Source organism: Zingiber officinale, chromosome 3B, assembly GCF_018446385.1.
Source record: "Zingiber officinale cultivar Zhangliang chromosome 3B, Zo_v1.1, whole genome shotgun sequence".
NCBI classification, from domain to species: domain Eukaryota; kingdom Viridiplantae; phylum Streptophyta; class Magnoliopsida; order Zingiberales; family Zingiberaceae; genus Zingiber; species Zingiber officinale.
In genome coordinates this window covers 107245836-107317924 of record NC_055991.1, presented here as the reverse complement: position 1 = coordinate 107317924, position 72089 = coordinate 107245836, and the positions used below count along the sequence as shown (strand labels likewise).

General features: G+C 41.8%; 3 protein-coding genes across 3 annotated transcripts; 2 read left to right on the top strand and 1 right to left on the bottom strand.

Moving 5' to 3' along the window:
- Positions 1–1065: 1065 nt before the first annotated feature.
- Positions 1066–3756, top strand: LOC121967234 (purple acid phosphatase 2-like). The gene is made up of 8 exons (XM_042517331.1): positions 1066–1481; positions 1762–1962; positions 2040–2151; positions 2232–2458; positions 2644–2782; positions 2897–3117; positions 3207–3328; positions 3407–3756. Exons 1-8 carry the CDS (start codon positions 1287–1289, stop codon positions 3594–3596), a joined length of 1407 nt encoding a protein of 468 aa, XP_042373265.1. The 5' UTR covers positions 1066–1286; the 3' UTR covers positions 3597–3756.
- An 894-nt stretch (positions 3757–4650) lies between these two features.
- On the bottom strand, positions 4651–7440 carry LOC121967233 (protein YIF1B-B-like). Its single transcript, XM_042517330.1, has 5 exons — positions 7274–7440; positions 5607–5779; positions 5390–5488; positions 5152–5303; positions 4651–5066 (listed from the first exon to the last, which is right to left on the bottom strand). The coding sequence occupies exons 2-5, from the start codon at positions 5775–5777 to the stop codon at positions 4682–4684; spliced, it is 807 nt and encodes a 268-aa protein (XP_042373264.1). The 5' UTR covers positions 5778–5779; positions 7274–7440; the 3' UTR covers positions 4651–4681.
- A 43029-nt stretch (positions 7441–50469) lies between these two features.
- On the top strand, positions 50470–60305 carry LOC122055092 (protein NRT1/ PTR FAMILY 2.9-like). The gene is made up of 5 exons (XM_042616483.1): positions 50470–50484; positions 58096–58198; positions 58324–58541; positions 58633–59189; positions 59300–60305. The coding sequence occupies exons 1-5, from the start codon at positions 50470–50472 to the stop codon at positions 60303–60305; spliced, it is 1899 nt and encodes a 632-aa protein (XP_042472417.1).
- The last annotated feature ends 11784 nt before the right edge of the window (positions 60306–72089 follow it).

The following is a 72089-nucleotide window of genomic DNA, read 5'->3' as shown; positions in this document are numbered from 1 at the left end:
TGTGAGATAGTTTGGTTGTGTTGGTTGCTTACAGATATGAGCATCTCTGTTCATTAACCTACTTTGTTATTTGTGATAATCAGATTGCTATTCAAATTGTGCGCAATTTAGTTTTTCATGAGCGGACGAAATATATTAAAATTGATTGTCACATTATTCATCACCATCTTTGGCTTTACACCATCACATTATCATTCGCTCCTTCTAATCTACAGATTGCTGATTCGTTCCTTCTAATCTACAGATTGCTGATTCGTTCCTTCTAATCTATAGATTTGCATAACAGAGAGTTAAAAAAACAAAAAATTAAAAAATAAAAACAATTACGTTGCATAGAGCTAGGTATATATTATGCTTAATATTATTACCTAACCTCTAAATCCTAAAGTCAAAAACTTAGTGACCTAGTCGAAAACTTAACAAAAAATTTTTTAAAAATGAAAAAAAATCAACGTGGGCAACGTTGTAAGCGTCACCCACGCTGGGTGCCCAGAATAACAAAGTTATATATATACACACACGCTTTGCACGCCCAACGTATCTTTAGTATTTTTGTCTATTTATTTTTTATTTGTTGTTTTAAGTTTTTAATTATACTAATCAGATTTTGTCTTTACAATTTAGGAGTATAAAAAAATTAAATGGTATGTGGCATTTTAGAAAATAAGAGATTTGTCATAAATAAAAAATAATTTTACATATAAAATATCAAATATTTAAGAAAAGAAAATTATGAGCCTAAATAAGGAATAACTTCGCACGTTTACATGTCTGATATTTATGAAAAAAATGGAAAGTGTGGGAGGGAGACTTCGTTAGGAAATTTACCCGTAAATTCTTTTTAAAGCCAATTTAAGTTTGAATTTAAAATTCTTATGGAAACACAGCTAATGAAGACGGAATATACCGGAATATTTGTTTAATAAATTCAAATTTAAAGCACTACAAACAGAGGTCACAATTCCAGAAACACCCTCATTAATACTTGACAGACAACGCGTCCAGAATCCCCACACGTCCCGACTCTCGTTTAAAAGAGGGAAATTTAAACACGATACGATTTGACTTCCGAACTAACTGCTCCTCCACGCCCACCCTGCAATCGCTCGCATCCTCTCCAAGCCAACGTCGAATCTTTCACCTTCCCAATCCTTTCTTGCCTTCTTATTTCCCCGATTCGCACGCGTTCGCAATCCAACCCTCGCATCGCTGTCATTCCCCTCGTCCGCCCGCCCGCCCTTCTATTTAATAAGTCGCCGTGGCGGTGCTGCAGGGGACCGGGAAGGATGGCGCTACGCGGAGACTGCGTGATGCGCCTGGGCGTCCGCGTGATGCTGGCGGCGGTCGTGGCCGCCGGGCTGGTCGGTTTCTGCCGAGGCGGAGTCACGAGTTCCTTCGTTAGGAAGGCGGAGAAGACCGTCGACATGCCAATCGACAGCGATGTCTTCGCCGTCCCGCCAGGATACAACGCGCCTCAGCAGGTGGATTGTCTAAAGTTGTCTCCTTTCCTGTTCTGATATCCACATTGCCAAAGAAAAAAACACGTCTTTTTGGGGGGGACTCTGATTTCCCTTCGCCTTAGGGTTTTGCCATTTCACCTGCATTTGCTTTCTATTACAGGGTTAAAGATTTGAGCTTTGCCTTCAGTTCTTGTACCTGAAACTCTCTGTTTTTGTTTAGTTTAGCTTTTCAGAGTTTTCAGTGATTTCATCCTTCTTTAACATTTGGGTGAATTGCATCTCTAAATTTCCTTCATTGAAGGTGCATATCACTCAGGGGAATCATGTGGGCACATCCATGATCATCTCATGGGTGACTGAGAATGAACCTGGTTCTAGTGAGGTTCTGTATGGGACTCACAAGGACAAGCTTGACATCTCTGCTAAAGGAAAATATACTCGCTATACCTTCTTCAACTACACCTCAGGGTACATCCATCATTGCACTCTCCGCCGATTGCAGGTGATCCAAAGTCTTCCAACATAGTTCTATTTGTTCCTTTCATGGATTTGCATGATCAATTCAATCCCCATCTGCAGTACGATACTAAGTACTACTACGCGGTTGGGATCGACCACACGGTTCGAACGTTTTGGTTCACTACCCCACCGAAAGTTGGTCTAGATGTTCCTTACACTTTTGGGCTCATAGGTGATATTCTTAAGCAACATGAAGACTGATGTTATTGCTCCAATTCTTGGTCACTTTCTTGTATCTTCTATTGTCTATAGGCGATCTTGGACAAAGCTACGACTCAAACATTACCTTGACACATTACGAATCCAATCCACAAGCACAGACAGTGTTATATGTAGGCGACCTTTCGTACGCCGATAACTACCCGAACCATGACAATGTGAGATGGGATACATGGGGCAGGTTCGTCGAGAGAAGCACCGCGTATCAGCCCTGGATTTGGACAGCAGGAAACCACGAGATCGACTTCGTTCCTGAAATTGTGAGTACCATAGCAGATGTTTACGATATTTCCTTTGGTATGATATAACTTCTAGTAAACGAGGAGCCATATAAATATGTTGTGGAGATACAAAGTACGAACGACCATGGTTAACTAATTTCAAACTTGCCCAATGGATGAGTTGTTGCGATTAGGAAGCTAAAACATTTGTAAAACTTGTGCAGGGTGAAACTGAACCATTTAAACCATTCAGACACAGATATCATGTTCCTTACAAAGCTTCGGGCAGCACTGCACCATTTTGGTACTCGATTAAACGGGGATCGGCATACATAATTGTTTTGGCATCATATTCTGCATACGGTAAGACCCTAAGATGCCTTTCGATACAAATATCTTGTTCTTTCGCGGTCATCTTGTTTTTTACATTAATTTCGGTGATTACTGAATTAATCTGGATTTGCTAAATGTTAATAGGAAAATACACCCCTCAGTACAGGTGGCTTGAAGAAGAGCTACCAAAGGTAAATAGAAGTGAGACACCATGGTTGATTGTTCTCCTGCACTCGCCGTGGTACAACAGCTACAACTATCACTATATGGAAGGCGAAACGATGAGAGTGATGTTCGAGCCATGGTTTGTGCAACACAAAGTCGATGTTGTTTTTGCCGGCCATGTTCATGCCTATGAACGTAGTGTAAGATATTCGTCGCAGTATGGATTATCTTATCTTTTCCTTTCTCACGAAGAACTGTTCCAAAGATGTAAAACTTTACAATCTCGCAGAATAGGATATCAAATGTAGCTTACAATATAGTGAAAGGCAAATGTGAACCAGTGGCGGATGAATCAGCTCCCGTGTACATCACCATTGGCGATGGAGGAAATATCGAAGGTCTTGCGACCAAGTAAGAAACTCAAGGAAGCTGTCGATGGTAATGTTCAATTTTATGTTTCTCGTTAATCAATTTTTGTGCATTATGCAGCATGACAGAGCCACAACCAAGCTACTCATCTTTCCGAGAAGCAAGCTTCGGCCATGCCATCTTCGATATCAAGAACCGAACCCATGCCTACTACGCCTGGCATAGGAACCAAGATGGTTATTCAAAGGTTGCCGATTCTATGTGGTTCTACAACAGATGCTGGAAATCTTCAGAGGAGAATCAATGTTGATGTTCGACATTCATCATAACTCTATGGAATAAGAAATGCTTGCCTAAATAACAGGCAGGGCAGTTTCATAAGTTGACATTTAGTCTTTCTTTTCTATTTTTACTTTTATCTGTTGATCTCGCAAAATGGTAATATTGTGCCTGAAACAAATCTAAAACCCATGCTCTTAAACAAGTCTTAGTTTGTTTGTGATTATATCAGAGTACTCTTGTGTTAATCAGTAGTGTTGAACATAGAGGTGTGACCTCTCCTATAACCTAAGGAGATCAATCTCATAAGATTTCACTTATCAGATCAAATGATCCTTCCTACCCTATAGAATTGGAATTAGAATGCCTGTTTTTTTTCCTAAGCATCTTCAGATCAAACCACTAACAACATGGACGAAACCAAGCACATGGTTCAAAAGGTCAGCTAGATCATTCCACCACAGCAAAGAATGACAACAATAACAATGAAAATCCAGAGTGGTCATAAGAAACAAAGACAAGTAGACTGCCTCGAGCTGCAACAATAATAATCACAACAGTTTTAAGCTTCTAAACAAGGGGCGCACCATAAAAAAAAAATGCGAGGACGGTTATAATAAAAGATAATTATGCTCACCCACCTCAAACACCCCAGGCTATGTGAAGCCAGGAAATATTTAGAGTAACAAATCTACCATCTTTCAACCGACTAGGCACTCCGTGGGGATAGAAATGTGAGGACGATGAGTGCACATCTGGTTTCCATACTTTTGTGGGTTTAGTAACTTTTTGTGAGTTGTGGTGGAGAAATTTAATCATATAATATTACTGGCTCCTAAGGTATGTGAAAATATAAGTCAGTAGGTTTTGTAGTATTTTATTTCTCAGACAGCACTAAACAAATAAAAGTCTTAGTCATCGTCACTACATGTCCCGGTTAAAGTTAGTATCTACCAAATAGCAAATTCATCATTCTCAAAAAGGCTTCTCAAGAAATCAACCAGTACCTAACAATCATTCTTCGAAAATTGTTGAGCTCCAGGCATCTGCATTCCATCTTAAGGGCATTCCACTTTATTGGGGGGGGGGGGGGCAAGCAATAGCCATTGAACCTCCTCATGCTGCACTGATTTTGCCAAGCCAGAAGAAGAGCGGGAACTGAGCAATCGCCATGAACAGCAAAATGTAGTGCTGCCGGCTCGAATGCTTCTCATAACTTCTCATCTCTGTGAAAAGTACCCTCTTCATGGTCTTCACCAAGAAGACCCCCATGCAAAGACTCATCCATGGCATAAGAAAATAATACGAGTAGCTCCAGCAGAGCCTAGCCAACATATTCAGGGACAAGCCCGTGAAAGCATACCCACCATATGCTACCACATCGAGCAATGGTGCTTCACTACTTCCTAGCGAATATAACAAGCCCTTCAGTAGCAAAACCTGCATAAACCAGCCAGCAAGTCCCCTTGTGAACTGTATGCTCAAAGCTTCTGGGCTAAATCTGCAAGATTATAGCAAATGCTTAGGAATAATCTTGATAAAATAATCTAACTATATATTTCAGTAACAATAAACTAATGACTTACTTTCCTAGAAGACCAAATGCGAAGCCAGCTAGAATAATATAAGTACCAAATGACATAAAAGGGATGTATAGATCTGGGGCATTGATGTCATAGATTGGTGGTTTGTAAGAAAGCCTGCCTCCGACCGGCTCCGTTATCCTAGTCCAGTGGCCCTACGCAGAACAAATTCGAAAAGAGATGTTTTATCTCTATGATGGTTAAAAACAAGTGTGCTAAAGAAAAGGCACTTGAAAATTACCCTGTGCAGGAATGGAAACAAGATGACCTTCAGCTTGTTCCTCACGTATTGGTCATTCACTTGAAAATAATACTGTGGGTTGGAGAAATACCTGCTAATCTGCACCATCAATCCCAGATGTTAAAGCAAGACTAGCAAATGCCAAATAAACACAATGTATTCAAGAATACATCAGATCTGTCATAGCGAACCAGTGCCCAGTCCAATGGTTACATACATTGCTTTGCATGAATTCGGAACTTGAGCCCAAGAACTTCTCTCCATATGCCCCAAGACCACCTCGAATAAGTCCTGATCCAGCTCCATAGAATGCATTGCCAAAAGGATTGGGCTGAGGATTAACTGCGGGGCCCTGTACCCCAGCCTGATTTCCAAGATTATTATACATATCTGCAGATAGCAGTATGGAGGTTAACTTATCATAGGGAAGAAGCTTTAGCAATGCAATACTTGCACTATCAGCATTTAGGATAATGGCAAAAAGAAGAAATTCTTGACTTAGTAGTAAAATTGACAAGGCACGTGAACATTACATGAAATTTCTACCTTTTGTTTGTCAAGACCAAATAATTCTGAAGATCAAAACATTTCCTTACCTATGAAATTTCATGGGATTTGATAAGTTATAAGAACGCCTCTGAAGTTTGACTTAAGCCCAACAAGCCAACTCTAGTTTTATAATTCCAAAGGCATTTGCACTCGAGAGAAACATGGCATACTCCATTAATATTGATGAACTAGATAAGTCAATTGATATATATATATATATATGCAGCCACATGAATGCACAAACGAATATTGCTTTGATTTCAGTCGACTCATCTAGTTCATCTGTTCAGTGTTCATATTAGTTTACTAGTTCAACTCAGTTTCGTACCTTTGGGATAAACTAGACAAGGAAATGGAACTTCAGCTCATGTTCAATTTAATTAACAAAACAATAAAGAAAGAAAAAACTCTATGATAAAAAAAAATTATTGAGTGCATAAAGAAGCTAATTGATGATTTCAAACTAAAAGTTCTTTTCATATCATGGGAGTCCTGTGGTCATTATTTCAAAAAGAATGTCTGATATGCAGTCCAATATTCACATGCAACTTATTTAGCTTAAACTATTTTTACAAGTTCGACTCAGGATAAGATAACTCGACGAGAAAAATATAAATCATCTAGTTTATTTTCAATTAGCACAAACATACAGAATCCACAAATTGAAAGAGAAGAGATCCTTCTACGGTTCTGTTAAAAAGATGTGATGAGTGCAAGGGACAGTCCCCAAAAGGGGGGAAACCAGATTTACCACCTCCTGTGCACTACTATACTTTTGTTTGAACTCCGTACAAGTTGTAATCAACAAAGAAAGATCTGGTAAACAAGAGGGAAAGAGTTAATAATTCCAAGCAGCATAATACGATTAAAAGAGTGGATCAGTCCATAGCGTAACGTAGAACGAACAAGCTAATGTTCAAGTATCCATCAAAATGGTTGATATGGCAGGGAGGTGAAAATACATCTGGCAGGTGAGGATATGGAAGCCCGAAACCGTAAAAGAAGGGAACTAAACTGCGACCGTCAGGACGATAGAAGTTAACCCTAGAGGGTTCATATGGAGCAGTAAATCGACGAGTGCGAATCATTTTTTCACTAGGTTTTAGAAGAACATCACATCTCAGTTCAAAGATCAAACGATCAAAATCCGATTCCGTTAATACATGGAGCCATCTCGAGGGGAAAAGGACAAGGAAGAAAACTCTTCGTCGCCCCTTTTCAGATCAGGAACACCATCAAACCCCTTTCTTAACTAGAGAAGAAATCAAGAGGAAATAGGCAAATTTGGAACACAAATCTCACGGAAAGGGGCAGAAACAAAAACTGCCATCTTACCTCACCGTTCTCGACGCCCTGAAACTGAATCAGTCGAATCCCTATTCGAATTCTCCCCTTTGATCTTTCCTTCTCGACGATCGTAAGGCGATGGGGGTTTACTTCGCTGCCAACTGCGGAGGGTGTTTCGATGGAACTCTTCCAGCCTTCCAGGTTTATTTCCAACATTTTTCAATTAGGAAATTAGTTTTATTAAAAAGATAAAAGAATCAAAAAGGGCAAAAAACAAAAACAAAAACAAAAACAAAAAGTTCGAGAACCTACTGGCAGCGGTACCCTCGAAGCGACATATATTAGATTTTTTCGTTAAATTTATATTTCGAGGGGCAAAACTGAAAAAGGACGCCGTGGAGAAAAGTACACTAGTTTTCAAATTTACAAGAACTCCCCTTCTCTTAACTCTATGTTTTTAAAAGGACATTTTTTTATTGGAATTGTCGAAAATATCTTTCTATTTATTAGTTACCAAAGGAGGTCCCCTCCTATGTATTTTATCTTCAGTGTCTTAATGCCTCTCCTAACTGAATTGGTATCTAAATGGTATATTTACATTAATAGATAAGAATTTAAATTGTAGTGGTAAATAATTCTCCCGGCCATGAGAAATATTTGACATTAGCATTATCATATTTTACATCAGTTCCATATTTGATCTTAGCCACAAGATCAAGAAAGGTGTGGAACCTCTGAGTAATAGATTTTATCTTTTTATGCTATCATATTTTGTATATTAGTCAATTATAATTTTTCAATTTATCGTTTCACAGATCATCATTGGGATGACGAATTCCATCGTTTTATGCCACCATATTTTACATCAGTTCAATATTTGTATTCCAACGTTATTGTCAAGTATAATTGTTATAATAAAAAATTATTCTAATGTTATTGTAACATTAACTAGGTATAGCTATATAAGTTATAACAATGTACAGTCAATTTTAGTCAAATTATTTCAATCAAAACTATTATTCATAAAATACTTTTATATCAAAACATTTTTTAACAACATAGTTAAAAATTATTCAAACTTAAATAAAATTATAACAACTTAATCCAAATCGCTTAAACATTATTGTAACAACTATCATCAATAGCCCGGGGCTATAGTACTATAGTAAAACATCCAAGTTATCATCCAGGTACTCATGATTCAATCCCTAGTTATAACATATTTATAAGAATTTTTTCTTCAAATGAGAAGTGCAATTAAAGAATGATGGGCTTTTGGACTGGCCGATGCGTACGCTTCTTGATTTACCTTCGTTGTCGGTGGGAAACTTCCGTATGGTCGGACGGGTCAGCACAGGGATAATCAATGAGGCTAACTGAGATTATCATTATATATATATATATATATATATATATATATATATATATATATATATAATTGTAGCAACTATTGTCCCGGGGGTTATGGTGTCGCGGTAGGATATCCATATTATCACCCAAGCATACGCGGTTCAATCCCCAGCTATGGCGTATTTGCAGAGATTTTTCTTCCAAATGAGTAGCGCAATCAAAGAATGTTGGGCTTTTGGGCTGGTTGACGTTAACGCTTCCCGATTTACCCTGGTAGCAGATGGGAAACTTCTGTAAGGTCGGGTCGGTCATCCTAGAAATAGTCAATGAGACTAACTGGTTTATTATTTTTTTTTATAATTGTAGCAACTATTGATGAGTGAACGAATTATTTTTTTACGACATATAATTGTAGCAACTAGCCCTTGGAACGTAGTCCAAGCAATGGATGTATAATATTTCTATTGTAACAATCAGGAATTGAATCTAATAGGTACTCATAACATGAAATTCATCCTATAATATGCCTTCTACTTATGTACTTAAATTTACCTTCCTCTATATCTATGATCCAATCAGCTCTAGGAGGTCGTTGAGATGGTGAATATTCTTTTACCGACTGTAGCAACTATGGATTGTTATATTTATGCATAATTTTTTTTTTTTATGATATAACATTTATCATCGTAATGTTGGTTATTATCTCTAATTTTGATGAACTTAATTGTAAGTTATGTATATCAAAACAAACCGACCCCATTAATATCCCATTAATATGATCTAACTTAGGGTGTTTGGGTTTTGATTGTTAGATGTAGACCTTGTATGTATGGAACCTATAATCTCACATCTATTATTATCTATGGGAAGATAATGAATATCCACTATATATAGGGTTGACCCTCAAGGGTTTAGGGAATCATCTTGACATAGTTTCTTATTCTCTATTGACAAGAAGTCTTTCGGCTCCGTCTTCCCTTAAGCCCCTTAGAAGATTCTCCTTGTTTACTTCCGCTTCTTCTTCCTTAAAATATTCTAGACGACGTTAAAGGATAAAGATACGACTCTTCAATCTTATTCTTTATCATTATATTTATGAATTTATTCTTAATATTTATGGATTTACTTTCTTATTTCATATTCTTAATCAAACTAAATCTTTTTTATTCTTATATGTTTTTTATATATGAGTTATTTAGAATTCATGCGACATATATTTTAGGTTTTACCAGTTGTATCACGTAATTGAGACGATAGGGTGCCCCATTGAAAAAGTGATGATTCCAATAAAAAAAACAATAAAAAAAACTACGACTTTTATTTTTTTGCTCATTAAAATATCCCTATAGGATAAAGCACGACTGAATAATTTTTAACAGGCACGAGGAGAGAGTTAGCAAATTAAAAGGGCACCCCTTTTATACCTTTACTTTTCAAAACTTATTGGACAAAAATTAAATGTCATCCATCATTTACATTATAGATGAAGAAATTATAATTAAAATTTACTGTATAAAATAATAAATCATACTTTATTACAGTGAAAATTGAAGAAGTAAAATGTTAGATGAAGTCATCTCTTGTCATTTACGAGACGCTTCTCGATGATTCCATAAATCAAATTTCATCGCTTAATGAATGTTCTTCTTTTTTCTTTTCTTTCTTTTTCTCTCGACGAAAGACTTAGATACTTTATATAATGGGAATACCTAGGGATATATCAGTAAATTATCTTGTGGAAATATGGGCAACGTGGGTATCATGGGTAGCCCACATTCCCATGTTCCCATTACCAACATCTCCCACTCGTCCAAGTTAGGCTACAAAGACTAGTTCATCCAGGTAAATGATTAAACCAGTTAGTCACAAAGACTAAATAAGTCACATAGACTATATAAGAGTTTAGTCACAAACACCATATCAAAGTATCCAATCTATACTTAGAGAAAATGATTTGTACGACAACAAGCATACTGAGCGCAAGTTGCTAAAAAAATTATTACACCTTACATAACCGCTCTCAAAGAGATCAATGCTAACAAAGTTGTTACAAATGAATTAGAGACATATTCATCATGGCACATAACCTCTTTCCTAGTGGTATATATTCGTTATCCAAGAAATATCTAATCTCCCGATGGCACACAACTATTATCTTGGAGATATCCATGTCTTGCTATTTACCCTGATTAAATAATCTTCATTTACATCAATATGAACATCTCTAATCCTTTATAATGACTATTATGTTAAGAGCATGTTCCAAATTCAATATTCATAATTATTTCTATACATAACAGAAATAGGTCGACCAGTGAATAACATCAAAGATGTAAATCTATTTAATCTTCATTTTTTGCTAGAATCTATTCATTCTAATTAGTCATTTTCCTAGTTATGTTCTATAGACCGAATCATCTATTGTCATAGGATACATACTAAAGTAGCAGACACCGATTAAAACTTCAAGTAAACAGTTAAATAATTACTAAGGGCAAAAACTAAGATTAACTTATAATCTCAAAGGTCTTACATAGTAGAGAAACAGAGATACATTTTCCTACTACCCTTATTGTTGAAATAACACATGTGGTATGAATCACATGCTATGATATTATTATCTTTACTAAAAGAGCACATGTTTTTCTCAAATTTAACATCGTACAGATTTTGATTTAGACATACCTAATATCTAATCCTGAATTCAACATATGAATTCCAATCTAGCCTTCAACAAGTTCAGTAAATGGTGGATTCATTTACTTTGATTATTATTAACACAAATAATTTTATCTTGACATAATTATCAAGGTAACCTTAACTTATGTATCTATCTCTATTTATAGCTACGTAAGTTGTCCCATAAGTAACAGTCTTACCTCTATTTGTACTCAACAAATAGAGATGATTGTCCATGTGAGTGGACCAATCTCAACCTGTCAACATGCTCACCGATGTCTTATATGAATGTAACAAAATCATATACATTGAATAAGTTATGGCAAATTACACAATTAAATCACAATATCTGATTGTAATTATAATGTTGTTACATTCTACAAAGTCCCAAAGACTTTGCATGTTCTTTAAATGACTCTCTAGTCATTGACTTAATAAAAGGATCTACAAGCATAGCACTTATAGGGACATACTCAAGAATTACTTTTCTTTTAGCCACAATATCCCTTACAAAATTATATTTTATAACTATATGTTTACCCTTGCTGTGATATTTGGAATCCTTGAAAAAAGCTATTGCAGCTTAACTTTCACAGTAGACATTTACTGAACTCCCACTTTCCTCAGCAATCTTCAAATACTTTAAGAACCTTCTCAACCAGACTGCTTCTTGCACAGTCATTGAACATGCCATATATTCAGCTTCCATAGTTGACAAAGCCACACAAGCTTGTTTCTTGTTGTTCCATAAGATGACACCACCATTTAGGAAAAACGCATAACCTGATGTGAATTTTCTATCATCCAAGTCCCCAACCCAATCTGCATCTGAATAACTTTTCAGACTCATATCTGATCCTTGGAAATAGAGACAATAATCTGTTGTCGTCTTCAGATATCTGAATATCCTTTTTACCGCCTTCTAGTGTCTCAGTTCTAGGTTTGACTGGAAGCAACTGACTAAGTCAACAATATAGCTGATATCAGACGTGTACATAACATAGTGTACATCAAACTACCAATAACACTAACATATAGTTTTTTATTCATCTCAGTTATTCCCTATAGAGTTTTGGGACTCATACTCTTGCTCAAAATAGTACCTTTCTCAAAAACAACTATTTCCTCTAGAGCTTCTTCTTCATTTTCAGATTCCACTGTTCCGGGTCCATTAGAATTTCGGAAGTGTCGACGAGAGCCTTGTATCCTCTAGTGAAATTGAATCACTGGTCGAATTTCGATCTTTGAGTATACCTCCATCTACTTCTTCCAATATGGGAAGTCGTCACCGTTGAACAGTTGGGACCGAAAAGTAGCTAGAGGGGGGGTGAATAGCTCGTCACGTGCTCGTGGTCAGCGTTGCTTGTTTCTTCGACGATGTGCAGCGGAAATGAACAAGAAACGAACTCACACAACGCTAACAAGGATGGTTTACTTGGTATCCACCTCACAAGAGGTGACTAGTCCAAAGATCCACACCTACTCACGCACCCTCCACTATGAATGACACTCCTTTATGGTAACTACCAAAGGCGGAGAAGCCCTACAACACTCTCAATACAAGAAGAAGAAAGGGAAATACAAGATAAGCAAAAGCTTACAAGATGTACAATAAAAACCCTAACCCTAACTTCTTCTTCTTGCTTTCGATCCGCCTCTTGACTTGGAAGAGCCTCCAAGAATCTTCAAGAACTGGCGATATGGAGCTTGGAGAGCGCTGTGGAGTTGCTGGTGATGAATCGTGTAAGCACTCGTTGTCTCTACCGAAGGAATCGAGCACCTGCAGCTAAATACGACGCCAACGGTCGGATCTCGATCGATTGGATTGCTCCCAATCGATCGGGGAGGCTTTGGATCGATCCACTGATCAATCCAGAGCGCCTCTGTGCTCTCGAAAAATGTCTAGATCGATCAACGGATCGATTTAGGGCATACTGTGACAAGTCGCAGCTTCCCAATCGATCCACTGATCGATTGGGACCTCTGGATCGATCGACTGATCGATCCAGCAGGCTACTGTGCGCTCGCGATTGCCTCCCGATCGATCCACTGATCGATTGGGACGACGACTTCTCGCAGGGACTCTCCAATCGATCGACCGATCGATTGGGCTCCAGCCAATCGATCGGCTGATCGATCCAGCTGCTGGTTTTTGCCCAAAACCAAGTCCCAAGCCCCCAAACCAACATCCGGTCAATCCATGACCTGTTGGTTCATCATGCCTAGCATCCGGTCATCCTTGACCTGCTAGGACTCCCTCACCAAATGTCCGATCAATCCCTTTGACCCACTTGGACTTTTCTTCATCGTGCCAAGTATCCGGTCACTCCCTTGACCTACTTGGACTTTTCCCTTCTTGCCAAGTATCCGGTCAATCCCTTTGATCTACTTGGACTTTCACCAAATGTCTGGTCAACCTTGACCCATCTAGATTTTCCCTGTGCCTGGCTTCACTCACCAGGACTTTCCTTCTGCCTAGTTTCACTCACTAAGACTTCTCTTTTGCCTGGCTTCACTCACCAGGTCTTTCACCTAGCTTCACTAACTAGGATTTTCACCTGGCTTCACTCACCAGGATTTTCCTCTGCCTGGCTTCACTCACCAGGACTTTCCCGCTGCCTAGCTTCACTCACTAGGACTTTCACCTTGCTTCACTCACCAGGATTTTCCTTCTTCCCAGCTTCACTCACTAGATCTTTCACCTGGCTTCACTCACCAGGATTTCCTTCTGCCTAACATCCCAGTTAGGACTTCTTAGTCAAGTATCTGGTCAACCTTGACCTACTTGACTCTTCTTCAACCAACCTGATCAGATCCTGATCAGAGGGGAATTGCACTAAACAATCTCCCCAAATGAACAACTACCTTGTCAAACATCGAAACCCAAACCAAGACTCAAGCTTGGTCAACCAGGTCAGCCTTGACCTGAGGGATATTGCACCAACAATCTCCCCCTTTTTGATGTTTGACAATACCACATTTAAGTTAGGCTAATCCCATAGCCTCAACCTCTTTCATGCCACTAGGTAATGAAAGCATAAGTTAAACCCTTCATTCTCCTCCTAAGAGGGCAAACTCCCTCTAGATAATGAAGTCCTAACTTAAACCCTTCATTCTCCTCCTATTGACACACATCAACAAACGCCCCATCTTTGGGCACACCTCAACAAATCCACTTGTTGAAAACTCTCCCCTTTGAGACTCTCGCCCTGAAGAGTTACTCATCGTTGTTCACAACTTCACTCATTGTGATCAACACGATAATGAAAGTCTCATACCCTTCATTATCCTTAACCCTACATTCTCCCATTAATGTAATCAAATGTCCATCCTTGAGCATTTTTAACTTAAACCACTTGAACAATGAGGATATCCACTCCCCATTAAAGTTCAAAAGCTCAACCTTGAGCATGTTCTGAAAAGAAGGTTAACCACCTTCCAAGGTTCATGGAAAATTTTTTTTTCATGTCTTTAAAGAGTCCCTCCCCCTAAAGACATGGTGTAGGACCGTTAGATTCGATAGAGGGGGGGGGTGAATATCGATTCGAAAAACAAGAGTTTAAACGCAGCGGAAAAGTAAAATAGACACAATGGTTTTACTTCGTTCGGAGCCTGTGACGACTCCTACTCGAAGGCCCGTGGTCCTTAACCACTTTCGTTGGACAATCACTAGCAATTCGGAATGATGATTACAAAAGAACCGTACAGGGAATGCTAATGAAAACTGAAAACAAATACCGACAAAAAGGGAAAAGAACGGAGCGTAGTGTCGGAGCTTTGTTGGCGTCGCACTGAACGTCGAGCAGCAAGACCAGCAGTAGAAGAGTTCTCAGCTTGATTGATTCTGAAGCTCCTGCCTGGTGCTTCTTTTATATGCTGTTCCGGGCGCCTGGATTCCTTCCGGGCGCCTGGAATGTGACGTAACTGCTCAAACCAAGATGCTCCACGTGGCGATGACTTGGCTGGATAGAATTCGCCTTCCGGGCGCCCGGACCACCTTGTTCCAGAAAAACTCCTTTTTCCTGCAAAACAAAGTTAGTCCGAGGCAAATATACATCCTGTAAAACAGATTGTTAGCACAGTTAAAGTTCAACAGATGGAAAAAAAAGTATGACTTAGATTCCGTCTTTCCGAGACCGGAATCTAGTCACGATCTCGACTTAGACATCCGAAATGGATCTAAGCCGGATCGACGCCTAATGTCCCCTTCCCGGGAACGCGTCCTCACAGTCACTCCCCTCCAGTGACTTACCTCACTTACCTGCCAGACGTCCGGTCAGCCTGTCGACCCGTCTGGACTTCTCGCCAAGCGTCCGGTCAGCCCGTCGACCCGCTTGGACTTCTCGCCAGCTATCCGGTCAGCCCGTCGACCTAGCTGGACTTCTCGCCAAGCGTCCGGTCAGCCCGTCGACCCGCTTGGACTTCTCGCCAGCTATCCGGTCAGCCCGTCGACCTAGCTGGACTTCGTGCCAGACATCCGGTCAGCCCGTCGACTTGTCTGGACTTCTCCTGCACACTCGATCAAAGTGTCAGACAACAACAAAACTAACTTAGCCCATTTGTCATTCATCAAAACCTGGGTTAAATCGTTAGTGCTAACCACACCAACAATCTCCCCCTTTTTGATGGAATGACAACCTGGTTAAGTTAGTGAAAACATATGCAAGAAACAAAATGCATTTATGTGGTTTTAAAGTTAGTTTGTATTTTCAAATTGGTTTAGCTAACTTAACCACCTAACCCTCCCCCTTTGGCATTCATCAAAAATACGCAAGGGTAAACAATCATAGTGAAGAGTTACTGTAAAAGGTAATCAAATTTTGAAACATATCTAAGTTTGGTTCAAAAATTGAAAGATAAAAGTACAATTTTTAACACCAAGTTAAAAAAAATAGTCAAGTTGACTTGGGGGAGACAAGTTGAATTTTGAAAAGTATAAATTTAAAGTTAATCAAGTGTAACTTTTCAAGCGTGTAAAAATTTTCAAAACAGGTTTTTCAAATTTACTTTTCATGTTTAAGTAACATTTAGTTTTCAAAAAGGTAAATTTTCAACTTCGATTTTTCAAAACAAAGCAAAAATTAAGCAAGTAAGAATAATTTTTCAAGAAGTAAAATTTTTGCCAAAATAAATTTTTAAGGCTAATTTGATAAAAGCTAAGTTTGGAAAGTTGAATTTTCAAGCATATGTTACAAAACTGAATAAGTTTAAATTTGCAATATTCAACTTTTAAAATCAGGTTTAAAAATTAGGTGGGATTAAACTTAGTTAAATTTAACTTTTTGAAAACTGGTGTTTTAAAAATAAGTTAGTTTTAACATAGATGTAAAAAAAAACATTTTTCAAACACACATTAATTTCTCCCCCTGAACTTGACACTTATCTTTAACCAGCTGTCTAACCAATTAGGTACTAACTAACTATCAGAAGATAGTAGCTTTCACTTGGTTAGTCAGATTAAGTTAATTATAACTAGTCAGTGTTTGACTTGACTGATGAACTTTAATCTGATTAATATCTGAATTGTATTTAACGTCCAGACTTATGCTGATGCACTGAAATAAGCATCTTAAGTCCAGACAGTTGGCCTATGCATCTCACCCCTTTCTATGTTTGTCAAACACAAGGAAGGTAAACCTAAGGTGTTGGTGAGATGCTCAAAAACTAGTCCTATGGGTACATGCTTTCTAAGGATTCAAAACTAGTCTAAGGCCAAAACTGTGTTTGAAAATCTAAAAATGGAAAGTTTTGAAAACAAATAAATTTGACTTATAATTTGATAAAACCATTTTTGAAAGTATTTTTGAAAGATCCTAGTCTATTGAGCACACCCCTAATTTTCGTCGTAAGTTGCTAAATTCACTTTCAGGGAGTGGTTTTGTAAAAATGTCAGCTAAATTTGATTTGGACTCAATGTACTTGAGTTCAATATCACCTTTAGTAACATGATCCCTGATGAAGTGGTGCCTAATTTCAATATGTTTGGTTCTTGAATGATGCACAGGATTCTTGGTTAAGTTAATTGAACTTATATTGTCAATTAATACTTTTACATTTGTGATATTTAAGTTGAAATCTTTTAGAGTATGCATCATCCATAATAATTGTGCAACACATTCGCCTATAGCTATGTATTCTGACAGAGCAACACAATGTTGCTTTCTACTAAACCACTAACAAGTGATGAACCTAATAATTGGCATCCACCACTTGTGCTTTTGCGATCTAATTTGCATCCAAGATAATCGAGTCGAATACCCTATTAGTTCAAAATTATTTGTCCTAGGATACCAGATTCCTACATTTGTTGTTCCTTTAAGATATCTAAAAATTCTTTTAACTTGTGTCAAATGGGATTCCTTAGCACAAGTTTGGTATCTAGCACACATACTAACTGCAAATAAAATATCAGGTCGGCTTGCAGTTAAGTACAGTAGGCTACCTATTGCACTTCTATAATGTTTTAAATCAACTGGTTTTCCATTTGGGTCACTGTCTAAGATTGTGTTTACTGCCATCGGTGTTTTTATTTCTTTTGTATTTTCCATTCCGAATTTTTTAAGTAATTCTTTGGTGTATTTATGTTGATAAATATAATTTCCCTCATTTGTCTGTTTGATTTGTAATCCTAAGAAATAGGTTAATTTTCCCACTAAGCTCATTTCAAATTCTTTTTCCATTAGATTAATAATTTCTTCTAAAAATTCTGAATTTGATGAGCCAAATATTATATCATCTACGTATATTTGTGCAATAAATATGTCTGTATTTAATGATTTAACAAACAAGGTTGGGTCAATTTGACCTTGTTTGAATCCTTTAGATGTTAGGTAAGATGTTAGCCTCTCATACCATGCCCTGGGTGCTTGTTTAAGTCCATATAGTACTTTCTTTAATTTAAAAACATAATCAGGGTGTTCTAGACTTTCAAAACCAGGAGGCTGACCTACATAAACTTCTTCTTTGATTAGTCCATTAAGAAAGGCAGACTTAACATCCATTTGGTATAGTTTGAATCCCTTATGGGCTGCATAACTTAGTAACATTCTAATGGATTCTAATCTGGCTACTGGGGCATATGTTTCATCATAGTCAAGTCCTTCAACTTGACTAAATCCTTTGGCAACCAGCCTAGCCTTATTTCTAGTAATTTCCCCATTTTCACTTAGTTTGTTTCTGAATACCCATTTTGTTTCTATTATTTTGTTATTCTTAGGTGGTGGGACTAGGTCCCAGACCTCATTACGCTCAAATTGGGCTAGTTCTTCTTACATAGCTATAATCCAATCTGGGTCTAGTAGGGATTCATCCACAGTTTTGGGTTCAATTTTTGAAATTAATGAAATTTGACTTAGGTTTCTAAAAGATGATCTGGTTTGAACTCTTAAGTCTAGGTCACCAATTATTTGATCAGTTGGATGATTTGGGTTTACCCTTATTGTTTTAGGAGGTTGATTCTCTTGATGTTGTTCCTCTTCTTCATGACTTAGAGTTTGGTTGGTTTCTGGAACAAACTCAGGTGGTTGTGTAGGTTCTATGTCTTGTTTAGTTTCTTTAAATTTTACATTAGTAGTTTCTTCAATTTTTAAGGTAACCTTATTATAAATTCTGTAGCCTCTACTATTTAGGGAATATCCTACAAAAATTCCATTTTCAATTTTAGAGGTGAATTTTCCCAAGTGTTCTCTTGTATTTAAGATAAAAACTGGGCACCCAAATACCTTAAAATATTTTATGTTTGGTTGTTTATTATAAAATATTTCGAAGAAAGTTTTGTTATGAGTTTTATTTATTGTTGTTCTGTTCTGTACATAGCAGGCTGTACTAACGGCTTCTGCCCAAAAGTATTTAGGTAGGTTATACTCATTTAACATTGTTCTAGAAGCTTCAAGTAAGGTTCTATTTTTTCTTTCTACAATTCCATTTTGTTGGGGGGTTTTAGGGCATGAGAACTCATGATGGTAACCGTTTTCTAGACAAAAACTGTTAAAGTTGTGATTTTTAAATTATCCCACATTGTCACTCATAATTCTTTTAATTTTAATATCTTTTTCGTTTTCAATCTGTTTGCAAAAATTTGTAAAAATTTCAAAAGTTTCATCTTTATGTTTTAAGAATTTTACCCAAGTAAACCTAGAATAATCGTCTATAATTACTAAACAATATAAGTTTCCATTTATGGATTTGACTCCATGGGAGTCAAAAAGGTCTAAATGTAGAAGTTCTAAGATTGAGTTAGTTTGTGGTTGATTTGTTTGTTTGTGGGTTGATTTAGTTTGTTTGCCTTGTTGACAAGCATTACATATGGTTGAATCTAAGTTAGGTAACTTTGGTAAGCCTTTTACAAGTCCATTTAGTTTACTTATATTTCTAAAGTTGGTGTGAGACATTCTCCTATGCCATAACCAAGTTTCTTCTTTTTGTGTTAAATAACACTTAATGGAAGAAATGGTTAAGTTGATGACATAGATGTTGTCTTTTCTAAAACCTTTTAGGCTTATGGTAGGATTATCTAGATGTTTGATTGAGCATTCTGTAGATAGAAATTTGACCTTATACCTAGTATCACACAATTGACTTATACTTAGAAGATTATATTTAAAGTTTTCAACAAGTAAGACATTTGTAATTATAAAGTCTAATTTTAATTCAATATTACCTATACCAATTACCTTGAGTTTGCCGTTGTTTCCAAAGGCAACTGTTCCTAGGCTTTTGTAAGTGAGTTGAGTGAACTTGGTGTGATCTCCAGTCATATGTTTGGAGCAACCACTGTCCAAAATCCACTTGGTTTCCTACAGTAAGTAGGATTTAAAGTTAGTCTTTTGAGCATGCGTTAATTTAAGTTTAAAATTAAGATTTTGAGATTAATTGAGTTTAAAATTAAAATTTTTGAAATTAAGTTTAAAATTAAAATTTTGAAATTAATTTTTTTTTTTTAAGTTTAAAATTAAAATTTTGAAATTAAATTTTATTTTTTTTAAGTTTAAAATTAAAATTTTGACAATAAATTTTTTTAAGTTTAAAATTAAAATTTTGAAAATAATTTAAGTTTTAAAATTAAAATTTTGACAATAATTTTTTAAGTTTAAAATTAAAATTTTGAGAATAATTTAAGTTTTAAAATTAAAATTTTGACAATAATTTTTTAAGTTTAAAATTAAAATTTTGAAATTAATTTTTAGGTTTAAAATTTTGAGAATAATTTTTAAGTTTAAAATTTTGAAAATAATTTTTAAGTTTAAAATTTTGAAAATAATTTTTAAGTTTAAAATTTTGAAAATAATTTTTAAGTTTAAAATTTTGAAAATAATTTTTAAGTTTAAAATTTTGAAAATAATTTTTAAGTTTAAAATTAGAATTTTGAAATTAATTTTTAGGTTTAAAATTTTGAGAATAATTTTTAAGTTTAAAATTTTGAAAATAATTTTTAAGTTTAAAATGAAGCCTTATTCATCTCACCCGATCTATATTTTCAATCAGGGAATCCTATGATTTCGTGAGATGAAATTGGATTTTTAATTATGGAGTTTTGGTTTAACGTGTGTTAGATTCAGATTTAGTTTTGGTTTCCACAAATAGGCATTCTTCGGATAAACTTCTAAGCTTGGTGAGTCACATGGACATCATTAGAAGTAACCAACCTTTCGAGGTTTTCCAAATAGTCCTATCCACGGAACTTAGTACTAAATCTTGGTCTAACTGGTTAGGATTCATTTAAGGGTAGCTTCGGTCAGTTCCACTTGGCCAAATGCACCAGATCGAAGCCATATCTTTCTAGACATGCGATGCCCAAGCTTCCCTAACGTACTATCATCCAAAAACTTCACCAGTACCATGAGTCAAGTTAAACTTGGTCTCTTTTTAACTAATCCTAATTACCCTGCCGGGTTAGTTTGTTTTGGGTTACCCTGTCGGGTAGGTTAGTTTTGGAGGTGCCAGCTATTCTGGAGCCTCCCCCTGAATTATTGGCCATTAATTTAGTTTTTTAGTTTTAGGCTTGTGTCGATTCTTTTTATAGTTATGGTTAACTTGGTGGTAATTTTGTTGATCTTTAAACTGTTTAGATTTTGAATTTGATTTAGGTTTGTATTTTGGATTTTGGTTTGGTTTATTCGATTTTATATAATGTATTTTTTCTTTAGGTATATAATATTAATTAAGTCCTACTTGCGTGGTCAGACACGCTTTCGGAACCCAAGCTAGATTGGTTGATTTGTATTGGGTTATTAATGATTTGAAGGTTTTATTTGAATTCGACTTATATCCTAGTCCGGTTTTATTATAACATGCTTTTTGATTATTTAGGATTAAGTCTAAATTTTTTGATCTTGTTGTAAATTTTTCTAGCATTTCTTTTAACTTGTTAATCTCATTTTTTAGTGATAAATTTTCTTCCTCAAGTGTTAGATCTTGAGTTGGATTTGAATTTATGATTTGTTCCTTGAGGTTTTGATTTTCCTCAAGAAGTGATTTGTTTTCATTTTCTAATTTAGTTAATTTACTATTTAAACAGGAAATAATTCTAAAAAATTTTTTGTTTAAATTAAAGTATACCTCTTTCGGGCCTTCAGAAACGAGTACGGAATCGTGGCTTGATTCGGGTTCAGACCCGTCTTCTGTTTCGGCTTCGCGGGCCATCAGTGCGAGGTGGCTCTGATGTTTCTGCTCTTCTTCCTCCGATTCGTCCGAGGAGTCGTCCCACGTTGCTTTGAGTGCCTTCTTTTTGGTTGGCTTTGGTTTGTCGAACTTCAGTTTTGGGCATTCGTTCTTGTAATGTCCCTTTTTGTTGCAGCCGTAGCAAGTCACGTTCTTTTGTTCTGAGGGAGAGCTGATCTTTTGAAGATCCTTTTTGCTGAAGCTCCTCTTTCTCCTGGTGAACATTTTTCTTACCAAGTTCACCAGGTGTTCTTCGTCTTCGGAGTCTTGGTCAGATTCTTCTTCAAATTCAGGCTTGCTTTTCTTTTCTTTGGAGGAACCTGCAAATAGAGTTATACCTTTCTCGGCTCCAGCATTAGTTTGTTCGTGTAATTCTAATTCACAGAAAAGCTCGTCTAATTTTAATTCAGAAAGATTCTTAGAAATTTTGTAGGCATCCACTATTAATGCCCACAAACTATTACGTGGAAAGGCGTTTAATGCGTACCTTATTAAGTCTCTGTTCTCCATCTGGTGGCCTATCGCATGAAGCCCGTTGAGGATGTCCTTGATCCTCGTGTGGAGTTGATTCGCTGTTTCTCCTTCCTGCATTTTTATATTAAAAATTTTATTTAAAAGCAGGTCTCGTTTTGTTACCTTAGCGTCGCACGTTCCCTCGTGCAGTTCGATCAACTTGTCCCATAGCTCTTTAGCGTTTTTGCGTGGACCGACTCTGTTCAGTTATTCTCTTGTCAATCCGCACTGTAGAGTGTTGATCGCTTTATTTTCTGTTGATGCTTTTTTCTTTAGATCTGCTGTCCAGTCTTCAGGATCCACTAGATTCCCGGAGTTGTCCACTGGAATTTTGTAGGGTCTCGTAATGCTCATCCACTGGTCGAAGTCTGTTTGAGGTAGACCTCCATGCGCTTCTTCCAGTATGGAAAGTCGTCCCCGTTGAAGAGTGGAGGTCGTACTGTGCTGAATCCTTCTTGTTGGGACATTCTGTGCGCAGGTAAATAACCAAAAAATATCCCAAGACTTGGTCTTGGATTAGTAGTGCGGGAAGAGAAAAATAGAAAAAAAAATAGATTCGTGTTGCACTAATTTAAATTGATTAGAGAGATATTAAGTTAACGAAACACCAGTTTTAAAATTAATTATCGAACAAAAAAAATTCACCCCCTGTCTGATTGGTGGTTGCACCAAATCAGAGCGGTACCTGCTCTGATACCACTTGTAAGACCGTTAGATTCGATAGAGGGGGGGTGAATATCGATTCGAAAAACAAGAGTTTAAACGCAGCGGAAAAGTAAAATAGACACAATGGTTTTACTTCGTTCGGAGCCTGTGACGACTCCTACTCGAAGGCTCGTGGTCCTTGACCACTTTCGTTGGGCAATCACTAGCAATTCGGAATGATGATTACAAAAGAACCGTACAGGGAATGCTAATGAAACGAAAACAAATACCGACAAAAGGAAAAGAACGGGCGTAGTGTCGAGCTTTGTTGGCGCGACCGAACGTCGGCAAGAAGACCAGCAGAAGAGTTCTCGCTTGATTGATTCTCAAGCTCCCGGTGCTTCTTTATATCTTGGCCCGCTGATTCCTTCCGGCGCACCGAATGTGACGAATCGCTTTCAAACCAAGATGCTCCACGTGGCGGCGACTTGGCTGGATAAAATTAGCCTTCCGGGCGCTCGGCGGACCACCTTGTTCCAGAAAAACTCCTTTTTCCTGCAAAACAAAGTTAGTCCGAGGCAAATATACATCCTGTAAAACAGATTGTTAGCACAGTTAAAGTTCAACAGATGGAAAAAAAGAGTATGACTTAGATTCCGTCTTTCCGAGACCGGAATCTAGTCACGATCTCGACTTAGACATCCGAAATGGATCTAAGCTGGATCGACGCCTAATGTCCCCTTCCCGGGAACGCGTCCTCACAGTCACTCCCCTCCAGTGACTTACCTCACTTACCTGCCAGACATCCGGTCAGCCCGTCGACCCGTCTGGACTTCTCGCCAAGCGTCCGGTCAGCCCGTCGACCCGCTTGGACTTCTCGCCAGCTATCCGGTCAGTCCGTCGACCTAGCTGGACTTCTCGCCAAGCGTCCGGTCAGCCCGTCGACCCGCTTGGACTTCTCGCCAGCTATCCGGTCAGCCCGTCGACCTAGCTGGACTTCGTGCCAGACATCCGGTCAGCCCGTCGACCTGTCTGGACTTCTCCTGCACACTCGATCAAAGTGTTAGACAACAACAAAACTAACTTAACTCATTTGTCATTCATCAAAACCTGGGTTAAATCATTAGTGCTAACCACACCAACACATGGTGGTAACTTCTGTCATTACATGAACAATTTCTTGGAATCCCTAAACCTTTAGGAAACCCAAATTTAGAAGTTTTGAGGTTCAAATACTCAATATTTGAAGCAAACCTCAACCTAAACTTCTACTTAGTCTCCCTTAACCAATCCATCCTTGTTTTCAACATGAAAATACCCTTTTTATGTATACAAATATAGTTCTAAGGGTTAGGAATGGTTACCTAGACTAACCATGGTTCAAAAATGCTGAAATCAGGCTTTACCAGCCAAAATCAGCAACTTCGATCGATTGGAGTTGGGTCCCAATCGATCGGACCATGTTGAATCGATCCACTGATCGATTCAGGAGGGCTGGATCGATCGGTGGATCTATTCAGGAGGGCTGGATCGATCGGTGGATCGATCTAAACGGCTTCTGTTCGCGAGAAGCCTGTTCTCAATCGATCGGCCGATCGATTGAGACACTCCAATCGATCCACTGATCGATTGAAGCTCTGAAAAGGCTGAAATACAATTTCAGTCAATTTCAGAAACTCTCCAAAAATTCTACAAATTTTGAAAAATTATGAAAATCGTTGTAGACATTATTTAGGGCATACTTTATCATGGAAAAATAGTTTTCTATGAAAATACATCATATTTTCAAAGATTGACACAAACTTGAAAACTTACAAAAACTTTAGTGTTTTCTTCAAGTTTGTGTCTAACTATTCAATGATGATTACTATCAAAAGATAGCCTTCACCAAGGTTTTCCAAAAGCATTTTAAAAACATTTTCAAAACTAATATCCCACCATGTTCCTTGGGCTTAATGCACATGACTTGTACATTAGCTTTCCCAATGATGGGAAAACACATAACTACGTGTTTTGATGAATTTAAAACTCAAGGAAATGCACTAAATCAGCATGTTGAGTTTTGTTCATCATCCTAACATCTCACTTGTATCTATTGTGCACAAAACACATACAAGTCATCCTATAGGTCTTTGTGAGATGTAAAAGTTTGATTTTGCCCTAATCTAGGGATCATGCATATCTACCAAGGCATTTTGTGGATATTGAACATCCACCTAGGATGTCACTTGTTGATACACTTGTACCACTTGTTAGTGAATTTGTACCACTTGTTACAAAGACCACTTGTTGATACAAGTTGATACATGTCATTTGTCCTTAATTTTAAGGAATTAAAAATAATGCATGATATGTTATGGCATACATCAAAATGAAATAGCTTTCAAAGGAAAGATTCCTATAACTACATGATGTATGAATGCATGACATGGTATTTTTGTATTTTCATAATAAGTCATGAATGCAAGATACAAATAAATAAGTATGATGTCATGACATATCATAGGCAAACAATCATGACAAGGTTTAGCATAAATAAAATACCTAGATTACCTATCTAGGTGTCCTTAAACCTTAGCTAAATTACAGATTAAACCTAGATTACCCTCTAAACGCTCCAAGAATATGCCAAAACCTAAATTTGCATTTGTAGTTCTCTTAATTAACTTATGCCAATTGAAATTTAAACTTATTTCTCAAATGTTGGCATATTTTGTTCTTTCACAAGAGTAACACTAAGAAAATACCAAAATCCCAACTTGGTATTTCTTAGATTTTTCCAAATTGTGCCATTTTAAAATAAAATCAATACTTCTCAAATTTTGCACATTTTACTCTTTCAAAGAGTAAATCATAAATCTATTTCATTTTCAAAGGTTAATAATAACCTTGAAAATGCTCCTTGAGTGTCAATTTCTTCAAAGTTGGGTTAATTACTCTTCTTCTTAGAGTTGACACTCTCTAACCCATCTATGGGGTAGAGAAAATGCTCCTAGGAACCCAAATCCTATTTGTGCTCCTTGGATGCTATAGGTATTCACTAGGGATAACTTCCCTAGATGCCTTCCTAGTGACCTTGTTTGACTTCTTAGAAGCCTTAGTCACATTTTCTAGGTCAACCCTAGGGATTTCTTCCCTTGTGACCTTCTTAGTGACTTTCTTAGACTTCTTAGAAGTCTTAGTCATATTTGTTGCAAAAATACTCTTAGGGATGACTTCCCTAGTATTTTTGGCTTGCCCACTAGGCCTAGGGTTAGTTCCATAGCTATATGGAACCTTATGGTAAGAAATTACATCCTTCTTGGTTTTAGATTTGTATCCCAAACCCTTATGACCATTGGATAACTTTGATACTTCTAGACCTAGGTTTTGACTCTTGGACCCTTGTGTGATATTTGTGATTTTTCTAAGGGTCCTCTCTAATTTATCAAGTCTTGACCTCAAGACTTGATTTTCCTTCCATAATTCTTCAACCTTGGGTTTTTTACTAAAACTTTGATTTTTCTTCTTCTTAGGCACATACCTAGAATCCTTAGGGATCTTGCCTAAGTTCCTATCTACCTTTCTAAACCTAGGTTGAGAGGTCTTAGCATGATAAGCTACATGATTTTCTTTAATTTTATCATGCCTCCTATTTTCATGGTAAATAGTATTAAAATGATATAGGTTAGTACTAGCATGCTTTTTACCATAATTTAAAGGGGTAGACTCAATAAAAGTGTAACAACCCGACCCTTTTTGGCCTCTTGGGCGGCCCTTTTTGGCTTCTTGGGCGGCCCTTGTGGTGGCCCAACTGGCGACCCTTATGTCGTCGGCCCATTTGGCGACCTCTCATGTCGTCGACCGACGACCCTTTGGCCGTGCCGTTACTCACTAGGACTTTCCACCCCTGGCAGTGGATTTTTGCCTCCCCCAGGATTCGAACTCTAAATCTCCAGACTTAAGTATTAGAGTTTATGAATCCTGGTAATCAAGTGAGATCATTTGGTCTAGTGGTATGATTCTCGCTTAGGGTGCGATCATACCAGCACTAATGCACCGGATCCCATCAGAACTCCGAAGTTAAATCTGTAACGCCCCGGCTCGGGCGGGCCCCACCCGAACCGAACCGGGAACGCTACCTGAATTGCCCATCAGGTTGACGACTAGCTCCACAGACCACCGGAGGTCCTTTCAGCGTGCTTTGTCCTCACTCGCACGCACCCTGGAAAACTTCCCAGGAGGTCACCCATCCTCAGATTTCTCCAAGCCAAGCACGCTTAACTTTGGAGTTCTTAAGTTTGGGCTTCCGAAAAGGAAGGTGCACCTTGGTGATATGGATAGTACCATCTAACCTTTTTTTAAGTCATACTTAACTAGAATCTCAGAACCAGGGTATTACAAAAAGTTACCTTTCTTTTCACCTTGGAGGCTCCCCCTTGAATTGAGCTTCCTCCTTGAACCTTGACCACCTTCTTCCCCTTGGGACATTGACTCCGGTAATGTCCCTTTTTATTGCACAAAAAGCACACAATGTGCTCCTTGCTTCTTTTTGTTCCGGGGATGGTCTCCTTGGGCTTCTCCTTGCCCTTGGGTGCCACTTGGCCCTTCTTCTTGGCCAAGTTGGGACACTTACTCTTGTAGTGCCCATTCTTCCTACACTCAAAATATATAATATGATTTTTATTATTAATTAAACTATTTTTACCTTCTTGTGTAGGGGTGGCACTTTCTCCTTTGGATCTGGAGGTAGACGCTTCCTCTTGATCCGATAATGATGCTCCTCCATTAGATTTATCTTGATTTATGGAGGTGGAACCTTCTTCCTCCACTTCTTTTCTTGACCCGGATGTTGAAGAAGATTGCTCCCCCTCAATCCTAGAGATGGAGGCTTCATCATCTTGTACATGGAATAAGGAGTATACTCCCTCCTTGTTCCCTTCATTGCATTCCCTCGAAGATGGAGCTTCTTCTTGGACTTCTTCTTCGGAAGTTGAGCATCTCTCAACTTCGGAGTCCTCCTCTTGGTCTTGCTCCAATGAGTCGCCCTCTTTGGATTCCTCTTGATTCGATACAGTGGAGGAGATCTCATGAATTGATGTCAATTTGCTCCATAGCTCCTTGGCATCCTTGAACTCTCCAATTTGAGCCAAAATGTGGCTAGGCAATAAGTTGACCAACAGCTTAGTCACTTTATCATTTGCCTCACTCCTTTGAATCTGCTCTTTGCTCCATTTGTTTTTCTTGCGGACTTTTCCCTTGGAGTTCTTTGGAGCTTCGAATCCTTCCATAAGAGCAAACCATTGCTCTATCTCCACCATTAAGAAGTTTTCGATCCTTGATTTTCAAAGATCGGAGCTTGTAGATGTGTACGGTGGAGCCACCCTTGTGTCAAATCCAAGTCTATCTTGGAATTGCATCTTGAAGTTGAGCTTCTTGAATTCTTTGACTTTGATGAATTTGCTCCAACTTCTTCACCCTCTAGCTTGGCTTGTTTTGTTTACCCCTTCCGGCGATGACTCCGGTGAAGAGCGACCTTGCTCTGACACCACTTGTTGGGACCGAAAAGTAGCTAGAGGGGGGGTGAATAGCTCGTCGTGTGCTCGTGGTCGGCGTTGCTTGTTTATTCGACGATGTGCAGCGGAAATGAACAAGAAACGAACTCACACAACGCTAACAAGGATGGTTTACTTGGTATCCACCTCACAAGAGGTGACTAGTCCAAGGATCCACACCTACTCACGCACCCTCCACTATGAATGGCACTCCTTTATGGTAACTACCAAAGGCGGAGAAGCCCTACAACACTCTCAATACAAGAAGAAAGGGAAATACAAGATAAGCAAAAGCTTACAAGATGTACAATAAAAACTCTAACCCTAACTTCTTCTTCTTGTTAGGATGTATACTAAAAGTATAACTTTTGGTATAAACATTTATCTAGAAATAAGAATCACATTGGTCAAATGTCTACATTTATGATAAATGTAGTTGTTCAATTAATTTATATTGTAGATAACATGGTGTGTGGTGTCACACACAGAGGATCATGTTACCAGTACCTTATAAATTATAAACAGTAGCTCACGACCAAGATGGAAAGGAGCAAACCATTGGAAGGTCGTAGTGTAATTAGGTATTAGTTTATCTTAATTATATAATTACACTAGTACACTTAGAGTGTATTGAGTAGGACCATTAGAGGTCGTTTCTTTTTATACTGACTTTATAAAGGAACAGAGACCTCAGTTATTATGGAAGTGTGTGCTCTTAATCCTAATATAATAACAAGCACATATATTTGATATTTATTTCTTTAATTTATCAATGGGTGATATTTAGTTCGATAAATCAATAAGCCCGATAAGTTGGGAAATGATATCACTTATAGTGTGTGTTGTTGATTATAGAAGGAAACTGTGTCCTAGTAATCTAGGTTGAGAATGTCCCCAAGAGGAGCTCATAAGGATTGTCATGTTAAACTCTGCAGGTGGACTTAGTTCGACATGACGATAAGGTTGAGTGGTACTACTCTTGGACTAAGATATTAATTAAATGAGTTGTCAGTAACTCACTTAATTAGTGGACATTCGACATCTTAAACACAAGGAGACTAACACACTCATAATAAGAAGGAGCCCAAAATGTAATTTGAGATTGGTACGGTAGTTCAATAATAGTTCTTTAGTGGAATGAATTATTATTGATGAAATTAAGTTGTGTGTTCGGGGCGAACACGGGATGCTTAATTTCATCGGGAGACTAAAACCAATTCCTCCTCTCGGTCCCTATCGTAGCCTCTTGTATATAGAGATTTATACCCACCACATACCCACCTTCTTACCCATCCAATGGGGCCGGCCGAGCTAGCTTGGAACAGACCAAGTGGATGAGTATGTTGGTGGCCGGCCAAAGCTTGGGTCCCAAGCTTAGGTGGCCGGCCACTAGAGTATTAAAAGGATTTTTATTAAAATTATTTCTTATGTGGATATCAAAGTTTTTTAAAAGAGAGTTTAAAAATTAAAAATTTCCTTTTATAGTTTTCTACAAAAGATTAAGAGAAGAGATTAATCTCTTTCCTTATTTGTAGATTAAAAGGATGGTTTTAATTTTTGGTAAAAACTTTCCTTATTTGAAAATCATCTACATGTTTAAAAGAGAGTTTAAAATTTGAAATCTTTCCTTATTTGTTGATTAAAAGGTGGATTTTAAATTTTAAGGAAACTTTCCTTTTTAACCATGTTCATGATTTAAAAAAGAGTTTAAAAATTAAATATTCTCTTTTATAAGTTTCTACAAAAGATTGAGAAAAGATTTGATACATTTCCTTATTTGTAAATTAAAAGAGATTTTAATTTTTAGAGATAACTTTCTTTTTATCCACATGTTTAAAAGAAAGATTTTAATTTATTAAATTTCCTTTTTATAAACCAATCATGAAGGGATAAAAATTATTAGAGAAATTTTATTTTAAAATTTCCGGAAACAAATTAGGAAGGTTTTAATTCTTGATTGAATTAAATTTCCTTTGCTTAGATTATTGTGGCCGACCATGTTGATTAATAAAAGAGAAATTGATTTTATATCAATTAAATTTATTTTTCATGGCAAAGGAATTAAGGAAGTTTTTATTAAAATTTCCTTATTTGCCAAGACCAAGGATTATAAAAGAGGGGGTAGAGGTGTTTTCATGACAAGAACTCTATTCTATTTTTCTCCCTCTTTTTCTTCCTTGGTGTGGCCGACCATCCTCTCCTCCTCTCTTCTCTTTTATGGCCGAACCTCATCCTTCTTGTGGAGATTCATATGGTGGCCGGATCAAGTTTAGAGAAGAAGAAGAAGAAGGAGAGAAAGAAAGCTTTGTTTCTAGCATTCCTTGGAGCATGGTGGTGGTGGCCGAACCTCTTCATCCTAGGAGAAGTTTTAATGGTCGAAACTTGCAAGGAAGAAGAAGGTGCTTGGTGGTTCTCATCTCGGAAGATCATTGCCCACACAATGTCCGAGGTTAGAAGAGGAATACGGTAGAAGATCAAGAGGTCATTAAAAGTTCACAAAGAAAGGTATAACTAGTAATTATTTTCCGCATCATACTAGTTTTATTTCTTTGTAAAAATACCAAATACAAGAGGCATGTGATTCTAGGTTTCGAATTAGTTTTCGATGTTGTGTTCTTTTGTTTTCTTTTCGAACTTGTGCTTCGATTGTTCTTTTTGGTTAACCTAGAGTTATTTAAGGAAATTAAATATTAGCTTTCCTTAAAAGGCTTTGTCTAGTCGGTGGTGATTGTTCCCATATCCAAGAAGGCCATGTGTCTCGCTACGTCAGTACTGGAAGCCAATTTTGGAAATAGATATTTAATTGTCTTCGTAACCTAGGTGATTTGGATCAAACGTGTTAAGTTCCGCAGGAGATCCAAGTCTAAACCTAAAAGAACAAATAAGTTAAACTTAGGATCAAACGTGTAAAGTTCCGCAGGCGATCCAAGTTTAATTTAAAAGAATACATGGTAGCTAGGAAAAAGTTCAGATCTTTGTACAAAAATTTTGTACAGTAGAACCATTAGGCTTTCCGAGTAGCAACCAACACTTCTTACTTTCGATCCGCCTCTTGACTTGGAAGAGCCTCCAAGAATCTTCAAGAACTGGCGATCTGGAGCTTGGAGAGCGCTGTGGAGTTGCTGGTCATGAATCGTGTAAGCACTCATTGTCTCTACCGAAGGAATCGAGCGCCTGTAGCTAAATACGACGCCAACGGTCGGATCTCGATCGATTGGATTGCTCCCAATCGATCGGGGAGGCTTTGGATCGATCCACTGATCGATCCAGAGCGCCTCTGTGCTCTCGAAAAATGCCTGGATCGATCAACGGATCGATCTAGGGCTTACCGGTACAAGTCGTAGCTTCCCAATCGATCCACTGATCGATTGGGACCTCTGGATCGATCGACTGATCGATCCAGCAGGCTACTGTGCGCTCGCGATTGCCTCCCGATCGATCCACTGATCGATTGGGACGACGGCTTCTCGCAGGGACTCTCTAATCGATCGGCCGATCAATTGGGCTCCAGCCAATCGATCGGCTGATCGATCCAGCTGTTGGTTTTTACCCAAAACCAAGTCCCAAGCCCCCAAACCAACATCCGGTCAATCCATGACCTATTGGTTCATCATGCCTAGAATCCGGTCACCCTTGACCTGCTAGGACTCCCTCACCAAATGTCCGGTCAATCCCTTTGACCCACTTGGACTTTTCTTCATCGTGTCAAGTATCCGGTCACTCCCTTGACCTACTTGGACTTTTCCCTTCTTGCCAAGTATCCGGTCAATCCCTTTGACCTACTTGGACTTTCACCAAATGTCTGGTCAACCTTGTCCCATCTGGATTTTCCCCATGCCTGGCTTCACTCACCAGGACTTTCCTTCTGCCTAGTTTCACTCACTAAGACTTCTCTTCTGCCTAGCTTCACTCACCAGGTCTTTCACCTAGCTTCACTTATTAGGATTTTCACCTGGCTTCACTCACCAGGATTTTCCTCTGCCTGGCTTCACTCACCAGGACTTTCCCTCTGCCTAGCTTCACTCACTAGGACTTTCACCTGGCTTTACTCACCAGGATTTTCCTTCTGCCTAGCTTCACTCACTAGGTCTTTCACCTGGCTTCACTCACCAGGATTTCCTTCTGCCTAACATCCTAGTTAGGACTTCTCAGTCAAGTATCTGGTCAACCTTGACCTACTTGACTCTTCTTCAACCAACCTGATCAGACCCTGATCAGAGGGGAATTGCACCAAACAATCTCCCCAAATGAACAACTGCCTTGTCAAACATCGAAACTCAAACCAAGACTCAAGCTTGGTCAACCAGATCAGCCTTGACCTGAGGGATATTGCACCAACATGAACAAGGGAGGATGAACGGTGTTGTATGCTTCAAGTTGTGTCATTTGAATGCTGAAAAGATAAACTAAAGAAGGTACCAAGACTTGGTCTTATATTAGCAGAGTTTAAGATATAAATATAAAAATATAGAAAAATTTGAGAGGTGTTGTGATAATGGATATTTTTGTGATTATTTTGGCTCTTATACTTAGCATTTTTACTTTCTCACATGCTTAATTTTATGTTTATACTGCATTTTGTGAGTAGAATTAATTTTGGACTTAATTATAAATTTCCTACAAATCGTGAAATTTAATTTCATATTTTTATGTGATTTTGTAGGAAATTCAAAGAGTCATGGATTAGGGTCGAACCGGATCGAATTTGGCTTGATTTGGAGACCAAATGAGGAACATCAAGCTGAATTAATGTGGACCGTTGATCAAGAGCCACTGAAATCCTACCTCTTCAGTCAGATCAAGTGATCCAGCCCTTCATCCTCATTTAAAGAGATCTGGATCGTTCATAAAGATCAAGGCATCCAAGGATTCATCTAAGAAGTGAAGCTCCAATTCAAATTTGATCCAAAAGCCTACTCTTCAAACCGAATCTTCAAGCCCAATCTAAAAGCCCAATTCATTGACCCAATTTCAATCCTTATTGATTATTGGATCTGGATCTCACATAAACCTCTCAACCCAAAATCCCATTCCTTCCCAAACCCGATCCACTAAGAAACTTTTCTTCTCACGCACACGGCAAAGTAGCGTTTCTTTCTTCTCTCTCGCGGCGTTTTCTTTCTCCCGGGCTAGGGCTCGCGATTTTCTTCCCCACCACCTCGCCTTCTTCTTCCTCACCACCGACCGGCGGCGTCTCTTCTCTTCCCTTGCCGCCGGCCGGCCATCGATAGCCCATACTTCTTCTCATATTCCAGAGGCGAGCGGCAGCAACAACTCGGCAGGGAGCGGCGAGCTTTGACAGCGATTTCCGACCAACTCCACCTCGCCGGAGGGGTTCTCCGGCAAGACCCTTCACCTCCTGACATTCTTCCTTCACTCTTGCCTTCTGGGGTTCAAGCGGCAGCAAGAAGAAGGCAGCACGGCAGGATCTCCATCACAGTCCGGTCAACTTCCATCTGAGTGTTGGGACCGAAAAGTAGCTAGAGGGGGGGTGAATAGCTTCGCGTGTGCTCGTCGTGCTTCGTTGCTTGTTTCTTCAAAGTGATGCGCAGCGGAATACAAAGAAACAAACTACAACAATGCTAACAATAGGATTTTACTTGGTATCCACCTCACAAGAGGTGACTAATCCAAGGATCCACGCACACACACACACCTCCACTAATAAACACTCCTTTTTGGTAACTACCGAAGGCGGAGAAGCCCTACAAGACTCTCAATACAAGTAGAAGAAAGGGTAGTAAAGAATAAGCGAAAGCTTACAAGAGATGCAGTAAAAAACCCTAGCTTCTTCTTCTTCTCGTTGCAACTCGCCTCTTGACTTGGATGAACCTTCAAGAACTGGCGGTGAGGAGCTTAGAGAGTGCTGGGGAGGAGCTGTGATGATTCTGGAATGAATCGGTGAAGTTCTGCTGAAGGAACCGCACACCAACAGCTATAAACGACGCCAACGGTCGAATCCCAATCGATTGGATTGCTCCCAATCGATTGGGGAGGCTTTGAATCGATCCACGGATCGATCCAGAGCGCCTCTGTGCTCTGGAAAAACTTCTGGATCGATCCACGGATCGATCCAGCGCTTATCGCGCGAAGCAGCAGCGTCCCAATCGATCCACTGATCGATTGGGACCTTTGGATCGATCCACCGATCGATCCAGAGGGGTTCTGTTCGCGGGGACTCACTGGATCGATCGGCCGATCGATCCAGATCTTCTGGATCAATCCACGGATCAATCCAAACCTGCTGGATCAATCCACGGATCAATCCAGATCTTGGTTTTTGCCCAAAACCAAGCCCAAAGCCCCCTAAACCAACATCTAGTCAACCATGACTTGTTGGTACATAAGACCTAGCATCCGGTCATCCCTAAGACCTACTTGGACTTTTCTTCCTCGTGCCAAGTATCCGGTCAATCTCTTTGACCTACTTGGACTCTCACCAGATGTCTGGTCAACCTTGACCCATCTGGATTTCTCTTGCCTGGCTTCACTCACCAGGACTTTCCCAATTGCCTAGCTTCACTCACTAGGTCTTTCACCTGGCTTCACTCACCAGGATTTTTCTCCTGCCTAGCTTCACTCACTAGGACTTCCCAATTGCCTAGCTTCACTCACTAGGTCTTTCACCTGGCTTCACTCACCAGGATTTCCTCCTGCCTAACATCCCAGTTAGGACTTCCCAATCAGGTATCCGGTCATCCTTGACCTACTTGACTCTTCTTCAATCAACCTTGCATTGTCAAACATCGAAATCCAAACCAAGACTCAAGCTTAGTCAACCAGGCCAACCTTGACCTGAGGAATGTTGCACCAACAATCTCCCCCTTTTTGATGTTTGACAATACCAACACTATCACTTACAATACCACATGTAAGTTAGGCTAATCTCATAGCCTAAACCTTCTTCATGCCACTAGGTAATGAATACATAAGTTAAGCCCTTCATTCTCCTCCTAAGAGGGCAAACTCCCTCTAGGTGATAAAAGCCTAACTTACTCCCTTTCATTCTCCCCCTATTGGCACACATCAAACCATGCCCCATTTTTGGGCACACATCAACAGATTCACTTGTTGAAAACTCTCCCCCTGAAGAGTTGCTCATCGTCGTTCACAACTTCACTCGTTGTGATCAACACGATAATGAAGGTCCCATACCCTTCATTAACCTTAACCCTACATTCTCCCCCAATGTAGGCAAATGCTCATCCTTGAGCATTATCCACTTGAAACCACTTGAACAATGAGGATATCCACTCCCCATTAAAGTTCAAACGCTCAACCTTGAGCATGTTCTTAACGGAAGGTTAACCACATTCCAAGGTTCATGAAAAATAATTTTTATGTCTTTAAAGAGTCCCTCCCCATAAAGACAAGGTGGTAACTTCTGTCATTGCACCAACAATGACTTGGAATCCCCAAAACTTTAGGAAACCCAATTTTAGAAGTTTTGAGGTTCAAATATTCAAAATTTGAAACAAACCTCAACCTAAACTTCAACTTAGCCTTCCTTAACCAATCCATCCTTGTTTTCCACACGAAAACACCCTTTTTATGTATACAAATGTATTTTCAGGGGTTTGGAATGGTTACCTAGACTAAAATAGGTTCAAAATGCTGAAAATAAGCTTTCCCAACCAAAATCAACATCTTCAATCGATTGGAGTTGGGTTCCAATCGATTGAACCCTGCCGAATCGATCCACTGATCGATTCAATCTTCTTGGATCGATCGGCTGATCGATCCAGTGAGCTTTTGCTCGTGAAAAATGCCTTCCCAATCGATCGGCTGATCGATTGAGGCACTCCAATCGATCCACTGATCGATTGGAGGCCTGAAATTGCTGAAATTCAATTTCAACCAATTTCAGAAACCCCTAGAAAATTCTACAAAATTCTAAAAATCGTAAAATTTGTGTAGACATTATTTAGGGTATAATTTATCATGGAAAAATAGTTTTCTATGAAAATACATCATATTTTCAAAGATTGACACAAACTTGAGAACTTGCAAAAACTTTAGTGTTTTCTTCAAGTTTGTGTCTAACTATTCAATGGTGATTATTATCAAAAGATAGCCTTCACTAAGGTTTTCCAAAATTATTTTGAAAACATTTTCAAAACCAATATCCCACCATGTTCCTTGGGCTTAATGCACATGACTTGTACATTAGCTTTCCCAATGATGGGAAAACACATAACTATGTGTTTTGATGAACTTAAAACTCAAAAGAATGCACTAAATCAACATATTGAGTTTTGTTCATCATCCTTACATCTCACTTGTATCTAATGTGCACTAAAACACATACAAGTCATCTTATAGGTCTTTGTGAGATGTGAGATTTTGGTTTTGCCCTATTCTAGGGATCATGCATATCTATCTAGGCATTTTAGAGATATTAGACATCCACCTAGGATGTCATTTGGTATACCTCTTGATGATAACTGTCATTTGTCCTTAATTTTAAGGAAATAACATAATGCATGATAATGTTATGGCATACATAAAAAAGAAATAATTTTCAGAAGAAAATTTCCTATAACTACATGATGTATGTATGTCATGACATGGTATTTTTGAATTTTTCATAATAAGTCATGAATGCACAAATAAAACATGATGTCATGGCATATAATGGGCAACCAAACATGGCAAGATTTAGCATAATTAAAATATACCTAGATTATCTATCTAAGTATCCTTAACCCTTAGCTAATCCTAAAGCATAAACCCTAGATTGCCCAATTTCCTTAAGAAAATGCCAAAACCCAACTTGACATTTCTTTAATCTCTTGAATTAATTATGCCAATTAAAAATTTAAAACATTTCTCAAATGTTGGCATATTTCATTTTCCCATAAGAGTAATCACTTTAAATTAAGGCTTAGATTTGCCTTAAATTCCTAAGACAATACCAAAGTCCCAATTTGGTATTTCTTAACACTTGATTTCTTGTGCCATTTCAAGTCATCTCAAATTTCTTCCTTGATAGCACATTTTACTCTTTCCAAGAGTAACAATAAATCCATTTCATTTTCAAAGGTTAACAAAAACCTTGAAAATGCTCCTTGAGTGTCAATTTCTTCAAAGTTGGGTTAACTACCCTTCTTCTCAGAGTTGACACTCTCTAACCCATCTATGGGATAGAGAAAATGCTCCTAGGAACCCAAAACCTATTGGTGCTCCTTGGATGCTCTAGGTATTCACTAGGGATAACTTCCCTAGATACCTTTCTAGTGACCTTGTTTGGTTTCTTAGAAGTCTTGGTCACTTTTTCTAGGTCAACTCTAGGGATTGCTTCCCTTGTAACCTTCTTTGTGACTTTCTTAGACTTCTTAGAAGTCTTAGTCACATTTGTTGCAAAAATACTTTTAGGGATAACTTCCCTTGTATTTTTGGCTTGACCACTAGACCTAGGGTTGGTTCCATAACTATATGGAACCCTATGGTAAGAGATTACATCATTCTTAGCCTTTGGTTTGTATCCCAAACCCCTATGGCCATTAGATGACCTTTGTGCTCCTAGACCTAGGCTATGCTCATTTTGCCCCTTTTAGGATATTTTCCATCCTTTTTAGGGTCTTTTTCATTTTATCAAGCCTTGACCTCAAGACTTGATTTTCTATCACTAAGTCCTTAGTTTTTGGTTTTCCATTAAATTTATGAGCATTTTTATTTCTAGGCTTGTAGCTAAGGTCCTTAGTGTGATTGCCTAGATTTTTATCTACCTTCCTAATCCTATGTGTGGTAGTTTTAGCATGGTAAGCTACATTATTTTCCTTAATTTTACCATGCTCTCTATTCTTATGGTAAATAGCATTAAAATGATATAAGTTAGAACTAGCATGCTTTTTACCATAATGTAAAGGGGTAGGCTCAATAAAAGTTACCTTCCTTTTTACCTTAGAGGCTCCCCCTTGACTTGAGCTTCCTCCTTGGGCATTGACCATCTTCTTCCCCTTAGGGCATTGACTCCGGTAATGCCCCTTTTAATTGCAAGAGAAGCACACAATGTGCTCCTTGCTCTTCTTTGTTCCGGGGATGGTCTCCTTTGGCTTCTCCTTGCCCTTAGGTGTCACTTGGCCCTTCTTCTTGGCCAATTTAGGGCACTTGCTTTTGTAGTGCCCATGTTCCCTATATTCAAAACATATAATATGATTCTTATTATTAATTGAACTATTTATACCTTCTTGTGTAGGGGTGGCACTTGCTCCTCCATTTGATATGAATGTAGAGGCTTCCTCTTGATCCGAAATCGATTTCCCTCCAATTGATTTATCTTGACTTGTGGAGGTGGAAGCTTCTTCATCCTCTTCTTCTCTTGACCCGGATGTGGAGGATTCTCCTTCTTCTTGATCCGGTGTCACCAAGAGTTGCTCCCCCTCAATCCTAGTGGTGGAGGCTTCACCTTCTTCTTCATCCTCTTGTACATGAAACAAGGAATATGCTCCTTCCTTGCTCTTTTGATTACACTCCCTTGAGAATGAAGCTTCTTGAATTTCCTCTTCATCTCTCAAATTCGGAGTCCTCCTCTTGATCTTGCTCCAATGAGTCACCCTCTTTGGATTCTTCTTGGTTAGGTACAGTGGAGGGGATCTCATGAGCCTTTTCCAATTTGCTCCATAGCTCTTTGGCATATTCAACTTCTCCAATTTTCTCCAAGATGTTGCTCGGCAATAGATTGACCAAAAGCTTGGTCACTTTGTCATTGGCCTCACATCTTTGGATTTGTTCTTGGCTCCATTTGCTCCTTTTGAGAACTTTGCCCTTTGAATTCCTTGGAGCCTTAAAACCTTCCATTAGAGCAAACCATTGCTCTATCTCCATCATCAAGAAATTTTCAATTCTTGATCTCCAAGAATCGAAGCTTGTGGATGTGTATGGTGGAGCCACCCTTGTATCAAATCCAAGTCCATCTTGGAATTGCATCTTGAAGTTGAGCTTCTTGAATTCTTTGACTTTGATGAATTTGCTCCAACTTCTTCACCCTCTAGCTTTGCTTGTTATGTTTGCCCCTTCCGGCGGTGATTCCGGTGAAGAGCAACCTTGCTCTGATACCACTTGTTGGGACCGAAAAGTAGCTAGAGGGGGGGGTGAATAGCTTCGCGTGTGCTCGTCGTGCTTCGTTGCTTGTTTCTTCAAAGTGATGGGCAGCGGAATACAAAGAAACAAACTACAACAATGCTAACAATAGGATTTTACTTGGTATCCACCTCACAAGAGGTGACTAATCCAAGGATCCACGCACACACACACACACCTCCACTAATAAACACTCCTTTTCGGTAACTACCGAAGGCGGAGAAGCCCTACAAGACTCTCAATACAAGTAGAAGAAAGGGTAGTAAAGAATAAGCGAAAGCTTACAAGAGATGCAGTAAAAAACCCTAGCTTCTTCTTCTTCTCGTTGCAACTCGCCTCTTGACTTGGATGAACCTCCAAGAACCTTCAAGAACTGGCGGTGAGGAGCTTAGAGAGTGCTGGGGAGGAGCTGTGATGATTCTGGAATGAATCGGTGAAGTTCTGCTGAAGGAACCGCACACCAACAGCTATAAACGACGCCAATGGTCGAATCCCAATCGATTGGATTGCTCCCAATCGATTGGGGAGGCTTTGAATCGATCCACGGATCGATCCAGAGCGCCTCTGTGCTCTGGAAAAACTTCTAGATCGATCCACGGATCGATCCAGCGCTTATCGCGCGAAGCAGCAGCGTCCCAATCGATCCACTGATCGATTGGGACCTCTGGATCGATCCACCGATCGATCCAGAGGGGTTCTGTTCGCGGGGACTCACCGGATCGATCGGCCGATCGATCCAGATCTTCTGGATCGATCCACGGATCGATCCACGGATCAATCCAAACATGCTAGATCAATCCACGGATCAATCCAAACCTGCTGGATCAATCCACGGATCAATCCAGATCTTGGTTTTTGCCCAAAACCAAGCCCAAAGCCCCCTAAACCAACATCTAGTCAACCATGACTTGTTGGTACATAAGACCTAGCATCCGGTCATCCCTAAGACCTACTTGGACTTTTCTTCCTCGTGCCAAGTATCCGGTCAATCTCTTTGACCTACTTGGACTCTCACCAGATGTCTGGTCAACCTTGACCCATCTGGATTTCTCTTGCCTGGCTTCACTCACCAGGACTTTCCCAATTGCCTAGCTTCACTCACTAGGTCTTTCACCTGGCTTCACTCACCAGGATTTTTCTCCTGCCTAGCTTCACTCACTAGGTCTTTCACCTGGCTTCACTCACCAGGATTTTCCTCCTGCCTAACATCCCAGTTAGGACTTCCCAGTCAGGTATCCGGTCATCCTTGACCTACTTGACTCTTCTTCAATCAACCTTGCATTGTCAAACATCGAAATCCAAACCAAGACTCAAGCTTGGTCAACCAGGTCAACCTTGACCTGAGGAATGTTGCACCAACACTGAGGGGGTTCCTCGGTGGAAGATTCACATCATCTTCGTTGTCTAAGCAAGCAGCAATCGGCGGTGAGCTACTGTCCACCGGCTTTGGGGGTTCCGAGCTGGGTCTTTCGTGTGACGGCGAAGGTAGTCGTTGGTATTCGAAGAAGAAGTGTGGATTGTGGTTAGAAGTCTTAGTTTATTTCATGTTTATTACTTTTGTTTACTTGTGTTGATGCTTTGATTGAATACTTGTATCAAACTTGATTCCTCATGTTTAAATTGCACATATTATGCTTAATTAGCTTAACACATACAAAGTGTTCGATGAATTGCTTCAACCAAGTGTTAGGTTTATTTTAATGTATTTTAGTTTGTTTAATTCTTGTTTTGTCCTGTACTTTCAATTTTGTTAAGTTCTAGTTTTCATTTGAATGCAATTAAATTAGATTTCTTTAATGCTTTAGGTCTTGTTCTATGCTTAATTTCGTAGATGCTTTACTTTACTTCATGTTGCCATTTATTCTTTGCAATTATAATTAGGTTAGGTTTAGTTTTATTACTTGCATTGTCTTTCATTTACTAGATTAGGTTTTATTTAGTGTTTTGTCATTCTATGACGTAGTTTAATTATGTTGATAGTTAATCCATAGCGTAGTGTGACAATGCGTTGTGGATTAATTATTCACATTTAGTCAGATTTTATTCCAGCATTAGATTAGTTTCCTACATGTTCTGCTTTTAATTTGTTAGGTTTAGAATTAAAATCCACACCCCCTTTTCCATATTGAAAATCCCAAAAAATAGAAATAACATGCGATCCTAAGTTTACCATCCTATCGTTACTTTCGTTGGCGGATGACCCGAGTCATTCTTATGCTACATTAGTGTAGCACTGAGGCAAGAGTCTGGAACAGCCGACCGAGCAGCTCGGTCGTTGGGCATGAGAGCAGAGCTCACTTATAACTTGCACTGAGGCAAGAGTCTGGAACAGCCGACCGAGTAGCTCGGTCGTTGGGCGTGAGAGCAGAGCTCACTTATAACTTGCACTGAGGCAAGAGTCTGGAACAGCCGACCGAGCAGCTCGGTCGTTGGGCGTGAGAGCAGAGCTCACTTATAACTTGCACTGAGGCAAGAGTCTGGAACAGCCGACCGAGCAGCTCGATCGTTGGGCGTGAGAGCAGAGCTCACTTATAACTTGCACTGAGCCAAGAGTCTGGAACAGCCGACCGAGTAGCTCGGTCGTTGGGCGTGAGAGCAGAGCTCACTTATAACTTGCACTGAGGCAAGAGTCTGGAACAGCCGACCGAGCAGCTCGGTCGTTGGGCGTGAGAGCAGATCTCACTTATAACTTGCACTGAGGCAAGAGTTTGGAACAGCCGACCGAGCAGCTTGGTTCCTGGTCCAGATAAATGTTGCCCACCTGAGGATCAATCCACCAACCAGGACACATGCAGCTGACCTGGGGGTCTAACTTCAATCCAGATATAGGTTGCCGATCTGGGGGGTCGAACCTCCCTTCCTGGATATAGGTTGCCGATCTGGGGGTCGAACTCCCGCTCCGGACGTAAATTGTCGATCTGGGGGGTCGAACCTCCCTACCTGGATATAGGTTGCCGATCTGGGGGTCGAACTCCCGCTCCGGACGTAAATTACCGATCTAGGGGGTCAAACTCCCGATCCGAACGTAAATTGCTGATCTAGGGGTCAAACTCCCGATCTGAACGCAAATTGCCGATCTGGGGGTCGAACTCCCGATCTGAAATCGTTCGAAGAGCTTTCACTTCACCTGTCATCAAGAGACATATTATTAGTGATGTTGATGGGATAACCATATTAACACTTATCCTTGGCCTTGCTGCATTTGAATTTCCTTTCCGCTACTTTTCTTTCACGGTTCCCCAGGAAAGCGTGTGGTAAGTGTTTCCGTACGCTTGCTTCATATCATGATTTCCTTATCACATCCATCATTAATATGGCTCCTCGGAGGTCGACACCTGTCCTCTGCCTTTATTGCTTATGCAGAGTGAAGCCGTCCACACCACTCCTTTTTGTACACGCTTTCCCATAAGAGTATGTTCTTCGACGATCAGACGGTTTTGAGCGATTCACCCAAAAAGATACTCTTCTTTTCGATATTCTCTATGAACACTCCCTTTATAAACCCTAAAGGTCGTCCGCAGTCATTGCCTTGCGCGTTTTGACTGCTTACTTTATGTTGCTTCGACTTCCCCAGCGTCCGCACCTTTCTTCTCCTACGCTCCTCCGTCTAGCATTCCTCTCCTCCTCGACTAATCTCTTCCTCAACCTTCTTTACCCTGATAATGGCTGATGGTAAGACCACTCTTTGGTATTCCTGCTTCATTTCAGATATAGATGACCATGACCTATCCGCGATTCGCTCAGACCTGCACCTTGGCGACAACTATGAACTCCGAGTTCCCACACCGTAAGAACATCCTGCTAGTCCTCCTGAAGGCTTCATGACTATTTTTAGAGACCAAATTTTAGGAGGTCTTCGTTTTCCTATCCATCCCTTCATTTCTTCCCTCAGCGAATACTTTGGCGTTTGTATTTCTCAGCTTGCTCCCAACTTCTTTAGGACAGTTTGTGGTACTATTATTCTCTGTCGTGTATATGAGCTTCCCTTTACTGCTCATCTCTTTCACCATTTTTATTCATTCAAACGCTCAGAGCCGGGCGTATTCATGGTACAAGCTAGGCCCAGCTATAAGTTTTTTGCAGACATGCCCTCTTCGAACAAGGGGTGGAAATCCCGTTTTTTCTTTGTCAGAATGCCTCAACCCCCGGTCAGGCCCATTCAATGGCGCCCAGACCTCCCTGCCGATCTTCCTACACACCAGCACCAGGCTGCTTGTATCCCTACCTTTGAAGCACTCCAAGGCGTACTTGTTAACTTTTTTGTGTTGTTATTGGAAGGCTTTCTATATTTATTTGGGCTCAGCCCTGTTCAGACGGGCATCGGGGCTCCGTTTGGTAAGACCCCGTTTTCCTTTCATCTATTATTCGCTAACTGAGGTATCTTTTTTTCTTATCGCGGAGGCTGCCCTGTACTGAGCCTACTCATCGGATGGTAAGCGTCGGTCCTCCTCTTATTTGAAAAATCTAGGTGAGGAGCTTAGGCGGGGTGTGGCCGCTTCCTCCCGATCTGCCCCTTCTGCTTCGCAATCCGCTCCTTCTGTTCCACCCCCCATTCTACCAGTGACAACCCAGGAAGTGCCTCTCACAGCGCTTCCCCTGGAAGTGGTTCTCGCGGAAGACCCTATTGCTATAGAACAGGCTGAACTGCCCCCGACTGGGCCAGTGGAGGTAGCCTTTGAAGAACAAGTCGAGGAAGCCACTGGAGAACAGGTTGAGGAGCAAGTGGCATTCCCTCGACCGGTTGAACGCCTAAAACTTCAACGCAAGAGGAAAAGAGTGACTCCAACTATTCAGGCGTCACCCCTACCTCTTCTTTCCAGTCGTCGCTCTTCTGCTGCTCATCGCCCTTTGGAAATCCCAGCCGCATCTCCGGCCCGGGGGAGCACTATGGGGCCTGAAGTTCCTGTCGTGTCCCCTCGCGTATCAGTCCTGGCTCCCGGTCGAGATATAGCTCCTGAGCAGACTTCTTCGCAAGTGCCAGCCTCTTCTCCCAGTCAGTCACCCTTACCCTTGGCGGACCAGCCCGGGAGCTCTAATACTCCATCTGCCCCCCTTCCCTTAGATGTTCCCGCGTCTACTTCTAGATCCCGGAGGAAAACCTGCAAGAAATATTCCTTTACTGATTTTTGACGTGCACCTTCCTCCACAGGCTCAGGGGTCGGTGCAGAAGCTATTGATGGGACTCCTCCCCTTACTGCTCTGATTGAGTTAGAGGACTATTTAGCGGCCTCCTGGCGCACCGGCAATCGCAGATTTTGGAAGAATGCTCCGTTAGGGGGGCTAGATTATGCGGCTTGTCAAATGGTTGCTGTAAGTCTTTTTATACCTATGCTTCTTTGCTACAATCTTTTATAACCCTTCTTTATATACCTAACATCTGACCCAGGCCTGCTCCGCCAACTTAAGTGCCCTTCAATACGCCTGTAGCTTACAGAGGGACAATGAAGCGCTGAAAGCTCGTCTGGAGGAAATAGAGCTGCCCCTAACTCCTCGCGATCCCCTCAACCCTATTCCCGGGGACCTGGCGCATTATCTTCGCTTAATTGGAGAGTCTGCCAGATCGGCCCGCGATATTTCTCATGCGGCTTTTGATAAAATCAAGGCCTTGGAAATAGCTTTGCAGACAAGTGAGTTGGAGTTGGCCTCCGAGGTAGAAAAGCGACAAAAGTTGGCGGCTGAGCTAGAGAAGAGAGATGCTCAATTGGCTAGCTTGCAAGAAACCCAGGAGAGTCTTCAAAAGGCCCTGGCAGAGGTTCAAAGTCAACTGGCTTCTAGCGCCGACCGGGAGAAAGCTCTTCAAAGCCAATGGGAAACCAGCCAGGCTACTCTTAAAGCTGTGCAGGCCGACCTTCTGAAGATTCAAGAGGACGTCTCCCAAGGTCAAGAAGCCCTGACTCAAGCACGCGCTGACCAGAAGAAAGCAGAGACACAGCTGGCCGATTATCAAGCAGGTGAAGTGGGTCGGCTGAGGGCCTATAGACAAGCATATGTTACCTCCCCCTTCTTCATTAAGAAAATGGGAGATTTAATGAACTTCCTGGTATGCTGCGGCGTGGGCGGAGGAGCTCGTCAAATGCTGGAACAGAATATGATTCTCACTGTCCCTTCAGAAGATTTTATAGACATAGGTCGCATCATGGATGAGATCCCTGATGGGTCCTTCCCCTCTTTTAAGGATGATGACGACCTCTTTCTCTTGCCCGAGCCTCCGACTGAACCTGCTTCCGACCCTACTGAGCATATAGCTGGCCCTACCGAAGATAATCCTCCTTCTGCCGACAAAAAACCTTAATCTGGTTATATATATTGCCTTCTTAAGTACTTTTTTGATGTACAAATCAACTTTTTGGCAACTTATTCACTGCTTTTTCTTTATTCCAACATGCTTATCTTTCTCGTGGTATCCCCTGCCCCCGGATTTTCATTTTTTTCCCTAGTTTTGTTTGTAATGTGGCTCTTTTGCTGATAATCTTGCATACTTCCCTTCTGAAATGACCTCAAGGCTCTGCTTACAATTTGGCCGCCCATTTTAGATCTCATTCATCCTAAATCAGGGATCTTTCTAGTTCCTCGATCTGCATCCTATCCTTGACCAATCTTCAGCCTCGGTCTTACTCCTGACCTGCGTCTCATCCCAGGCCTGAGTAACCACAGACCAGCCTCAGTCTTACTCCGACCTGCGTCTTATTCCAGGTATGGATAATCGAGGGTCAGCAAGTAGGAGTCATGCATAGACCGGGTTACCTCATGATCCAGGTCTGAATACGTAGACCGAGGAATCTGATAATTATCCCCAGTTCGGGAAAGCTTGAGCACTTTAACAACTACAGATACCTTTTCCCGAGATCCTCCTCGTATATTGCGCTGGTGCTCTTCCGAATATGCCCTTGGGCGTTACTTCCGAGGCAGATCCTATGACTTTCGTTGTTCCCGCCCATTATTTTGCGTCGATGGATGATAATCTGTCGAAAATACCCTTTGGCTAGGCGCCTAAAAATATTCTCCTCGCTTTCGACTTGCAACGTTTGACGCTTTTTTCTTCTACCTTTTGCTTTCTTCCTTCCTGCGCCTGCTACTTTCGACTAGATCCTTTTCCGCTTAATACTTCCTCTTTTCATTTCCACTTCTCATGGCGTCCCCTTCTTTTCTCTCTTCTTTGGTGTCGATACTTTACCCTGGCTCTTCCTTTTTCGATGAATGTGCTCGAGATGACTTAAGGTACACCTATGGGGTTGAAGATGATGTGCAAGTGATCATCCCAACTGGAGTGCATCGATTCTATGATCCCCCTGTTAGCTCCAGCACCTTTTTCAGAGAACAATTTGTGGCTGGCCTCCGTCTTCCCATCCATCCTTTCTTCACCGACATAGGTCACTATTTTCATATTCCTCTGGGGCAACTGACACCCAATTCCATAAGAATCCTTTGTGGCTTTGTAATTTTGTGTGAAGTATGCGAAAGATCTTGGTCCGCCTACTTATTTCATTGCTTCTTCACCCTACGACACCAAGAAGAAGGCACATTTCGTTTCCAGCCCCGTCTTCGAACTAATTTTTTCTCATCCCTACCGCCTTTTGACCCGAGTTGGAGAGGCCAATTTTTCTTCATTGCCTTTCCCCATGATGTGGAATGGCCTCTGCGATGGCAACAGTTACCTCCTTCCTCTCCTGAACTAGGAGAGTTTCATCTAGACGCTTCTTATTTGGAAGCCTCATCTCGCCTGGTCGGCTGGCACATTAACCTAATGCGCCTACTATCTGAAGAATTGTTGTCCTACTTTCGCCTGAGCCATCTGACCCAAGAGACGCCTCGTTCCCTGGGTAAGCTTTTCTTTCTGCCCTGTCCTCACTGCATAAGTATTTTATTTCTTCTGAAGATCTAGGGAAAGTAATTCCACACTTTACCCGGTGCAGCTAAAATCTTGACCTATGCTTCGGAGGTTCATCCCCGTCCTCTAAGTGACATGGAGATAATGAGGCGAGGGCGAGTTATCCTGGGGAGAAGAGCACTTCCCCACTCGTCTGCGACCTCAATCGATGGGGCTTCAGTAACCAATCCTCCGCTCAGGCCCGCTCGGCGAGGGTCTTCTGCTGCCCGACCTTCTTTACTGGCCCCTCCTACTCGCTCTCGGATTGCTTGTGCTCCTCGATCGGCCACTCCCGCTCGCCCCGGGCTGCTCGCCCACCTCGGCCAGCTACTCCTGTTCGCCCCCGGGCTCCCGCTCGCCCCCGAGCCCCACGTACGGCCCGACCTACTCCCTCAACACCACTACCCTCGGTTAGTCCTCTACGAGCTCCTTAAATCTCTGGTCAAAGCCTTGGTGGGAGGCCTATGGGCCCCGGCGGAAGAACATGCAACGTCTCTCTTACTAGTCCTGCTTTTAGAGAGGCTTCTCAGGCGGCTCGCAGGGCTCGCGCCACCAATGAATGTCTGAGCCAAAACACCCCAACTCCCTCTAGACGCAGGGCTCGGTCGTCCTCCGATGATTCTGACTCTGACGATCAACCACTATCTCAAAAACGCCGGCGCCGAGCCCCTCGCCCGATGTCCGACCCCGTCCCATCATCTATCCCTTCTCCTTCAAATATAGCTGCCTCTCCTACACCCCCTCAGGCGACTCCGCCTTCAATTCCGAGCCATGTGGCTAATCCCCCTACGTTATCCAGTAATCAGGATGAGCCCTCATTGGTTCACCCTGCCACCTCACAGAACGTTCAAGACAATGAAGTTGGCCCCTTAGAACGACCTTTCATTATCCCGTCTGCCATGCCTCATCAGGGGCCTTCTTCAACTCCTTTTGATACAACCACCGAGCCTTCAGCTCCTCCTGGTTCAGCCGCGGGTCCCTCAGGACCCCCTCCGCTTATTTATCAGAATTATTGTATTACTCTTCCTTCTGAGGTGCGGTTATGGTCTCAGACAGATGTTCCTACCAGCTCCGTAAAGATAAAAGGTCGTCTAGCCACTCTCTAGGAAGAAAGCCTGCAGCACATGGATTCCTTGCCTCCTTCGGCCCAGATGGACCAATTTGCAGAGTTATATGTCAAGGTAACCTTTAAAAAATTTCCCCACTGTTGCTTTTCCCGCTCTTATCATATACTTCTTGTATGTCCCCCAGGCCTGTGCAGAGTCTCTGATAATGAACCACTCCTTCCATGCTACTCATTATCAGAATAAGATATTATGAGACCGTGTTGCTGAACTGGAATTGCAACTAAATGATCCTGCCCAGGCCAACCATGTTTTACGGGCGGAAATAAAATCCTTGACCAGCAGGAAGAATAGTCTAGAAGTGTCCCTGGCCCTAACCGAGCAAGAACTGGAAGAGCTTCAGGAGAAGCAGAGTCAGGCTGATAATGTACACCAACAGAGTATGAATCAGCAGGCTTTAGAGCATCAAAGAGCTATAGACCAGTTGGTTCGAAAACTGCGTGCGGCTGAAACTCTGGTGCAAGATCAGGACCACAAATTAAAATCGCAGGAGGTCCTTTTGAAATCTCAAGAGACCCAACTGACTTCTCAAGCAACAAAATTGGCCACTGCCAGAAGTGAACTAGCTCAGGCTAGGGCCACCACAGAGGGCGTGTCCACAGCTCTGGCACTTTACAGAGAAGGGGAAAATGATCACTGCCTGTGAAACCGGGCCATGTACCTGCGTTATCCAGAATTTTGTGCACAGGTGGGACATCATTTTTCCACATCTGCTATTTACGGGGCGGGCGGGGCTCTGCGACAACTTCATGAGCAAGACTATTTAAAGTCCCTTCCACCTCCTGAATTCTTAGACCATGATCGGCTTATCAAAGAGATACCAGATGAGATATTTGCCCCTTTCGATTAACATTTTTTTACTTTTTGTACATAATGATTTAAGAATTGCTCATAAACTACTTTGCTGTTTCTTGGTTTACCTTCCCATGCTTGCTTTAAATTGCTTAACTTTGTCTTAAAGTTTTACATATAATCTGCCTTCACATTTCTCATTTTTTCTGATCTGCTTCTCCTCGGTCCGCTAACCCAATCTGTGAGATATGTCACAGCTCCGCTTATCACTCAATCTGCCCTTCTCGGCCATCTCTTCAAACTCGATAAGGTCGTAAATAATTGGCGCGCCAGGGCCGATCTAGCTTCTTGCCTCGTTCATCTTGTAAATAATAGGCTCCGAAGGCTAACTTTTTAATAACTTTATAAGGTCCATCCCATTGTGGTGCTAGCTTAGTCACATCCCCTACTGGCTTGATTTGCTTCCAGATCAGATCTCCTTCTCCAAAGAATCGAGGAATTACTCTCCTGTTGTAATTTTGTCTCATTCTTTGTCGGTACGCCTCCAGACGAGCTGCTGTTTGATCGCGAGTCTCGCTAATAAGATCTAGCTCAGCTAATCGATGCTCTGCATTTCCTTCATCGTATAGTATCCTTCTGACCGACGGTACCCCAATTTCTATGGGTACCACTGCCTCATTGCCATAAACCAAGTGAAACGGCGTCAGACCTGTGCTTTCCCGAGGTGTTGTACGATAGGCCCACAAAATGCTTGGTAGCTCTTCCACCCAGTTGCCTCCAACATGATCTAGCTTGACCTTCAGACCTCGGATTATTTCTCTATTAATTACCTCGGTCTGACCATTGCTTTGAGGATAAGCTACTGAAGTGAAAGCTTGCGTTATGTCAAATCCCTTGCACCAAGCCTGTATTCTTTGTCCTTGAAATTGCCTTCCATTGTCAAACACCAGCTTATGAGAAATATCAAATCTACAAAGGATGTTCTTCCACAACAATTGAATGACAGCATCTTCCGTAATCCGGGCTAGGACTTCTGCTTTTACCCACTTAGAAAAATAGTCCACGACCACCAACAAGAAGTGCCTCTGACCTGGTGCCATCAGAAATGGTCCCACAATATCCATGCCCCATTGATCAAAAGGGCAGGACACTATGGACGTTCTCAGCAGGGCCGTAGGTCGATGTGTCAGGTTTTGATGCTTCTGGCAGGACAAGCATGTGTTCACCAACTTGTGAGCATCCCTTTGTAAAGTAGGCCAGAAATACCCGGCCAGGAGTACCTTGCGAGATAATGTTCGCCCACCTACATGACTGCCACAGCATCCTAAATGTATTTCTCGCAAGACCTGGTCGGCTTCCTCCATACTTAAGCACTTAAGTAGGGGTCGAGAGAAGGACCTTTTGTAGAGCTGGTCCCCGATCATGACATAAGCATGAGCCTGCCTCCTTATCAATCGGGATTCCTCCGGGCTGGTCGGTAAGATACCTTGCCTAAGATAATTGGTTACGGGTGCTCGCCAATCAATAGTTGCTTCTGCGTTGTTTTGCAAATCTATCTGGGCTATCAGAAAGGCTTGTGTCGTTGACCGATCCAACACCCAAGTAGTTAAGGAACTGGCCATCTTTGCTAATTCATCTGCCCGCTCATTCTCTGACCTGGGTATTTTTGTTACAGTGACCTCTGCAAATTCTGCCTTCATCTTCTCATAAGCTTCCTGATACATTTGCAATTTATCATAATTTATAATAAAGTTGCCTGTAACCTGCTGAGTCACCAACTGGGAATCTGAATAGATGATTACCCGAGCTGCCCTGTCATGCCGGGCTGCTTGCAGTCTGGCCAATAAAGCCTCGTATTCTGCTTCATTGTTCGTGGCTCAGAAATTCAATCGTACCGCCACCTGGAGTATATCTCCTTGAGAAGATATTACTAATACCCCGACCCCGCTTCAATGATGATTAGCAGACCCATCCACATAGATCTTCCACGTTTCTTTAGGGCTGGTTTGATGTATCTCTGTTAAGAAATCTGCCAAGGCTTGTGCTTTAATAGCAGTGCGGGGCTGATACTGTATATCATATTCTCCTAACTCTGTGGCCCATTAATAAGCCGACCCGCCACTTCTATGTTGGTTAGTGCTTTTCCCATGGTGTTGTTGGTTAAGACTGTGATCGGATGCGATAAAAAGTAAGGTCTCAACCGTCGAGCCATAAGAACCAATCCGTAAACCAACTTCTCGAGTGCCATGTATCGGGACTCGACTCCCTTTAATAAATGGCTGAAGAAATACACTGGTCATTGTACATGATCATGTTCTTTGATGAGCACTGCCCCTACAGCCTTAGGGGTGGCTGACAAATAAACCCATAAAGGTTCTCCTACAACTGGCTTAAAAAGAGAGGGCAGGGTCTCCAGATACTTCTTCAGCTCTTCAAAAGCCTTAGTGCATTCCTCATCCCACTGGAACTTGGAGGCCTTCCTTAGCACCTTGAAAATAGGAGCGGCCCGATCCGCAGATCTGGAAATAAATCTTGACAGGGCTGTTATTCTGCCGATCAGCTTCTGAGTTTCTTTTAGATTCTGAGGAGGCTGCATATCCTTGAGCACTTGAACTTTTTTAGGATTGACCTCTATTCCTCGCTCGGTCACCAAGTAACCCAAGAATTTTCCTCCTTTAGCCCCGAACAAGCATTTCAAGGGCTAAACATGTAGAGTCCTGCACGTCTCTTCCACATCTTTGATCAAGTTATCGGCCAGCGAGGATTTGATGAGTATGTCATCTACATAGACCTCAACATTTCGCCCGATCTGCTCCCGGAAGATTTTATCCATCATTCGCTGGTATGTGGCTCCGACGTTCCTGAGGCCAAAGGGCATGACAGTATAACAAAAAGTACCGTCAGCCGTAATAAAACTAACCTTCTCTTGATCTTCCCGGGCTAGAGGTATCTGATGATACCACTGGTAGGCGTCCAGCATACATATTCTTTCACACCCCGCTGTGGAATCTACCATTTGATCAATCCGGGGCAAAGAATAGCAGTCTTTGGGGCTGGCCCGATTAAGGTCCCGAAAGTCGATACATACTCTCCACTTATTGTTAGGCTTTTTTACCAAGACCACATTGGAGAGCCAGGATGGGAACTGAACCTCCCGAACATGTCATGCTTTTTTGAGCTGATCCACCTCGGCTCTTATTATTTTATTTTGGTCAGTTGAGAGATTTCTTTTCTTTTGCTTCACAGGTCGAGAGTCAGGTAATAGATGCAACTTGTGCTCAACCACCTCCGGCTTAACCCCAGGAAGTTCCTCAGTAGACCAGGCAAAGACATCCCGATTGCGCATTAAACACTGAATTAATTCTTCCTTGAGGGGAGGAGGAAGGTCTCTCGCCACCCAGGTCAGACTTTCAGGCCGATCAGCGTGTAGCTGTACTTCTTCCTAAGGGATGAGCTCCTCAGCTATAGGAAGAGGCTCCTCTTGAACGACATGAACACCTCCGTCCTGCATCCTTTGATGTTTCCGAGCTTCAACTCGGGCCATGTCGATATAGCACCGCCGAGAAACCTTCTGTTCTCCTCTAACTTCCCCGACCTGCTCGCCCACAGGAAACTTGATTTTTTGGTGAAACGTCGAGACAACATCTCTAAATTCATGCAGGGTGGGCCTCCCTAGAATAACATTATAGGAGGAAGGGCAGTCTACTAATATAAATGTGCTCCTCCTTGTGCGCACCAGTGGCTCGATACCCAAAGATATAGCCATCTTAATCTAGCCCATAGGCTTCACTTCATTGCCGGTAAACCCATATAAAGATGTAGCCACTGGCTGAAGTTCAGCAGCATCAATCTGCATCTCTTCAAATGCAGTCCTGAATAGAATGTTGATCGAGCTCCCGGTATCGATAAAAACCCGAGCCACTCGGCTATTGGCAATGATGGCTTTGATGATGAGTGCGTCGTCATGAGGCAACTCTAGACCCTCCAGGTCTGCTGGCCCGAAACTGAGAACAGGGCCAGCAGCTTGCTCTTGTCTGCATCCGACAGCATGAACCTCCAATCACCGAACATGAGACTTACGTGCTCTCCCTGAATCTCCGTCAGTCGGCCCCCCAGAAATCATGCCGATCTCTCTAACAACTGCGTTACCTCTGTTTTCGACCTCCCGTGATCCTTCCGGCTCTTTTCCCCAGCCAGGCTGATGAGTGCTAGGTCCCGCAAGGTCAGGACGAGATGGTCCGGCCTGCCCTGCCACCCTTTGTTCTTCCATCATCTTGATCAGCTGAGGCACCAGCTCAGGCGGGGGCAAACCCATCTCGGCAGCTCGTTTAGAGTCTTAGGCAAACTGAAAACATCGGTTAGTATCATGTGTACGGGATCTATGATAGGTGCAATACCGATTGCTTCCTGGCCCTGGTCGGGGGATATGTACAGCAGCAATTCGAGGGGCAGGTCGAATTTCTGGTCCGGGCTGAAAGGCAGGTCTGGCTTCCCGAACTCGCGGTAAAGGTTGAGAGGGTGGTTGAGGCGCTCTTCTTTCCTGCTTGTTGGTGGAAGGAAGTGGTCTTTCGGCCTTCCTTCGAGCTGCTTCTTCCACCTTGATGTAGGAAGCAGCTTTTTCCACCATCTCATCAAAATTCCGAGCAGGATTTTTGATGAGATCTCTGAAGAATTCTCTCTCCCCCAATCCATGAGAGAATGCGCTCATCAGAATCTCTGAGGTGGCAGTGGGGACATCTTGAGCCACTTGATTAAAGCGGTTGATATAACTTCTTAGGGGCTCAGTCGGCCCCTGCTTTAGAGCGAAAAGACAATGATCTGTCTTCTGATATTTCTTACTGCTAGCAAATCGGCGAAGAAAAGCTGTTTTGAAGTCCAAAAAATAGGTGATGGACCCTTGAGGCAACCCATCGAACCATTTTAAGGCTGAACCAGATAAAGTATTCAGGAAAGCTCTGCATTTAACAGCATCGCTATATTGGTGCAGCAGGGCTGCATTTTTGAATTTTCGCAAATGATCTTCCGGGTCCTTGCTCCCATCATATTCTCCGATTGATGGAGCTCTGTAACCCTTAGGCAGTCTTTCATTTAGAATCCTGGCTGAGAAAGGTACTTTCTAGTCCGGATCTTCGGGGAATGCCTCAGGTATGACAAGAGCTTTTCCCTTCTTCGAATCCCGCGGTTGTGAACTTTCAGCCATAGATGCTTGAGGCTGCTCCTTCTTGAGGCTTTGTGCTTGGGGCTCTGGCTGATAATATCCTACACCAGGCTCGCGATAAGGATGTTGAGGAAATACCTCAGGCTGCTTTCTTTTGGAACCTCGATCTGAAACAGGGAGGGGCTCCTTGGAAGCCTCAGCAGGAGCTTGTCGTGGTCGTGAAACAATTGCATGTCTCTCCGAGGCTGCCAACCTTTTGGCCTCCTTGAATAGCTCGTACTCTCCAGCGGTCATAGTGACGTGAATGCGGCCAGACTCCTCCATTGTCACGTTCCGGATCAGGTTTTTGTGTTCCCACAGACGGCGCCAAATTTAATCCCGTCCGGAAGCTGAGTCGGATGGAGGCGGACCTTGTTGTGCTAAAAGTTGACGAAGAGTCGTTGAGATGCTGAGTCAGCGAGGTACCCCCTGGACAAGTGCACACGGGCGACTATACGGAAAGAAAGGATCAAGATGATGGCGCTGTTGTTCTGCGCACGCTCAGACGAGTTACACGGTCGTTAGAGACCAGAAACCATGGAAAAAGTCCCCGGGTCAGGCCCTCCGACGCTCAAGTCAGGTACTTTTTCCCCAGAAATCACAGAGAAAGCAAGAAAAGCAAAAGACTGGTAAAAAATGACGAGTAAGCGTACCTGCGTAAGGGACAAAGCATCCCTTTTTATACTGCAATTGAGGCTTCTGGAACCTGGTGAATGTCAGGGAATGTCGGGTGTCAGGCTCTGTCCGGCGGTGGTCGACACGTGGCTTTCTCTTACAAGCTAGCGGAGGAATCGAGAAGAGTATGAGCCTCCCTCTATTAGAATATTCCCTGACATACGATGATTGTTCTCTGACAGGCGGTTACGATTCCTTACGGGTCTATTTGTCGTGTAGTGGCTGGTCTCCTGACCTGCCTTCGTATGCGTCATTCGAAGCATGTACATCCCGACCTGCACGTTGGGTCTACTTCCCAACCTGCATCTGCCCACCGTTTATCCATTGCATGAACGTCCCGACCTGCACGCTGGGTCTGTCCGCCGATCCATATCTGTCTGTTATTATCTAGAGCATGAGCATTCCGACCTGCACGCGGGATCTGATTCCCGACCCGCATCCGTTTACTGTTATCCATGATATGAACGTCCTGACCTGCACACTAGGTCTACTTCCCGACCCGCATCTGTTTACTATTATCCATGGTATGAACGTTCCGACCTGCACGCTGGGTCTGTCCGCCGACCCGTATCTATCTGTTATTATCCACGGCCTGAGTATTCCGACCTGCACGCTGGGTCTGTCCGCCGACCCCTATCTATCTGTTATTATCCACGACCTGAGTATTCCGACCTGCACGCTGGGTCTGTCCGCCGACCCATATCTATCTGTTATTATCCATGGCCTGAGTATTCCGACCTGCACGCTGGATCTAATTATCTGTTTATTGTTATCCATGGTATGAACGTCCCGACCTGCACACTGGGTCTGCTTCCCGACCCGCATCTATTTACTACTATCCGTGATATGAACGTCCCGACCTACACGCTGGGTCTGTCTGCCGACCCATATCTGTCTGTTATTATCCAGGGCATGAGCGTTCCGACCTGCACGCTGGGTCTGTCCGCCGACCCATATCTATCTGTTATTATCCACGGCCTGAGTATTCCGACCTGCACGCTGGGTCTGTCCGCCGACCCCTATCTATCTGTTATTATCCACGGCCTGAGTATTCCGACCTGCACGCTGGGTCTGTCCACCGACCCATATCTATCTGTTATTATCCATGGCCTGAGTATTCCGACCTGCACACTGGATCTGATTCCCGACCCGCATCTGTTTACTGTTATCCATGATATGAACGTCCCGACCTGCACGCTGGGTCGGTTCCCTGACCTGCATCGCTTCATTGGAGGTTTTCTTCGGTATACCTATCTGATCAACAAGCTATCTCCCTAGTCGCACTCCATCCCTGATTATATCTGACCCATGGACCTGATCCTCAATTTGACTTTGATCTTGTGGGTCAGGTCCATTTTCGATTCCCTTCAAGGTCAGATCCGGCCTACCTCGTAAATACTATCCTTCGACCAGTCCCACAACGAAAGCTTTGACTCTATCCCCGTGCGCCGGAATCTTGACCTTGTAATTCTGATTCTTGACTTCCACGATGGCCTTGCCACGGAGGCTAGACTTCTGACCTCTAGGCTGGTGTAACTTTTGACTAGCCACGAGGGCTAGACTTCTGACCTCCAGGCTGGTGTAATTTTTGACTAGCCACGAGGGCTAGACTTCTGACCTACAGGCTGGCATGACTTTTGACTTGCCACGAGGATTAGACTTCTGACCTCCAAGTTGGCGTAACTTTTGACCCTTCAGTGACTTTGACTTCTCGCCAGATCATTTCACCGACCTCACATTTATGCACCGTATCAATATCTATGTGTGAATTGATACTTCTACGGATCCCATGATCAAACACGCAAGTGAGGTTCACAAAAGTTTCTCACGAATGGCAATAGTATCTCCTCCTAGAGGTCTCCTCTCCATTTGAACTAACATAGATGCTAGCAAAATATCTATTTTGTCCATCACTCACACAAAACCTCATTCTCAAACCATCTTACCTTTGGTGACCACCCCTCATGTCAACAGTGGTGATGAATATGCCTCCATGGGTTGGCGAGATTGATATCTGTATAGGTTTTACTCTATAGGTTTTGGTCAATTTCTATCAATATAATATATCTTATTGGATGTTTGACCTCCCGATTCCTGCACTAAGATAAATATCTTCATAATTTTTTTTACTATATTTAATTATGGAGCCGATGATATATATATTAAATCGTTTAGGGGAATAATATCATCTTTAAATTGTATTCTCCCTAGTGCTGTTACTATTATTATATTGATCATTATCCCCATTTATGCTACAACTTCATCTTTACCCATACTTTATTCCTCTAATGATGGCACAACGTCAAATATTTTTTTTATATAATAATTGAATATTGAGAGATATGAAAAAAAAAACCAAATAAATTACTCTGAGGGTATTTTAAAATTTTATCTATAAGATCAACAAGTATATATATTATTATAGCTTATAATACAGTAGTACTCTTTCCGGTCGTGGATCCTTCTCTCCTTTCTCTCACACCCCCAGAAATAACACCAATACAGGAGAAATATACGGTTTGTCTCACGTTACAGCATCCCAACAATTATAGCATAGAAATCGACTCATCATCTCGAATAAAAATTTAAAATAATTATAATAAATATATACTCACCACCAGTGTGTGCCATGCATGACAAGACAAAGAAAAGTCATCGATCATCATAATATTTATAGGTTCACTCATTGTGAGAGTTTTAGCCCAAAGAGAGAAAAAGAAAGAAAAGAGGCAGTAGGAGGAAGGGAAAGTGAGGGACAGAGGTCCGAGGCAACAATGGAAGCTTCGGAGGCAGGCCTGGCCGCCAGCGAGCCTCAGATCAAGTATAGGGGTTGGAAAACGATGCCATTCCTCATTGGTACGTACGTACGTAATCAATTATATAGATATATATATATATCTATCTTTGATGTTCAAAGAGTTTAATCATGCATTATATATATACATTGTAATCGAATCATGAAGTTTTATGGGTGTGTGCAGGGAATGAGACGTTTGAGAAGCTAGCGACGATAGGCACGTTGGGGAACTTGTTGGTGTATCTAACGACGTTCTTCCACATGAAGAGTGTGGAGGCGGCCACCATCCTCAACGTGTTCAATGGGACGACGAACTTGGCGACCATCTTGGGGGCCTTCGTCTCTGACTCCTACCTTGGCCGCTACAACACCTTGGCTTGGGCTTCCATTGCTTCCTTGTTGGTAAATCCTTCACCTTTTACGATATTAATTAATTAATTAATTAATTAATTAAGAAGATCGATGATTATATTGGAATGAGATTTTGGTGCAGGGGATGCTGTTTTTGACGTTGACTGCGGCCGTCCCGGCGTTGCACCCTCCTCGCTGTGCGGAAGGGCAGACGTGCGTGGAAGCGACGCCATGGCAGCTCGCTTTCCTTTCCATCGCCTTCGTCTTCCTCGTGGTCGGATCCGGCGGCATCCGGCCGTGCAACATAGCGTTCGGCGCCGACCAGTTCGACCCCACCACGGACTCCGGCAAGCGCGGCATCAACAGTTTCTTTAACTGGTACTACTTCACGCTCACCGTCGCCGTCACCGTCTCCGCCACCGTCATCATCTACATCCAGAACTACCTCAGCTGGGCGCTGGGATTCTGCATCCCCACCGTCCTCATGATCCTCTCCTGCGCCTTCTTCTTCGTCGCGTCGAGCATCTACGTGAAGGTGAAGCCGGAGGGGAGCCCGGTGACGAGCATCGTGCAGGTGGTGGCGGCGGCGGCGAAGAAGAGGCGGCGGGTTGAGCTGCCGGACGATCCCAAGAACTGCCTCCACGACCCTCCTCATCTCAGTTCCCTCGTCACCAAGCTCCCGCACACTGATCAGTTCAAGTAAGCGTAGATTTCCTCTGTTTTCTTAAATTCTCTGTTCTAGATGCTATTTCCTCTGTTTTCTTAAATTCTCTGTTCTAGATGCTAACTGGAAGTCTTGATCAGCTCAGATTTCTTGACAAAGCTGCGGCGGTGTGCCCCGGCGACGAGATCTGTGAAGACGGGAAGGCGAGGAACCCGTGGCGGCTGTGCAGCGTGCAGCAGGTGGAGACGGTGAAGTGCATGTTGCGAATCATCCCCATTTGGTCCTCCGGCATCATCTACTTCATCGCCGTCGCTCAGCAGAACACCTACGTAGTCTTCCAAGCCCTGCAGTCCGACAAGCGCATCTCCGGCCACTTCGAGATCCCCGCGGCGTCCTTCACCATCTTCGCCAGCCTCGCGCTCACCCTCTGGATCGTCCTCTACGACCGCGTCGCCATCCCGTTCCTCCACCACTGCGCCAGAAAGGAAGACGGGATCTCGCCTCTGAAGCGGATGGGCGTCGGCATCCTCCTCTCCGTCATGAGCATGTTCGTGTCCGGTGCCGTGGAGGTTCGCCGCCGGGGAATCGCGCTGCGGGAGCCGACGCTGGGGGTGAACCCCGGCAGTGGAGCGATCGCGGCCATGTCAAGCTTCTGGTTGGTGCCGCAGCTGCTGCTCATCGGCGTGTCGGAGGCGCTCAACTTGGTGAGCCAGCTGGAGTTCTACTACAAGCAGTTCCCGGAGAACATGAGGAGCTTGGCAGGGTCGCTGCTTTTCTGCGGCGTCGCCATTGCGAGCTACTTGAGCGGCCTCTTGGTCAACATCGTTCAACGGACGACGTCGGAGGGAGTGGAGGACGACGGATGGTTGGCTGGGGATTTGAACAAGGGAAGATTGGAGTTGTTCTACTACATGATCGGATCCATTGGAGCACTCAACTTCGTCTTTTTCGTTCTTTTCGCGAGGTGGTACAGGTACAAGAACCCAGCGGAGAGCGATGATGGCTCCGTCTCTTCCCCTGCCTCCGCCTCCTCCTCTCCCCCTGCCTCTGCCTCTGCCTCTGCCTCCGCCTTCGCCTCCGCTTCCTTAGTGGAAACAAATGCCTCCTTGGCTCCGCCATTCATGGCCAATTTGGATGTTCAACGAAAATAAAGAGTGGGGATGAAAAATTAAAAAAGGCCATTTCTTTAATTTTTCCGTATGGATATAGAATGCGGAATATACGCCGTGTGACTGTGCGGACTAAGGGTGCGATTTACCCTCTGTTTGGGAGGAGGCGAGTAAAAGGGAGGGAAAGATAAACATACGTAAATGAATTTTTATCCTTGTTTAGGAGAGAGTGAGCTATGAAGGGGAAGGGAAGAGAAGGGTAAAGCCTCCCCTTGCATGCTCGGGAATAAGCGAATTCCTTATACCCCAAACTGGGGTGTAAGGAAGGGTAAGGAGAAATTATTACAATTATATTCTTATTTATTTTTTCATATACAGATTTATTAAAAAAATAAGAGGATATTTTTGTAAATTTATATATTTAACCTTCATTCCATCCCTTTCCTCTCACATAAACTTTCTCTCCCTTCCAAACAAGGGTAAGATAAATATATTACTTTCCTTTTTTTTCCCTCCCTTCCCCTTCCATCCCCTTCCATTAATGAACCTTACTTCACCCTATCCAAACAGAGGCTTAGGAGCTCAGTTATTCCTTCTAGGGTTTAGAATTCGTGGATATATTATATAGGGTTTAGAATTTATTCTCATGAATATATTATATATATTTAGAATTTAAAATTTTAATATTTAGGATTTACATTATATTCATGAATATATTATATATATTAACCCCTTCCTTTCCCTAGTATTGGGTGGCGACGACAACCCAAACGACAACAAAGAGGGGAAGAAAAGAAATCATGGGAGAGAGAAAAGAGAGAAAAAGAAAAGTCAAAGGATAAATTAGTAAATATAAAACTAAGTGGTTGCATAACCTAAGTTGAACCAAACACCTAATAAGTTACGTTTTATTCCCCATAACCTTAGTTATGTGATTACCTAATAATCATATAACTAAGGTTATGCATGATAATTTGAATCAAACACACTCTAAAACATATTAGAATAACTATCTATATAGTTACCAACTGTGCCAACTTGTGGGAGCTACTTTCTATTATATTGTAACAACTATGACTAATTTTTTAATTTTTAAAAAACTTGATTTTTCTACAAATAATCATTATATTTTGAATGTTCAAAAAAAAAAAAAATTAGCAATCTAGTTTGACATTGAAATCTATTTTTCAAAATTTACTTTTAAAAATAACTATTTCGACAATGAAAAATAATTTTCTCTCATGAAATTTAAAAATAAATTTTAAATTTTTTTGACAAATCTGAGATTTAATTCTTAAATATTATTTTATTTACAAAATAATTATGATAAAAATACATAGACTTGCATCACCTATGGACATTCCTTGGATTTTTTTTTTGAATCTTTTCTCTAATGTTTTTGTTTTCTTTATTCATATATATTTTTGATGTGATCAAAAGAGAAAATTAAAGTATTAAGTTAAGGGGAGGAAGTAATTATAAAATTTGATACTATAATTGGTTTTTGATTTTATAATTATTTTTTCATATAAAATTTAGTGTTTGTAATCCTTAATCTTAACTTGGATTGATACACATTAAAAGGAGGAGATTGTAAGTATCACCGGATTAGTTTTAATATTGATCAACCGAGTTAAATTAGATCCTATGTGTTTATTGCCTTGTGTCTGAGTGTGCAGAGATTTTGGAACATAAAAAAGACAAGCGTAAGATATAGCGAGTGAGAAGGATAATAAGAAAAAGGAGTTGATGGGCTTGGTGCATCGAACGGACAAGGAGTTGTAGAATAGTACACTAGTGGAGAAAGAAAAACATATGTCATGCATCTGAGGGACCAGAAGTCAGGAGAAAGTTTGCAAGTAGGGCTATAAATGAACCAAGCATTCATGAACAAGCTTGGTGTTCGGCTTGGTAAGAGCTTGTTTATGTTCGTTCAATATATATAAGATTAATTAAACAAACAAGCTTGAACATCTCATTAAGATAAACAAACAAGTTTGAACACATATGTGTTCAGCTTGTTAACGTTCGTGAATAACGTTGGTGAACAGTATTCGTGAATAACGTTGGTGAACAGTATTCATGAATAACGTTCGTGAACAATGTTCATGAACATCGTTCATAAACAATGTTCACGAGCCATATTCATTAATAAAACTCTTTTTAATAGGCTAAATAAACAATAAAATAAAAAAATAAAAAAATAAATTTAAATTATCAAGCGCAATAACCAATCAAACGACTAAAAGTTTCAAACAATTAAACAATCTTGAATTGAGAGATTGATAACATCTAAATGAACCAATCTCGAACAAGCTCAAGTCAAGCTTCAAACAAGCTCAAGCTCATAAAAAATAAATCAAGCCAAACTTTAACACTCATTTCAAAAGCTTGGTTCATTTAAGCTCGGTCGGCTCGGCTCGGTTTGGTTACCTTGTCAAACAAACTTGAACACCCCAAAACTCGACTCGACTCGACTTGTTTACAACCCTATCTACAAGAAGAGAAAGTCAGAGTTGAGTTTGAGTGAGCTCAACTCTGGACAACTAGATCATTACTTAGGCAAGTGGAATGAAGAATGGTCAACTATTGTGGTTAACCATTCCAGGCGCCTCCATTGACTGGAGGCACCCTTATGACTCAAGGCGCCTCAATTCTATTGAGGTGCCTCGGATGCTAGCCATTAGAGGCACCTCAGATGAACTAAGGCGCCTCACAAGCCTAAAAGGAGTCGTTGCTGAGTGGATAAGCAGTGGAGTCCAACTCAACCTACCGAGGTGCCTTCGATGAATCGAGGCACCTCCGATGCCTTCGATGAATCGAGGCACCTCCGATGCCGCCAAATCATAATACTAGCCATTGTGCGTGGATAAAGTGATGGGAGATTGTTGGTGCAATATTCCCTAGGTCAAGGTTGACCTAGTTTGACTGAGCTTGAATTGGGTCAAGCTCGAGTCTTAATGTTCATATTTTGATGGTTTGACAATACATGTTGACAATACATGTTTGACAATACATGTAGACAACACATGGATATTGCAGGTGCAATTGTTAATGTGTGGAGATTGTGAGGGAGAGTCAAGTAGGTCAAGGTTGACCGGATACTTGACTGGAAAATCCTAGTGAGTGAAGCCAGGTGAAAGTCCTAACTTGGAGGTTAGGCAAAGAAAGTCCTGGTGAGTGAAGCCAGGCAGAAGAGAAGTCCTAGTGAGTGAAGCTAGGCAGAAGGAAAATCCTGGTGAGTGAAGCTAGGTGAAAGACCTAGTGAGTGAAGCCAGGCAGAAGAGAAGTCCTAGTGAGTGAAGCTAGACAGAAGGGAAGTCCTGGTGAGTGAAGCCAGCCACGGGGAAATTCAGATGGGTCAAGGTTGACCAGACATCTAGTGAAAGTCCAAGTAGGTCAAAGGGATTCACCGGATACTTTGCACGAGGAAGAAAAGTCCAAGTAGGTCAAAGGGATTGACCGGATACTTGGCAAGAGGAGAAAAGTCCAAGTGGGTCAAAGGGATTAACCAGACACTTGGTGAGAGAGTCCTAGCTGGTCAAGGGTGACCGGATGCTAGGTTTTATGTACCAACAAGTCATGGTTGACTAGATGTTGGTTTAGGAGGCTTTAGACTTGATTTTGGGAGAAATCATGAGCTGGATCGATCAGCCGATCGATTGGCTCATGCCCAATCGATCGGCCGATCGATTGGGCGAGTCTTCGCGACAAGCCTCCTCCCAATCGATCAGTGGATCGATTGGGACAAGTGCGCGATCGCACAGAACAGCGCTGGATCGATCCGTTGATCGATCCAGAGCTCCCAATCGATCAGTGGATCGATTGGGGAGCTACGATTTCGCGCGATAAAGGCTGGATCGATCAACCGATCGATCAACCGATCGATCCAGGCTATTCCAGAGAGCACAGAGGTGCTCTGGATCGATCGGTCGATCGATCCAAAGCCTCCCCGATAGATTGGGAGCAATCCAATCGATCGGGATCCGACCGTTGGCGTCGTATTTAGCTGCAGGCGTTCGATTCCTTCGAAAGAACTTCACGCATACAACTCCGATCTTCACAGCAACTCCACAGCTTCTCAACAAAGTTCAGATCGCCAGTTCTTGAAGGTTCTTGGAGGTTTTTCCAAGTCAAGAGGCGGATCTACAACTGAAGAAGAAAGTTAGGGTTAGGGTTTCCTTGTGCAAACGTGTAAGCTTTTGCCTATATTTTGTACCCTTTTCTTTCTTCTTTTAGTGTGAACTTGTAGGGCTTCTCCGCCTTCGGTAGTTATCGAAAAGGAGTGTTTTATTAGTAGAGGGTGTGTGAGTGTGTGGATCCTTGAACTAGTCACCTCTTATTGAGGTGGATACCAAGTAAATCTTTCGTGTTAGCGTTGTATGTTTTGTTTCTTGTATTTCTGCTGCATATCTTTGAAGAAACAAGCAACGAAGAGCACGACAAGCGCACCGAGCTATTCACCCCCCCTCTAGCTACATTTTCGGTCCCAACAAGTGGTATCAGAGCGAGACCGCTCTTCACCGGAATCATCACCGGAAGGGTCAACAAGCTAGAGGGTGAAGAAGTTGAAGCAATTCTACAAGTCGAAGACTTCATCAAAAGGCTCAACTTCAATGGAATTCCAAGATCGGCTTGGATTCGATACAAGGGTGCCTCCATCATTTACTTCAACAAGCTTTGATCTTTGGAAATCAAAGATCAAAAATTTATTAATGGTGGAGATAGATCAATGGTTTGCTCTCATGGAAGGTTTCGAGACTCCAACAAATTCCAAGGGCAAAGTCCTCAAGAAAAGCAAATGGAGCCAAGAACAAATCCAAATATGTGAGGCCAATGATAAAATGACCAAGCTTTTGGTCAATCTATTGCCTAGCCACATTCTTGGAAAAATTGGAGAGTTCAAGGATGCCAAGGAGCTTTGGAGCAAATTGACATCAATTCATGAGATCCCCTCCACTGTATTAGACCAAGAAAAATCCAAAGAGGGTGACTCATTGGATCAAAATAAAGAGCAAGAGGACTCCGAGGTTGAGAGATGCTCAACTTCCGAAGAAGAAGTCCAAGAAGCTTCATCTTCAAAGGAGTACAATGAAAAGGACAAAGAGGGAGCATACTCATTGTTCAATATACAAGACGAAGATGAAGAAGCCTCCACCTCTAGGATTAAGGGGGAGCAACTTCCATTGACATCGGATCAAGAAGAAGGAGAAGTCTCCACATCCGGGTCAAAGAAGAAGAGGATGAAGAAGCTTCCACCTCCACAAGTCAAGACAAATCTATTGGAGGAGTATCAAGTTCGGATCAAGAGGAAGTTTCTACCTCCGGATCAAAAGGAGAAGATGTCACCCCTACAAGCAAAGGTATAACAATTTCAATAGAAAATAACAAAAATCATATCATTTGCTTTGAGTGTAGGGAAAAAGGGCATTACAAAAGTAAATGTCCTAAATGTTGGTGCAACCTTAGGTCAAGGTTGACCTGGTTGACCTGACTCGAGTTGACCTGACTCGAGTTGTATTTTGATGTTTGACTTAGGAAGATTGTTGGTGCAACCTTAGGTCAAGGTTGACCTAGTTGAGTTGTATTTTGATGTTTGACACTCGTGGAAGAGTTGTATTCTTGATATGGGACAAGAATAGATGTTTGGGAGATTATTGGTGCAACCGTAGGTCAAGGTTGACCTGGTTGACCTGATTCGGGAAAAAGTCCAAGTATGGAGACTTGGCAACGGAAAAGTCCAAGCAGGGAGCTTGGCACTGGAAAAGTCCAAGTATGGAGACTTGGCACTGGAAAAGTCCAAGCAGGGAGCTTGGCACGCGAAAAGTCCAAGTATGGAGACTTGGCACTGGAAAAGTCCAAGTATGGAGACTTGGCACTGGAAAAGTCCAAGTATGGAGACTTGGCACGGAAAAGTCCTAACTGGGATGTTAGGCAATGGGAAAGTCCTAACTGGGATGTTAGGCAGTTGGAAAGTCCTGGTGAGTGAAGCCAGGCAGTGAGAAAGTCCTAACTGGGATGTTAGGCAGTTGGAAAGTCCTGGTGAGTGAAGCCAAGCAGTGAGAAAGTCCTAACTGGGATGTTGGGCAGTGTGGAAAGTCCTGGTGAGTGAAGCCGGGCAAGGGAAAAATCCAGATGGATCAAGGGTGATCGGACATCTGGTGTGGAGAAGTGCTAGCAGGTCAAGGGAGTGACCGAATGCTAGGAATGATGTACCAACAGGTCAAGGTTGACCGAATGTTGGTATGGAAGCCTTAGGTATAGGGCTGAGAAGTTTGGATCGGTCTGGTGACCGATCCAGTGATACTGCGTTTGCCCTGATCGGTCTGGTGACCGATCAGAATCAGATCAGTGGCTCACTGATTGTAATCTGATCGGTCTGGAGACCGATCAGGAGGCAACGCAACCTCGCGAGAAGAAAGTCGTGGATCGGTCTGCTGACCGATCCACGCATGGCCTGATCGGTCGTCAAGACCGATCAGGGCTTCGATCGCGACACCTGATCGGTCTGGGGACCGATCAGGTAACAAACAGAAGCTTCATGCGCCTAGGCTGATCGGTCTGCAGACCGATCAGGGTTCTAGCCGTTGCGACGCAACGGCTAGTTTTTCGCTGTATAAAGGAGGTCAAGGCTTGGTGCATTTCTTGTTTTTCCTTCTTCCTCTCCCTAAGTGCTGCTGGTGCTTGAGCTTTGTTGAGCTCTTCTTCGCAAGCTTCGCGTGAGCTTCTTCCTTCGGCTGGGACTCCGACTGAGCTGCTGCTGTGGTTGGCGTCTGAGAAGCTGTTGCTTCTTCAACAGTCGACAAGAAGGCAAGGGTTGCTTACATTTGCTGTGTATTTACTTCTTGCTTCTCTTGTATTTGTACTCCTTATCTTGCTGTTGCAAGAAGTAGTTGTGGCGAGGTTTCTCCACCCATAAGGAGCTCATATTTAGCCGGTTCTCCGGGGACTCATCCACCGACGGATTGGTAGGCTTCGTCCACCTTACGGACACGCCGAGGAGTAGGAGTTCATCTCCGAACCTCGTTACATCGGTTTGTTTTTCTTCTCCTTAGTTTCTTCCTTGTATTTCCGCTGCGACTAACCCTAACTGTAGGAAGAACGCGAGAATTTGGGGCGGCTATTCACACCCCCCTCTCTAGCCGTACGAAGGATCCCAACAAGTGGTATCAGAGCGAAGGTTCGCTCTTCATCGGATCAACACCCGTGAGAGCAAAGCTAGAGAATGGATCTCTATGGAGAAGACGTCACCATTCCACCCTTCTACGAATGCGGCGACTTCGCGTATTGGAAGGTAAGGATGAAGTATTTTCTTATGACTAACATAATGAATTGGTTTTGTGTACAAGAAGGATTTACTCCTCCGGTGGATAAGGAAGGAAAACCACTTGAGAAGAAGGAGTGGACAAGAGAACAAATTCACAAATCCGAAATCAACGAAGAGGTAACGAAAATAATTGAATTTTCATTGCCTACTAACATCTTGTGTAAGATAGGTTACAACAATGCCAAGGAATTATGGGATAACTTGGCCAAGTACCATGAAGAGAGCTCCACTTCAAGCCATGAAGAGGAGCCTAGTGAGCCAAGTAGCTCACATCATGAAGGGAGCAAATTGGAAGTTGAGGGTTACTCAACATCTAAAGAAGAAGAGGAAGTGAGTTCTTCTTCAAGATCGGAGCACGAAGAAGAAGCTTCTACCTCCGGGAGGGATGAAGAAGAGAGCATCCATTCATCCTCAACCCTAGGTAACTCAAACACTTTAAGTTCAAGTAAATTGCATATAATGTGTTTTGAGTGTAGGGAATTTGGGCACTACAAGAGTAAGTGTCCAAAGAGGGTTAGAAAGACTCCACCGGCGCCAAAAGTCAAGGGAGCCGGAGTCCCAACACGCAAGGGCAAGGAGCACGTGGTGTGTTTCCAATGCAAGCGAAGGGGACACTATAGGAGCCAATGTCCGAGGGGGAGGCAATCTCACAAGGACAAGAGACCGAGCACATCGATAGGGGGAGCTAAGGCAAGCCCTAAGGTAATCTCTAAGGTTCATTATTGCAATTCTAATAAAACTCATGCTAGTAGTTTTGTTGCAATTGTTAATAATGATAAGCATGTTAACTTTAGGAACCAATACATGTGCTTAGGAGCTAAACATGTTAGCCTAGGTAAGGATAACACTAGAAATACCAACCCTAGGATTAACGCTTCTAAAGTTAAGGAAAACCTAGGTAGAAATCCCAAGAAAACAAGACACATGCCTAGGAATATCTCAAGAGAAAATGACAAATTAAAACTTGAGGTATTAGAGAGGGAAAATCAAGTCTTGAGGTCAAGAATTGATAATTTAGAAAAGGCTCTTAAAAACATGGAGAAGTCATCTCTAGGGTTTAAGAGTCAAAAACCCAAGTCCAAGGACAAGAAAGGTTTGGGTCACAAACCTAAGTCCCAAATGGTCAAGCCCACTTATCATAATGTTCCATTCGATTATGGAACAAAACCTAGGGCTAGGAAGACCATTGCCAAGGTCACAAGGGGAGTCACCCCTAGAGTTGATCTTGATGAGTCCCAAATGGCCAAGGCTTTAAAGCCTAAGAGGGTCATTAGGAGAGTTGCTAGGGAAGTTATCCCTAGTGAATTTTTAGTGAACCCAATGAGCTCAAATAGGTATTGGGTTCCTAGGAGCATCTTCTCTACCCCATAGATGGGTTAGAGAGTGTCAACTCCAATTAGAAGGGTAGTTAACCCAACTTTTAGGAAATTGACACTCAAGGAGCATTTTCAAGGTTTTGAGAACTTTTGAAAATGAAATGGAATTATCATTTACTCCTTGAAGAGTAAATTGTGCCATAATTGGAAAATATCGATTTTAATCCTATTTGGCACAATTTAAGAAAACCTAGAGAAATACCATAATTGGGATTTTGGTTTTCTCTTAGGGATATATGGGCAGTCTAGGGTTAGATTTTAAGTTAGCTAAGGCTAAGGATACCTAGATAGGGAATTTAGGTATTTTATTTATGCTAACTTGCCATGATTGGTTGCCATATGCCATGCCATGACATCATATTTATTTTATTATCATTTGAAATGTCATGATAATGCTTAGGCTAGTTTTTATGTCATGTTTATGTAAGTTTCAAACTTTATGCCATGACATCATGACATTGGCACATGTTTTCATTTATGATACCATTTTATGCCATGTCATCATCTCTTGCATTAATAATCAATGAAATTGATTTAAGGATAAAAACACATTTTGATATTGAGATCAAAGTGTAGTTTAGAAAATGCATGAGAACTTAGCCTAAGTTGACCTTAATCCATGTCTCACATCAAATTGACTTGAATGTGGTTTGATACACCTTAGATGTGTGTGAGATATTAGGATCATGAGTTAGGATCAAGGTGCATAGTCCTTGTACCTAGATGACCCTAATTCAAGAAATTAAGGATCATAGGGAAAGCTTGTGTACAAGTCATGTACATCTAGCCCTAAGATTATGGTCCTAAATTCAAATGATTTTAAAAGCATTTTAAAATTGATTTGAAAAACCTTGATGAAGCTTTCCTAGTGATAGCATTCATCATTGAACATTGTAATACAAAGTTGAGTTAAACTTGAACTATTTCAAAGTTTTTGAACTTTGTATCAAGATTGAAAAATGGAAACTATTTTCATAGAAAATTATTTTTCCGTGATAGTATATGGTATGAGGAGTGCATCCTCAAAATTTTACGATTTTTGGAATTTTCTGGAATTTATTAGGAGTTTCTGAATTTCCGGGAAGGGAAATCAGAAATCTCTGATTTCAGAGTGTGGATCGGTCACCGGACCGATCCAGGGAAGTTCTGATCGGTCTGGTGACCGATCAGTGATGATCCAGTGCGATCAGTGAAGCGTGGATCGGTCTGGGGACCGATCCAGGGGGATTCTGATCGGTCTGGGGACCGATCAGTGCGTGCCAGTTTCTGATTTTCAGCTGTTGGTCTGAAATTTCAGCTGGAAGTTGGGTTTTGTGGATTTCTAAAGGTTTGAAACTCGCCAAGACATTGTTGGTGCAATGGTCAAGGGGGAGTTGACCTTTAGGGGAAGTTTTTACCTAATTGTCAAGGGGGAGTTGACTTTTAGGGGGAGTTTTTACTCCTTAAGACTTTTGAGGATTAGTGATATGGGATTATCACTAAGTTGATTGTTGAGTTTAGTATCAAGGGGAAAATTAAGAGTTTCAATGAAAGGTATGGGACTTTCATTAGGAAGAAACTCTTGACCTTGATACCCTCTTTTTTCCTTTTTGATGTGTGTCAAAAAAGGGGAGAGTGTTCATTGGAGAATTATTGGAGAACCCAAGTTAGGTTATCGGGTTAACCTAAGCTAGGGAAAGAATGTCAAGGAATGTTCAAGAAAAGAACATTGGAATTCTTTTTGATGTGTGTCAAAAAGGGGGAGAATTATTGGAGAACCCAAGTTAGGTTATCCGGTTAACCTAAGGGGAGAATGTTCAGAGAATGTTCAAGGAAAGAACATTGGACATTGGAAGATGGTTGAAAAACCTAAGTTAGGTTATCAGGTTAACCTAACTTGATTATGGGTTTTGTCAAACATCAAAAAGGGGGAGATTGTTGGTGCAACCTTAGGTCAAGGTTGACCTGGTTGACCTGGTTGACCTGACTCGAGTTGACCTGACTCGAGTTGTATTTTGATGTTTGACTTAGGAAGATTGTTGGTGCAACCTTAGGTCAAGGTTGACCTAGTTGAGTTGTATTTTGATGTTTGACACTCGTGGAAGAGTTGTATTCTTGATATGGGACAAGAATAGATGTTTGGGAGATTATTGGTGCAACCGTAGGTCAAGGTTGACCTGGTTGACCTGATTCGGGAAAAAGTCCAAGTATGGAGACTTGGCAACGGAAAAGTCCAAGCAGGAGCTTGGAAAAAGTCCAAGTATGGAGACTTGCACGGAAAAGTCCAGCAGGGAGCTTGGCACGCGAAAAGTCCAAGTATGGAGACTTGCCATGGAAAAGTCAAGCAGGGAGCTTGGCGAAAAGTCAAGTATGGAGACTTGGCTGGAAAAGTCAAGTATGGAGACTTGGCATTGGAAAAGTCCTAACTGGGATGTTAGGCAATGGGAAAGTCCTATCTGGGATGTTAGGCGGTTGGAAAGTCACGTGAGTGAAGCCGAGCGGTGAGAAAGTCCTAAGCGGGATGTTAGGCGGTTGGAAAGTCACGTGAGTGAAGCCGAGGCGGTTAGAAAGTCCTAAGCGGGATGTTGGGCGGTGTGGAAAGTCTTGGTGAGTGAAGCCGGGCAAGGAAAAATCCGGATGGATCAAGGGTGATCGGACATCGGTGTGGAGAAGTGCTAGCAGGTCAAGGGTGGCCGGATGCTAGGAATGATGTACCAGGTTAAGGTTGACCGAATGTTGGTATGGAAGCCTTAGGTATAGGGTGAGAAGTTTGGATCGATGCGGTGACCGATCCGGTGATCTCGTTTGCCAGTCGGAGCTGGTCGAGTGAGATCGAATCGATGGCTCGCGATTGTGTCGATCGATGCGAGGCCGATCGAGGCAACGCAACCTCGCGAAGAAGCCGTGGATCGGTCTGGCGGCCGATCACGCGCTGATCGGTCGTCAAGGCGATCGGGCATAAGCTGATCGATGCGTGGACCGATCAGGGCTTCGATCGCGACACCTGATCGGTCTGGGGACCGATCAGGTAACAAACAGAAGCTTCATGCGCCTAGGCTGATCGGTCTGCAGACCGATCAGGGTTCTAGCCGTTGCGACGCAACGGCTAGTTTTTCGCTGTCTTCTTCGCAGGTATAAAGGGGT

Coding starts and splice junctions, on each gene's coding strand:
- LOC121967234 (XM_042517331.1), top strand. CDS start 1,287: ATGGCGCTACGCGGAGACTGCGTGATGCGCCTGGGCGTCCGCGTGATG. Junction 2,783..2,896: donor GGCATCATATTCTGCATACG/GTAAGACCCTAA, acceptor AAATGTTAATAG/GAAAATACACCCCTCAGTAC. Junction 3,329..3,406: donor ATCGAAGGTCTTGCGACCAA/GTAAGAAACTCA, acceptor TGCATTATGCAG/CATGACAGAGCCACAACCAA.
- LOC121967233 (XM_042517330.1), bottom strand. CDS start 5,777: ATGTATAATAATCTTGGAAATCAGGCTGGGGTACAGGGCCCCGCAGTT. Junction 5,489..5,606: donor CCGAATTCATGCAAAGCAAT/GTATGTAACCAT, acceptor TTGATGGTGCAG/ATTAGCAGGTATTTCTCCAA. Junction 5,067..5,151: donor GCATTTGGTCTTCTAGGAAA/GTAAGTCATTAG, acceptor ATAATCTTGCAG/ATTTAGCCCAGAAGCTTTGA.
- LOC122055092 (XM_042616483.1), top strand. Junction 58,542..58,632: donor CTTCCATTGCTTCCTTGTTG/GTAAATCCTTCA, acceptor ATTTTGGTGCAG/GGGATGCTGTTTTTGACGTT. Junction 59,190..59,299: donor CCGCACACTGATCAGTTCAA/GTAAGCGTAGAT, acceptor TGATCAGCTCAG/ATTTCTTGACAAAGCTGCGG.